Raw genomic sequence first — 72,089 nt, 5'->3', positions numbered from 1 at the left:
TAAGGACATGGAAAATAAGATGAAACTAAGGAAAGGATTTATGCAAAGAATTGGACCAGAGGGATCGAAGGATGGAAAATATGCATTTGATAATGGATAGGGTATTGGAAGAATTGTGCTTTAGTGGATAGAAATGTTGGCAAGATCAACATTGGCACACACCTTGAGGGGTGATGGACTGATGGAGGAAAAATAGGATTTCAGATTGTGAGATTTGGATGGAGGAATAGCTTGGGATTTTGGGACATAAGGGCCCAAAATGGGAGAAGGAGGTGATGGAGGAAAAAATTTGAGAGGTTTGGATGGAGGAATAGCAACTTTGGATGCCAAGTTGGATGTTTCTTTAGGCTTTTGTGCTTCAAGGAGTTGCTTAGGGATCCACATGGTTTTTGATTTTTCATGCTTTTGTGGTTCCTTGGAGTGCATTGCTTGCACAAGGGATTTAGGAACCCATATATAGTTTGACTTTGCTTTATTTTGCTCAGTGGGCCTTTGTGGCCTTTTGGATATTTCTTTTTCTTTATAGATCATATTATTCTTTGTTTTGACATGTCGATTATATTGGACATGTTGATCCTTGAATACATGTGGATTGCTAGACTTATGACATTTATTCTTGGCATCCAAATTGCTTGGAGGGGGAAAGGAATGCATGGATAGATATGAATGAAATGGAATTCTTTTGGATTGATGAAATTTACTCAAGGATGTGTGCCTTTGCTGACCTTGCATAAGGGACAAAGGGATATAAGGACCTAAGATGAATGGAAAGTATGATAGGGAAGGGATATGTTTTGATTTTGATGGAGGGATACCAACGTCTTGAGAGTGAGTTGTGTAGACATGACCCTTAAGATCCTCTTTGATATAGAGGGGTTCTTGCTTATAGAGATCTACTCCTTTGCCTTTATGAATATCTTGACTTGTAGGATACTCTTTTCTTTGGGACGAAGACGTGAGTCCATTATGAGGTGGATATGATATGAGAGAAATAATGAGATCTTGAAGTGGATCAGATTGCACCAAAGTGGAAGAACCCATTATGCATGTCGAGGGTTCATGAACATCTTGCACTGATATGTTAGAATCATGAGGGGGATTAGGATCATGAGGGGGACTAGGATTGTGTAGTGGACATGGTTCAATGATAGGCTCTTCAAGAGATGGAATGGGAGAAATAATGGGATCATTAAAAGAAATGTGATCTTGGAGTGGATATGTTGGATTAGGACATGGAGATGGAGGAACAAGAAGATCTTGTGGAGGATTTAAAGGAATAATTTGATCTTGACAAGGAGGAAGATCATTGGATCATTGGGGTTCACCAATTAATGTAGCTAGGAAATCAGAAATCATGAAAGCAAATATCAATATTAGTAATCTAGCTCAATCACGAAAGCTCAAATGCAATGATCAATCCTAATTACATCCAATAGAGACATGAAAGAAAAACATTCAAGATTAAAAACTAAGCAAACCAAATGTAGATCTGAATGTCTCCTTCATGTGGTTCCATTGTCCTTCTTTCTTCTTCAAAAAGCTTTGTTGTGGATCTCACCTACTAGTGCATACACATGAGATGAAAGCAAGTAGACAAGATTGTAGCGCAAGAATACTCGAAGCGTGATTGATTCTACAAAGTGATTTGAAAAAGTGATTAGTTCGATAATGTGATTAGTTGGGATTGAAGAAAATCATCCAATTTATAGACAAATTGGAGAGATGACAAGATTAGCATGAAGAGATTCAAATGGAAATTGCAAATCAAAAATGTCAATTATGACAAATTATGACAAATTTGCACTTTCTATGCAAAATTGATTGATTGATAATTCATGACAAAATTATGACAACTTTCTATGTAAAAATTGATTGATTGTCAATTATGACAAATTATGACAAATTGAAATGTCATTCCGATGAAATTAGGAGAAAAATAGGAGGAAATTGAATTAGAAATTAGGAAAATTAGAAAATGAGGAAAAACAGGAATTTAAGAAATTAGAAAATGAGGAAAATAGGAATTAGGAAATTAGTGAATTAATTAATAATTTTTTCATTTATTAATTAATTCACAAAGAGGGAATTTAGAAATTGATGAAAAATTAGGAAATTAGGAATTAGAAAAAATTAGGTAAATTAGGTAAATTAATTAATAATTTGTCATTTATTAATTAATTCACAAAAAGAGGAATAATTAGTTAGCAAATTAAATTAAACATTTAATTGTGACAAGAAGACTTAGGATAAATAAATAAATTATTTAACTTAGAGGGAAAATGCCAAACAAGATTAAATGAATAAATCATAAAACCTTAGAAGATTAGGTCTTGACAAAAGATAATTGATGTCGATTCAATTTGATCATGATTCTGACTTGATAAAAGACCAATGCTGACAATTTGATTGATAAATGCACCAATTGACTAGGAACAATGACTAATTGATCCAAATTGACATGATTGAGAAAGACGACGATCGATGATAAATCGATCGCCAAATGACAAAATTGACAAGAGGACAAGGATCGATGACAAAGTAGATCACAAAATGACAAGATTGATAAGAGGACAATGATCGATGACAAATCGATCACAAAATGACAAGATTGATAAGAGGACAAAACCCTAATTAGGATTGACGATGTCCAAAATGATGACAAATAAGCACGCACATTGATGCGACAGGATAAGATTGACCAAAATCATGACTGAAGATTGTTGTTGACAAGACCAAATTTGAAAGTGAGACAACTGAAGAATGCAAAAGAAGGACTTGATGCTCGCAAATGATAAAGACCAAGTACATAACATAGAGGAAATGTTAATGCGACGCAAAAACCCTAAAATAAGGCAATGCGCAAATGTTAAAGTATGACTCCGCAAGCGTTGACCATTTTTAGGTGTCTACATTTTGCCCCTCTTTGAGACAATGCAATTTTAAGCGTTGTTTCAAAGAACAATAATGAAAATGTCCCAGACGCTGACAATGACATACGCATGCCCCCTCGAGGAATTGGCCGGAAACATGCAGAAAAGAGGCCAATTGGTCGATAAAAATGATAGGATCGAACAGACTGACAATTGGAGATCGGATGCACAAAGGACAAACAAAAGAAGACACAAAAGACCATGACCAACATAAGATGGATAGGGTGCATGTCCATCTATGCACTGACAAAGATCTATAAATGAGGCAAAGAGAGTGAAATTTGCTCATTTGCACTAGCCAAAGAGGAGAATTTGTTGTTCTGGAAAATGACACTTGCAGAGAGATGGTGAACATTCCAATGGCAGATCACCTCAGAGAACATGTACACACATTCAGATGACCGAACAACGCGGGAGCAGCGGTATGTATCTCAAAAACCCATATTTTCAATTTTATGAATTTGACTTGCTTGCGGGACATTGCGGGGCCCACAGAAAATGCAGAAACTGACGTCTGCGCTTGTGTGAGCGCATCCTATGCTTGTGTAGGGTATCCAGTGCTTGTGTAGGGTACATAGGCATAGGTTGTTGCTACACAGGTGCAGGACTTAGTACATAGGCACAGTTGTGCATTAGGAACCCTAATTTGGCCAAAAACAACATGCGAATGATCCAAAAAGGGGGGATAAGAATAGGATAGGTCAAAATAGATGAAAAAAACCCTAATTTGGACATGAAACAAGGAAATGCAGCCCATAGAAGAAAACCCTAAAACTGACAAAATGTGCCCCAATTGTGATGCAGAGTCGATAGTATCCATTGATCACACGGGAGAACCGACCTGACTGCTTCATGTTACAACATAGACTCAGGAGCATGGATAGAGATACATTAGCAGGACTTGGGATATACTATATCACATTCATACCCAAGATTAGGGCAAACACAGGACTGCTTACCGCATTGGCAGAGCAATGGCATTTAGAGACTTCCTCCTTCCATCTAGCGACTGGAGAGGTGACTATGACACTGGAGGATGTATGGCGTATCCTCCGCATTCTGATTCATGGGGAGATGGTAGAGTATGACCTAGTGAAAGGGAGAGATGTGTTGTGCAGATTATTTGAGTTTGACATAGAGGATCTAGATATCGTAGAGAGGGAGATTGGCTGGGAGACCATGGCATCAGAGTACTATCGATGATATGTGGTGATAGCAGTGGTGATAGCATGCCTACTAGCAAGGGTCAGATGAGGACATAGATTCCATATTGGATGGGGAAGAGTGCTAGAGCGGATGGTGACAGAGGGTATGGTGTATGCATGGGGACCATGTGTACTGGCTATGCTATATTTTCAGTTGCATCAGATAGCATATCAAGGAGTGTAGACTTTGAGCTATGGAGTCACATTGCTATAGGTATGGGCATTCGAGCACATAGCCATATGTCGATCGATTGCAGAGAGATAGGTATTACCACACTAACCATATGTGTATTGCTATGGGGGGGCACTAAGACAAGGTCCTTTTGGATACATATTGTATTGGCGACATGAGCTAGACAGACTGAGAGAGTTCACATGGAGGCCATATCGTGATTGCCCTGGATGGTCAGATGATAGTGATGAGCTACTGTATTGTAGACAAGAGAGGTACCTGATTGGGTGACCAGTGAATCGCTAGAGAGTGATTGAGATGTACCTGCCAGAGAGAGTCAGATGATAGTTTGGAGAGAGGCAGGATGTACCTAGGAGGACTACACACTTTGCCCAATCTCACAGAGAGATGAGTCAGTGGGGGAGTATGATTCAGCCACACATAGCATATGCTGACTTCACATAGCTACAACAGAGACAGTGGGACTGGAGATCAGATGTGGAGGATGTTGGGATGACAGAGGAGTATGAGCGATTGTTTGCATGACAACAACCAGTGCCATTGACAGATCTGGACATTCCAGTACCAAGGAGATAGGAGGACTTCCCACTCACAAGAGAGGAGGAGGGAGATGATGAGGATGAGGAGGATGAGGGCGGTGATGAGGATGGGGATGATGAGGATGGAGATGAGGATGGGGATGACGAGGATGAGCCAAATTCAGGTGAGCAAGAGGCATTGCAGGATATACCCATAGAGCCGGAGATAGCTAGAATAGAGGAGATGGAGATGTGCAGGGCTACCATAGCAAGTCAGCATGATCACATTGCAACGTTAGAGAGACAGAATGCCATCTTGAGGACAGAGCAGGACCAGTTCAAAGTGGAGATAGCCAAACTCATAGCGGCTCGAGATACAGCAATAGCTCAGGCACAACGAGAAGAATAGAGAGTCACTAAGTATATTGGGTCGATTAGGGATTCCAGTACATGCGAGATGGCACAGATGTTGGTAGAGACTGGAGAGGAGATACACCATTGGAGGAAACTATATGAGAGTGTAGTTCCACCAGAGTAGAGAACAACTTCATATCGGGCACGATCGAGGACAGAGAGAAAGCCACGCTCTCAGAGGTCATTGAGCAGCATGGGGGTGAGTGGACCTATGAGACCACCACAGCTAGGAATAGGAGGGACATCATCCATGAGACATGGCAGGGATGAGGAGGACAGAGGGAGCACCTAGTGAAAGAGGCACATGCTTTGTATGACAGACAGTGGACATTATGTAGTTTGACGTTTTGTAGTCAGCCTGTGGGCCATACTTAGGACAGACAGTCCAATTTTGTACTCCGATATTATTGTGACATATGGTATGATATGCATCGATATGATGCAATGTGTGATGACTGATAATTATTTTCCATGTATGGATGACTTATGCACTGTTGATGTATTATTGTGGAACATGTATGGATATATATATTTTTATGTGTTTTTGATGTAGTTATAATATGAAATGGATAAAATGCTTGATGTGAGGCTTGATGTAATGCAAATGTACTAACCAAATGGATGTAGGATGTAGCTTATGTTTTTGGAGATCGGAGCACTAGACCGGACTGATTGCTCAAACTAATGGAAGAAATGTTAGTAAAAAGAAATGAGATAGAGGACAGTTAGAGATGAAGAAAAACTTGCTTTTAGTAATACACTTTGTAGGTGAGAACCTTTATTTTAATGTAGCAAAATGGATGCGTAGCATCATGGCATTGAAGGCCAGAGCTGAAATGCAACCCTTTTTGCAAAAGACAGACACATCGCAGACAAACAACAATCACAACAAAAAAGAAAAGGACCATGAACCATCCTGGTCACTCTAAATCACTCAGTGACATCATCGAGCAACATAGGAACATGATCGAAGCCAAAAATAACTCAGTAAAAAGATAAGATGCTCAAATTCCAACAAATCAAACAAAGATCTTGATCTTCATTGTCAAAAGTTGAAAGTGTTGATAGGACGATCATGCTGTCTGGTTTAAGGACATGCGGTACCCCATCTAAGACAAGACACAGTCTAGTTTCGAGTATAACACACCCTATATAAGACCCATGATAGTAGTGACAAGGACAAATAAATTTGTGGTTGATTGATATGACAATTTTGATTAGTTTGAATGTCTGATTTGATTGAAAAGTTCATCTGTTTAATTTTTCTAATTTGTCAAATTTAATTTCCACCTAATTAATTTTTCTCTAGTTCTCCCTATTTTTGTGCTTTGGTGGAAGCATGAATTTCTCATGCATGATACTATTGGCATAGCAAGATGTCATAGGATTTTAGTCCTCTAACCTTTGCATTGGCAATATGTCATAATTCATGACATAGAAGGTGTCATAACCTTCTTCCTTCAACTCAATTTTGCCATTTTGAAATCAATTGCCTCTAATATCAATTTCCTGCTAATCTTGTCTTATGTAGCTAGGAAATCGGAAATCATCAAAGCAAATATCGATATTAGTCATAGCTCAATCACAAAAGCTCAAATGCAATGATCAATCCTAATTACATCCAATAGAGACATGAAAGCAAGCATTCAAGATTAAAAACTAAGCAAACCAAATGCAGATCTGAATATCTCCATCATGTGGCTCCATTGTCCTTCTTTCTCCTTCAAATAGCTTTGTTGTGGATCTCACCAACAAGTGTATACACATGAGATGAAAGCAAGTAGACAAGATAGTAGCACAAGAGTACTCAAAGTGTGATTGATTCAACAAAGTGATTCAAAAAAGTGATTAGTTCGATAATGTGATTAGTTGGGATTGAAGAAAATCATCCAATTTATAGACAAATTGGAGAGATGACAAGATTAGCATGAAGAGATTCAAATGGAAATTGAAAATCAATATGACAAATTATGATAAATTATGACAAATTTGCACTTTCTATGCAAAATTGATTGATTGATAATTCATGACAAAATTATGACAACTTTCTATGTTAGAATTGATTGATTGTCAATTATGACAAATTATGACAAATTAAAATGTCATTCCCATGAAATTAGGAGAAAAAAAGGAGGAAATTGAATTAGAAATTAGGAAAATTGATCCAAATTGACACAATTGAAAAAGACGACGATCGATGACAAATCGATCGCAAAATGACAAAATTGACAAGAAGACAAGGATCGATGACAAAATAGATCACAAGACGACAAGATTGATGACAAATTGATCAAAAGACAAGAATCGATGACAAATCGATCGTATGATGACAAGATTGATAAGAGGACAAAACCCTAATTAGGATTGACGATGTCCAAAATGATGACAAATGAATACGCACATAGATGCGACAGGATAAGATTGACCAAAATCATGACTGAAGATTGTTATCGACAAGACCAAATTTGAAAGTGAGAAAAATGAAGAATGCGGAAGAAGGACTCGATGCTTGAAAATGATAAAGACCAAGTGCATGACATAGGAGAAATGTTAATGCGATGCAAAAACCCTAAAATAAGGCAATGTGCAAATGTTAAAGTATGATTCCGCAAGCTTTGACCATTTTTAGGTGTCTACATTTTGCCCCTCTTTGAGACAATGCGATTTTAAGTATTGTTTCAAAGAAAAATAATGAAAATGCCCCAGACACTAACAATATCATATGCATGCCCCCTCAAGGAATTGGCTGGAAACATGCAGAAAAGTGGCCAATTGGTCGATAAAAATGATAGGATCGAACGGACTGACAATCGGAGATCGGATGCACGAAGGACAAACAAAAGAAGATGCAAAAGACCATGACCAACATAAGATGGATAGGGTGCACATCTATCTATGCACTGACAAAGATCTATAAATGAGGCAAAGAGAGTGAAATTTGCTCATTTGCACTAGCCAAAGAGGAGAATTTGTTGCTCTGGAAAAGGACACTTGCAGAGAGATGGTGAACATTCCAATGGTAGATCACCTCAGAGAATGTGTACGCACATTCAGACAATCAGACGACGTAGGAGCAATGGTATGTATCTCAAAAACCCATATTTTCAATTTTATGAATTTGACTTGCTTGCGGGACATTGCGGGGCCCACAGAAAATGCAGAAAGTGACTCTTGTGCTTGTGTAGGGTGAATTTTGTGCTTGTGTAATGTCTTTTGTTCTTGTGTAGGAGACACAGGTGCAGGTTATGTGACACAGGCATAGGACTTGTCACACATGCGCAATTGTGCAGTCTAAACCCTAATTTGGTCAAAAAACATCATGCAAATGATCTGAAAAGGGGGGATAAGAAGAGGATAGGTCAGAATAGATGAAAAACACCCTGATGTGGACATGAAATGAGGAAAATGCAACCCATAGGAGCAAACCCTAAAACTGACAAAATATGCCCCAATTGTCATGCAGAGTCGACAGTATCCATTGATCACGTGGGAGAACCGACCAGACTGCTTCATGTTACGACATAGACTCAGGAGCATGGACAAAGATACATTAGTAGGACTTGGGATATACTATATCACATTCATGCCCAAGATTAGGGCAAACACAGGACTGCTTACCGCATTGGCAGAGTGATGGCATTCAAAGACTTCCTTCTTCCATCTGGCGATTGGAGAGGCGACTGTGACACTGGATGATGTATGGCGTATCCTTTGCATTCCGATTCATGGGGAGATGGTAGAGTATGACCCAGTGATAGGGAGAGATGTGTTGTGTAGATTATTTGAGTGCGATGAAGAGGATCTAGATATCATAGAGAGAGAGAGATTGGTTGGGAGACCATGGCATCAGAGTATGATCAATGATATGTGGTGATAGCAGTGGTGATAGCATGCCTACTAGCAGGAGACAGACGAGGACATGGATTCCCTATTGGATGGGGAAGAGTGCTAGAGCGGATGGTGATAGAGGGTACGGTGTACACATGGGGACCATGTGTACTTGCTATGCTATATTTTCAGTTGCATCAGATAGCATATCAGGGTGTGTAGACTTTGAGCTGTGGAATCACATTGTTACAAGTATGGGCATTTGAGCACATAGCCATATGTCGACCGATTGCAAAGAGATAGGTATTACCACATCGACCATATGTGTACTATTATGGGGGAGCACTGAGACAGGGTCCATTTGGATACATACTATATTGGCAACACAAGCTAAACAGACTGAGAGAGTTCACATGGAGGCCATATCGTGATTGCCCTCGATGGTTAGATGATAGTGATGAGCTACCATATTGTAGATAGGAGAGGTATCTAATTGGGTGACCAATGAATCACCAGAGAGTGCTTGAGATGTACCTACTAGAGAGAGTCAGGCGACAGTTTGGAGAGAGGCAGGATGTACCCAGGAGGACTGCACACTTTGCCCGATCTCACAGAGAGACGAGTCAGTGGGGGAGTATGATTCAGCCACATATAGCATACGCTGACTTCACACAGCTATAGCAGAGATAGTAGGATTGGAGATCAGATGTGGAGGACACTGGGATGACAGAGGAGTATGAGAGATGGTTTGCACGATGGCAGCCAGTGCCATTGACAGATCCTGATATTCTAGTATCGAGGAGACAGGAGGACTTCCCACTCATAGGAGAGGAGGATGGAGATGATGAGGATGAGGAGGATGAGGGTGGGGATGAGGATGAGTGGGATGATGAGGAAAAAGAGGATGAGGGGGATGATGATTATGAGCCAGGTGCATCCGATCAGGAGTCATTATAGGATATACCCATAGAGCCGGAGACAACTAGGACAAAGTAGTTGGAGATGTGCAAGGCTACCATAGCGAGTCAGCATGATCATATTGTGACATTAGAGAGATAGAATACCATCTTGAGGATAGAGCAGGATCAGTTTAGAGTGGAGATAGCCAGACTCATAGTGGCTCGAGATACAACAATAGCTCAGGCACAACGAGAAGAACAAAGAGTCACTGAGTATATTGGGTCGATTAGGGATGCCAGTGAATGGGAGATGGTACAGATGTTGGTAGAGATCGGAGAGGAGATACGCCATTGGAGAACACTATATGAGAGTGTAGTTCCACCAGAGCAGAGAGCAGCTTCATATTGGGCATGATCGAGGACAGAGAGCCAGGCACGCTCTCGAAGGTCATTGAGTAGCATGGGGGTGAGTGGACCTATGAGACCACCACAGCCAGGACTAGGAGGGACATCATCTGTGAGACATGGTAGGGATGAGGAGGACAGAGGGAGCACCTAGTGATAGAGGCACGTGCTCCTTAGGATAGAGATAGATGTAGTTTGACATTTTGTAGTCAGCCTGTGGGTCATACTTAGGACAGACAGTCCAATTTTGTACTCCGATATTATTTGGATATATGATATGATATTCATTGATATGATGGGATGCAATGTGTTATGACATATATTATTTTCTATGTATGGATGACTTATGCACTATTTATGTACCATTGTGGAACATGTATGGATGCATTTTTTATGTGTTTTTGATGCATAGATAATATGAAATGGATAAAATGCTTGATATGATGCTGGATGTGATGTTTGATATAATGCAAATGTACTAACCAATGAATGTAGGGTGTAGCATATGTGTTTGGGGAAATCAGAGCACTAGACTGAACTAACTATCTGAACTGATGGAAGAAATGTTACTAAGAAGAAATGAAATAGAGGACAGTTAGAGACGAAGAAAAACTTGCATTTAGTAATGCACTTTGTAGGTGAGAACCTTTATTTTAATGTAGCAAAATGGATGCGTAGCATCATGGCATTGAAGGCCAGAGCTGAAATGCAACCCTTTTTGCAAAAAAAATAGACACATTGCAGACAAACAACAATCACAACAAAAAAAGAAAGGGATCATGAACCATCCCGGTCACTCTAAATCACTCAGTGACATCATCGAGAAACATAGGAACATGATCAAAGATAAAGATAAATCAGTAAAAAGATAAGATGCACAAATTCCAACAAGTCAAACAAACATCTTGATCTTCATTGTCAAAAGTTGAAAGTGCTAATAGGACGATCATGCTATCTGGTTTCAGGACATGCGGTACCCCATTTAAGATAGGACACAATTTGGTTTCGAGTATACCACACCCTGTATAAGACCCATGATAGTAGTGACAAGGACAAATAAATTTGTGGTTGATTGATATGACAATTTTGATCAGTTTGAAAGTCTGATTTGATTGAAAAGTTCATCAATTTAAGCGTGATTTCATTAAAGCGCAGTGCGCGATTGCGAGTCGTTGGATGTATGCTCTGCGATCTGTCTATGCACAGGGGGTACCATTTATGGACAAAATGCAAAATGCCAACGAAATTGTTTTTAGATTTTGATGTTTTGAAATTTTTTTGTTTGCTTTTCGAGTTTTTACATTTTTTTTGTGTTCATTTTTTTTTCAGGACTTTATTTGACTTTTTTTTTTTTTTTTTTCAGGACATTTTTCAATTTTTATGATTTTTTCAAGACATTTTTCAATTTTTTTTTTGGATTATTTCAAGACATTATTTGATTTTTTAGGGATTTTTTTAGGACATTCTTTGTTTTGTTTTTTTTGGATTATTTCAGGACATTTTTCAATTTTTAGGATTTTGTCCCCAGTGTCTAGCAAGGAAAGGAATATGATAGCTGAATAAATAGGCTTGATGAAATGTTGGTGGATAGAGGGAAGACAAAGGCCTTTTATTATGGAGACAACGTGGATGCAATTTTCAAGGGCTATTGCGTGATGGGACAAGAGACTAGATATGACAATGTAAAGCAAGAACATGGCATGAGGGACATGTCAAGAGGTATTTGAAACCATGTTTAAATTTTACATCCGTATGTTAGACCAAGATCAAGGATTGAAAAAGAGTGTATGGATAGTGATAAGATATGGATAGGATAAGCAAGACTAAGAATGGATAAGGGACATGGAATGAAGGTCGGGATAGGATACAAGATAGTGACAAAAAGTTGCAATAAGCTAGGGAATATGTATGAAAAGTTGTAATAAGCAAATGGATGAAGACCAAAAGCTATGATGGACTAAAAGCTACAAACAAGATGCATGATGCTCATGAAGATCCTCAGCCTTGTCAAGATCAAAGGTGGAAAGAGGAAATGGACATGAAGGACAATAGGATATGAAGGGTAATGACAGGGGTTCGATAGGATAGTGAAGGGTAATAAGATATGAAGGAGGAAACTTGCCCCCAAGTATGGTATGCAAGAAGTTCATAGATTATGCATGACGCCTGTTTGCCAAGTTTTCATCATGGTACTTGCCCAAGGCGCCTATTTACCAGGTTTTCACTAGAGGGTGAATTATTTTTGCTTTACTTTTTTCTTTCTTTTCCTTTTTTTTTTTCAATTTTTTTTCTTTTGTTTTTTTGCATTTTGACTTTTTCAATAGAAGATGGACACATGATAGGGGATGGAAGAAGGACTCAAGTGTCTTTTTTTTTTTAGATAGTAGCCTTGAAAAAAAAAGGACCATGACCTTTAAAAGTATGCTCAAAGATGTTGGTAGGATATGGACATGGAAAATAATATGAAACTAAGGCAAGAATTTATGTAAAGTATTGGACCAGAGGGATGGAAGGATGGAAAATATGCAATGGATAATGGATAGGGTATTGGAAGAACTATGCTTGAGTGGATAGAAATGAAGGAAAGATCAACATTAGAACACACCTTGAGGGGTGATGGACTGATGGAGGAAAAAATGGATTTCAGATTGTGAGATTTGGATGGAGGAATAGCTTGAGATTTTGGGACATAAGGGCCCAAAATGGGAGAAGGAGGTGATGGAGGAACAAATTTGAGAGGTTTGGATGGAGGAATAGCAACTTTGGATGCCAAGTTGGATGTTTCTTTAGGCTTTTGTGCTTCAAGGAGTTGCTTAGGGATCCACATGGTTTTTGATTTTTCATGCTTTTGTGGTTCCTTGGAGTGCATTGCTTGCACAAGGGATTTAGGAACCCATATATAGTTTGACTTTGCTTTATTTTGCTCAGTGGGCCTTTGTGGCCTTTTGGATATTTCTTTTTCTTTAAAGATCATATTATTCTTTGTTTTGACATGTCGATTATATTGGACATGTTGATCCTTGAATACATGTGGATTGCTAGACTTATGACGTTTATTCTTGGCATCCAAATTGCTTGGAGGGGGAAAGGAATGCATGGATGGATATGAATGAAATGGAATTATTTTGGATTGATGAAATTTACTCAAGGATGTGTGCCTTTGCTGACCTTGCATAGGGGACAAAGGGATATAAGGACCTAAGATGGATGGAGAGTATGATGGGGAAGGGATATGTTTTGATTTTGATGGAGGGATACCAACGTCTTGAGAGTGAGTTGTGTAGACATGACCCTTAAGATCATATTTGATATGGAGGGGTTCTTTCTTATGGAGATCTACTCCTTTGCCTTTATGAATATCTTGACTTGTAGGATACTCTATTCTTTGGGATGAAGACACGAGTCCATTATGAGGTGGATATGATATGAGAGAAATAATGAGATCTTGAAGTGGATCGGATTGCACCAAAGTGGAAGAACCCATTATGCATGTCAAGGGTTCATGAACATCTTGCACTGATATGTTAGAATCATGAGGGGGATTAGGATCATGAGGGGGACTAGGATTGTGTAGTGGATATGGTTCAATGACAGGGTCTTCAAGAGATGGAATGGGAGAAATAATGGGATCATTAAAAGAAATGCGATCTTGGAGTGGATATGCTAGATTAGGACGTGGAGATGGAGGAACAAGAAGATCTTGTGGAGGATTTAAAGGAATAATTTGATCTTAACAAGGAGGAAGATCATTGGAATCCTCTTTAAAGGTGCTTTGCTCTTGACTTTTAATGGGATCATCGGAAAGGATGGAAGGCATATCTTGATCTTTCTTAGGAAGTGAAATGTCAATGGGATTTGAAAAGGTGTTGTGTTCTTGGATAGAATTGATAGGAATAAGTGAATCATTGCAAGTGTTTGGGGAAATGGGATCCTGGTGAACAATTGGATGGGATGATAAGGTTTTGGGATCTTGATCTTGATTTTTTTAAAGACACATTTCTTCGTGCTCTAAATTATGCTCTTGACATGGGGTTGGACTTTGGATATGCATGGAGGATTCTGGCAAGGAATCAATGCTTGAACATGAGGAAGAGGGACTTCGAATGGGGTCCTCTAAAATAGGTAATGGCAATAAAGTGCATGGTGGCATTGGGTCTTGTATTTCTAAAACATGACAAGGATGTGCATCATGAATTGGATTATCGTGGCAATCAATTATGGATAGCCCTTGGGTAATTTCATCCTTGGGTGTATTGTTTGATGAGGACAATATGGAAGGTTCTTGTGAAACTTCTAGAGGTGTAGGGATAGATGCCACTGGAGAGTCAATTTGCTTGTGAGGGGATGAGGCATTGCTAGACATAAGTGTATTATTTTGATCTTCCTCAAAGAATTCACTTGGTAATTTCCTTAAGATCATTGCAATAAAGCCACTTTTCTTTCGAGATTTTGATATAGTTGAATCTGGAATTTGAACTTGTTTGGAAAGGAGTTGGTTTTGGTCTGATGTCATGTTTTGATATTGGACTTGGTTCAATTGTTCCAACATGTTTGAAACTTGGGTTGGTGTGTGCTGCAGCCTTTGTTTTTTAATGTTTGGTTGTGGTTGTTGACATTGATATGTTGATTGAACTTGTTGATATTCCACCATTGGTTGAACCATTTGTGGACATTGTATAGTTGGTTGGACATATTGTTGAAATTGGACCATTGGTTGTGTTGGTTGAATATGTTGGACAATTGGTTGTGTCTATTGGAAATGTTAGAACTATTGAACAATTGGTTGTGATGGTTGAAAATCTGAATGATAGTAAACACCTTCTTGTTCTTGTTGTGGAGGCACATAATGTTGAAATTGATGTTGTCTCTTTGCTTGAAATTGTTTCATCGTCTCTATTTGGGAGAGGAGAGCTGGCATGTTTGATCGTTCAAGAAGAGATCTTACATCAATTGGCTCAATCTTTGGATTTTGACCTGGAAATTTTTGAAACATTTTGTACATTATTGATCTATTCTTCTCAATGTTTTTCACTCTTTGTTCCAATATCTCATTTTCTTGAGCTAGTTTTTCCTCTAGTTTTTGTATTTGGAGACTTGTTTCATCATAGAAAGTTTGATCAATGTTACTTTGTTGTTGGGTTGGATAGAATTGTGATTGCATTGTCAGTTGATATGTCAAACTTTGTTGCATCATTGGTGCTTGGAACATTGTTTCAATAGACATGTCACTATGCAATGTTTTTGGGATTTTTGATTTTAAAAGGATGATGTATGATATGTAGCTAAATGCAACCTAAATAAATGAAAATGCAATCTATGGCAAGAATGCAACCTATGTTTTTGGTTTTTTTCAAGATTTTGACAAACTCATGAATGCAATTATAAAAATGAGACCCTTAGGAAATTGAAATGATGTTTAGACCTCAAAGGACAAAAGGACCAAGTGACAAAAGGACAAATTGACAATGTCACACCTATATGCTTGGATACTAAGCTAGGTTTGACCAAATGAAATTGATGACAAAAAGACAAAAGTTTGATAAGGTCAAGACTTCCTAACAATAACTTAGGGTTTATCAAAGATTTGCATTACTCAAGTATGACAAAACCTAGTTTTTGACACTATATGCAAAGGGAAAATTACTATGCAAATGACCCTAATATGACATGATAGTGAACTAAGCTTAATGAAGGGACCTAGGGTATGCAAATGTGACCTAATGTTATGAGGAAAAGGATGCAAATGCAAATGCATGACAATGTCAACCTAAGACAAAACCTAAGGTTGAATTATGAAATGGTGTTACTCTAATGCAAGATGACACATGCAAATGGATGACCCTTATTGATATGAATGTTGAGACAAGATTTTGAAAAATGTTTGACAACCATGTTTGAAGGTGTTTTGAACTTTGTTGAATGAAATACTCTTGTGTTTAACCTTGTTTTGATTCAATTTGTCTTGTTTTTGAAATGAGACACAACTCAACTTCTGATAAGCAAAGAAGACAAGATATTTCAACTTAGACTCAAGACAATCATGCTCATTCACACATTTCTTATGGTAGGCAAGGACATTAGATACTTGACAGGTAGACTTGTTATGGGATTCAAGGATAATACATAGATGCTTGACCCCACGGGCTCCCCTCCACGACACTCACTTCTCAGGGCAACCAAGCATCAGTCCCCATGGAAATATCCCCATGGAAAACTTAGTATCTCTTCCAAGTATCCGCACTTGTCCTTCTCAAGCAACTAGAAGGATTTTTGACCTCTAAATACAAAGTGTTTAGTCAGGATTTTTGTTAAGCGTTAATCCTTGGTGTCACACAAGTGTGATTGAGACATTAAGCCCACCAAGATGCCAAAAAAATGTAGTCGCACAAGCACAATTTAGACTGTGAGGTTCTACTTAGATGTTGATATGAGAAAGAGTTCAAGGGTCATCACTTCCCAAGTAATTGCAATTCCCACGTAACCCTTCCTTCAAAGCTTTCACCCATCAGGTATTTGTTTATAGTGAGTTAGAATGCCAAGGTATTCTAGCTATGCTCACTTTAGGTCATTCCCTTCTCACGATTGTCACTTGCTTGCAAAAGCAAATGGTCGGGAAGGCAGGTCCTCTAAAGGTGACACACAATAAAAAACACAAGCATGGTATTGAAGATCTGAATTTCTGATCACCCTAAGAAGGATGAGAGCATACTCTCCTACTCCAATGTCAAACTCAACAATCAAAGCAAACATACATTCATTCCAACCTATTTAGAAATCATACTAGGTGCCTAAATATTAATTACAAACACAAAGTTTAGTTGTAGTCCAAGGCAACCTGCAAAAACGCAAGTGAGAAGTTTGATATGTTTAGTCTTTGACTATCGAACCTGCATAAAATGTGTTAGTAGTTTCATTCGGTGTCTTTGCCATGCGTATGCCAAGGTGCTGCACAGAGAATCAGTACCAAAAAACCAAAAAAGCAGAAATAGAATGCAAAAGAAAACAATTTGAAAGTGAAAAACATTGTCTTTTACCTCTGTTTCTAGACTTACACAGGCACAGAATGCCTGACATAGGTGTAGATTGTCCTTGACACAGGCGTAAAATGCTTGACACAGGCACAAAATGCTTGACACAAGCGCAGAAGTTCCCAGAAAACCCTGCATTACCCTGTTTCTTGGGTTTTTCACCTGCAAATCAACTCAAAAGCACTCAAAAGCATGATTAGGGGGTTAGTTCACATCGGGTTCACCAATTAATGTAGCTTGGAAATCGGAAATCATCAAATAAAATATCGATATTAGTCATAGGTCAATCACAAAAGCTCAAATGCAATGATCAATCCTAATTACATCCAATAGAGACATGAAAGCAAGCATTCAAGATTAAAAACTAAGCAAACCAAATGTAGATCTGAATATCTCCATCATGTGGCTCCATTTTCCTTCTTTCTCCTTCAAATAGCTTTGTTGTGGATCTCACCTACAAGTGCATACACATGAGATGAAAGCAAGTAGACAAGAAAGTAGTGCAAGAATACTTGAAGCATGATTGATTCGACAAAGTGATTCGAAAAAGTGATTAGTTCAATAATGTGATTAGTTGGGATTGAAGAAAATCATCCAATTTATAGACAAATTGGAGAGATGACAAGATTAGCATGAAGAGATTCAAATGGAAATTGTAAATCAATATGACAAATTATGACAAATTATGACAAATTTGCACTTTCTATGCAAAATTGATTGATTGATAATTCATGACAAAATTATAACAACTTTCTATGTCAAAATTGATTGATTGTCAATTATGACAAATTATGACAAATTAAAATGTCATTCCCATGAAATTAGGAGAAAAAAAGGAGGAAATTGAATTAGAAATTAGGAAAATTAGAAAATTAGGAAATTAGGAAATTAGGAATTTAGTGAATTAATTAATATTTTTTCATATATTAATTAATTCACAAAGAGGGAATTTAGAAATTGATGAAAAATTAGGAAATTAGGAATTAGAAGAAATTAGGTAAATTAGGTAAATTAATTAATAATCTATCATTTATTAATTAATTCACAAAAAGAGGAATAATTAGTTAGCCAATTAAATTAAACATTTAATTGTGACACGAAGACCTAGGATAAATAAACAAATTATTTAACCTAGAGGGAGAAATGACAAATAGGGTTAAATGAATTAAATCATGAAACCCTAAAAGATGAATTAGAAATGCAAGGATGACAATTAGGTCTTGACAAAGGATAATTGATATTGATTCAATTTGATCATGATTCTAACTTGATAAAAGACCAATGCTGACAAATGATATGATTGATAAATGAGCCAATTGATAAGGAACAATGAATAATTGATCCAAATTGACACAATTGAGAAAGACGATGATCGATGACAAATCGATCGCAAAATGACAAAATTGACAAGAAGACAAGGATCGATGACAAAATAGATCACAAGATGACAAGATTGATGAAAAATTGATCAAAAGACAAGAATTGATGACAAATCGATCATATGATGACAAGATTGATAAGAGGGCAAAACCCTAACTAGGATTGACAATGTCCAAAATGATGACAAATGAATACGCACATAGATGCGACAGGATAAGATTGACCAAAATCATGACTAAAGATTGTTATCGACAAGACCAAATTCAAAAGCAAGAAAAATGAAGAATGCAGAAGGACTCGATGCTCACAAATGATAAAGACCAAGTGCGTGACATAGGAGAAATGTTAATGCAACGCAAAAACCCTAAAATAAGGCAATGCGCAAATGTTAAAGTACGATTCTACAAGCGTTGACCATTTTTAGGTGTCTACATATATGTTTGTATAAGAATAGTGTCCTTGTCTTCGTAAGATTCTTTAGATGGTGAACCCCATTCCCATTCATCTAAATCTATTTTTGAACAAGCTTGTAGTTTGAGGATTTGTTCATAGAGGTTCTGAGTGGCTTCCTCCCTTTTTATAGCAAGTTATTCTTGTTGGCTTCCATACTCTTCTTCCTGTTGTTTGTAGACTACTTCTTCTTATTGTTGTATCAATTCTTGTGATGATTTATGTTGTCATGTTGATTTTTCCTTTGGTTGATGATTTTATTGTTGATCTTGTGGTTGATTGTGTGGTCCAAAGCCCGAGCTTGATTTTTCCTTGGTGTGTTATGAATGAGGTTGAATTGGTTCTGTGATACCTTCCTGATGCTTTCCAATAGGACCATTTCCCTTATATCCCATTTGTTACATGATCCTAAATCCATTGCCATATTGTTTTGTCAAGATTGTGATATCAATGGCTATTGCTCTGGTTCCTTCTTCATCTTTGTATAACCTGTTTTCATGGAGGATTGTACTCATGATGCTAAGTGCAAAACCAAGAAATCCTATGAAACATGGAAACAATTTTGATCCTATGGGTTGCTCAAGTTGAAGGTGAATCTTTGGAGACCAGGTTGGCTTCCTATCTTGATGGATCTCCTACAGCTAACTTCTTGTGAGAAAAGGGTAAAAGGTTTGCATGTGACAAAAAATCTATCCTAATGGAGGTGATACACCAAAATTTTGGAGTTTTAAACTATTTCACTAAAACTATAACAACTACAATACTGAATAAAATAATTCACAAATCAATTAGACCACCCAATTGAAAATTAATTTGTGAAAAGGTTTGAAGCTATCCAACTTCTTCATGTAGGAAAAGTGAATTTTCACAACATGCAAGGAGTTGAAAAAATGGATGAACACAACCCACAATCTGAATCACTGCGAAATTATCCTTCTGCAAAGAAAGAGCGTGATAGAGAAAAGTATTGTAAAAATCACAATAACTCTATCAAAAAACTCACCTGACAATGAAAAAGAAAGAAATACTGATAAGGAAATAACTTTGTATTGAAAAACTGAATGAAATATAACTCTATTACAATAGCTGAAAATTGCTAAGTGCTGAGATACAATGCTTTTTGTTGTAATCATGATGAGGAAAGAAAAAGAAGGCTCACTTTTTATAGGACTGTAACAACACTCCTTTATTTTCAATTAAATAGTAGTAGATTCCTTCTCGATACTTCTTGTCTAGTGTTGAATGAAAGATACTGGTGATTTTTCTATCATTTATTCTTCGAATCATTTAATATTGTCTCTTTGAAGCAGTATTATTTCAGGAGGATACATGGTGAATGCAGGTTATAGTTTGTGTAACCTGATTTTGATGGGTTTGTAGTTGTGAAGATAGTTTAGTTTCCTTCAGGAAAGCTTTGTAATAAGGCCCTTTCTATAAGATATTTATGTATTCACATGTTCGGTTGAGTTGTGAAACTTTCAAAGTTATTTGTTGAAGATTTTGTGGGTAAGTGGTTGTAGCTTTCATAAAGAAATATTTGGTGTATCACCTCATAGGATAGGTTTAATTTAAGTATTCTTTCTATCTCTTTTCTTAAGAAAGTTTGTAGGAGATTCATTAAAAAGAGAAGCCGACCAGATCTCCAGAGGTCTACTTTCATGATAGGCATATACACAGGTCTGAAATTATTCGCATGTTTCACAGGATTGTTGGGTTTTATGCTTAGCCATCACGGGTGCAATCCTTCATGAAAACATAATCAATTCTGGACATCCTTGTCCTCTGTTTCATCTACTAGTGTGTCTGCTTGGATAAGTGCACCATCAAACATTTTGATGGGTTGTGAAGATTTTTTTCTTGATGTTGATGAATGCCCATGAGACCTTGGTGATAAGGGTAACTATGATAGACATAGGGATTCAAAAGAGTATTCCACCATGCCTTTATCTTTCAGTTGTATCTTCTTTCCAACATCTATGGATAAAGACTTGAGTTGATCTAGATTTCTTGATGATGTGGAAGATAGAGCTTCCTTGTTATGTGGTACTAGGACATTCTGAGCTACTATCAAATTGTTGCAATACTGAAAAGGATTTGTGTCTGCTAACACTGATATTTCTTTCCCATTGGATGGAAACTTGAGACATTGGTGATTTGTTGATGGTATTGCTTGCATCTCATTGATCTAAGGATGAACCAAGAGTATGGTATAAGACAAGTCTATATCCAACACTTGACAGATGGTATCTTTTTGAATTGGTCCCACTTGAATGGGCAACACCACAAATCCTTTTGTTTCTCTTTCTTCACCACAAATAAGTTTTAGAGTACATATATTTAGACTGGCTCCTCCATCTATTAGTACACATTTTAACCAATGTTTATGGACCAAAACTTTGATATGGAGTGGGGTGTTGTTTGGATGATTAAAAGAGATGTCATCATGTTATGAGAATGATAGGTTATGAGGTGCAATCAAATGTCCCACCATGGATTGGAATCAATTAATGTCCAGGTCATTTTGAACCGTAGTGTCAATAAGAGCACTCTCTAAGATATCCTTGGTGTTGGTGAAATTTTGACTAGCTCTAGTATCGATATATAGGTCTGTGTTTTTTGTAGTTGATCTACCAAACTATATTGATTTCTAGGAGGTGTTTCTGTTTTGGAGGTGCTCCCTTTCAATATATATTTGGATTGGGCTCTCGTAGTTACATTTACTTGGACATGTTCTTGTTTGTCTTTGATATTAATGACATTCTTATTAGGAGTCCCACAGATATTGAGATTCAAAATTTTCCTTGGGATTACTCTGAAATCTAGAAAGTATACATACTGCATTCATAATATCAACTCTGGTTTGTGTCAAATACAGTAAACCTCCTATCATAGATTTGTATCTAGTTGGATTAACAGGTGTAGATTCATCCCTTTGAGATAATTTGTCATTTGTAGTCATAGGTGTGCTTACCGGTTTAGAGTTCTCCATCCCAAATTTCTTGAGTAGTTCTTTGAAGTACTTAGATTGACTCAAAAATATGCCTTTATCAGTCTGTAAAATCTGTAATCCTAAAAAGAATTTTATTTCTCCAATCATAGACATTTCAAATTCATGCTGCATTTTAAGAGAAAATTCTTTGCATAATCCATCTTCTCCTCCAAATATTATATCATCAACAAATACTTCCATAATCAAAATGTCATCATTAGTTACTTTGTAATATAAATTGCTATCTGCATTTCCTTTAGTAAAACCAATTTCTAAGAGATACTTATCCAATCTTGTATACCAGGCTCTTGGAGCTTGTTTTAGTCCATACAGAGCTTTTCTTAATCTGCAAACCATATCATTGTTATCTGTCAAAGAAAATCCATTAGGTTGCTCAATATAAACTTCTTCTTCAAGATCTCCATTAAAAAATGCACATTTAATATCCATTTGATAAACTTTGTAATCCTTGTGAGCTGTAAAGGCTAAGAATAATCTAACTGCTTCAATTCTGGCTACCAGTGCAAAGGTTTCATTGTAATCAACTCTTTCTTTCTGAGAATATCCCTTACACACTAGTCTTGCTTTATTCCTGACAACCTTACCATCTTCATTGAGCTTGTTTCTAAATACCCATTTGGTTCCAATTACATTTTTATTTTCAGGCCAGGGAACTAATGTCCAAGTATTATTTTTCTCAATTTGTCCGAATTCTTCTTCCATAGCTTTAATCCAAAATTTATCTTCACATGCCTCATTGATAGATAATGTTTCAATTTGAGAAATAAGACATACCTCTTCATTTGCCAATTTTCCTCTTGTCATGACTCCTTTAAATTTGCTTCCAATTATCTGATCTTCAGAATGATTCAGTCTTACATACCGGGGTGTCTTGGTCTGTTGTTGTTCTTCAATTACTGTGGTATCCTCTGATGATACCAGAGTAACTGGGTCATCATTCTGTACCGGTGGATTTACTGTTGGTTCATTTGTCATAAATTCTGTTACCGGTTAAGAGTCTATATACCTTGAGGTTCCTCTAAATTGTTCATCAATCTTTACATTTGTTCTCTCAACAATTTTCTGTAACCTTTTATTAAAACATCTATAAGCTTTACTCTTAGATGAATAACCAAGAAATATTCCTTCATCACTTCTAGGATCAAACTTGCCAATATACTCATCTCTTCTAATATAACATTTACTTCCAAAAATTCTGAAATACTTAAGTGTAGGAGTATTACCAAACCATAGTTCATGAGGGGTCCTACCAGTTTCACCTTTGATGTGAACTTTGTTGAATGTATAGACAATAGTGCTTACTGCCTCTCTCCAGTACACATGTGGTAGATTTGCTTCTAATAACATACTTCTTGCTGCATCCAAAATAGTTTTGTTTTTCCTTTCAACAACTCCATTCTATTGTGGTGTCCGAGGTGCTGATAACTATCTTTTGATTCTATTCACTTCACAAAATGTATTAAAATCTCTAGATGTGAATTCTCCTCCTTGATCTGATCTTAAACATTTAATTTTCTTACTAGTTTCATTTTCAACCATTGCTTTGAATAGTTTGAACTTCCCAAGTGCTTCTGATTTTTCCTTGAGAAAAGTAACCCAACACATTCTAGAATAATCATCAATAATTAGCATGAAATATCTATCACCTTGTAAGCTTTTAGTTCTAGCCGAACCACATAAATCAGTGTGAATTAAATCAAGAGCATTATTGGATTTTTCTGGAATACTTTTGAAACTAGCTCTAACCTAATTTCCAAATTGACATTCCTTGCAAATTGTATTCTGAGGTTTCGCAATTTTAGGTAGATCTCTAATTGCCTTAGAAGTACTGATTTTTACCATGCAATCAAAATTTACATGACATATTCTTTTATGCCATAGCCAACTTTCATCTATATGAGCAATTAAGCATGCCTTTTCACTATTATTCAAATGAAAGATATTACCTCTAGTCTAATTGCCGGTTGCTATTTCCAAACCAGTCCTATTCATGATTTTGCATTTTCCATTTTTAAATTGTAACTGAAAACCTTTCTCAACTAATTGACCAACACTTAAAAGATTATGTTTTAATCCTTCAACATAGTAAACATTATCGGTGTTATGTTTACCATCAAGATATATTGAACCCTTACCTTTGATTGAACAGGCTTTGTCATCTCTGAATCTTACTAAACCTCCATTGTATTCTTGGAAGTTCAAGAATTTACCTTTGTCTCCAGTCATGTGATGTGAGCATCTTGAGTCAATAATCCATTCATCCTTTGATTCAACTTTAGCTGCTAGGGCTTGTTCTACTAGTGGAGAAATAGGTACCGGTTGATCTTCTGTTATAGCAACAAAGACCCATCCGTTGTCTGCTGGATCCTCATCAGAATCATTAGTCACACCTTCATCAACAATGTAACAGGATTTATCTTTGTTTTTCTTAAATTTGTATCTCTGATTTTTAGGATTAGGTTTGTATGTCCTTCTAGCTTCTTCTCTTAGTCTAGCATGTCTATCAGGGCATCTTGAAGCCATATGACCAATCTTGTTGCAATTGAAACATTTAAAGGGTGCTTTACCTTCATACTTACTTCCAATTGGACCTTTTGGCATTTTTCTTGCAAATAGTGTTTCAAGTTCTTCGAGCTCTTCATTCTCCTTCTTGGTTTCTTCAAGTTCTCTTGCATAAAAGGCTCTCCAGTTTGATTTGTCAAAAGATGGAGTAGATGATGTTGATGCTTTGAAGGCCAAATCAGTTTTTATAGCAATAGGACCAAATTCCTCTATTTCAAAAGCTGAAAGTTTTCCAATCAATGTATCCCTAGTTACTGATATATTAGGCATTGTTCTCAACTCATTAATAGCAGTAACCTTCATTTTATATACCGGTGGCAAACCTCTTAAGATTTTTGAAACAATCTCATCTTCACTCAAGGTTCCTCCACAACATTTGATACCTAAAACAATTTCATTTACTCTTTCCATAAAAGCAGAAATTCTTTCATCTTCTTCCATTTTCAGATGTTCATACCTGACTCAGAAGCTTTCAAGTTTTGCAATTTTGACTATGGAATCCCCTTCATTCAGTGTTTCCAAATGATCCCAAATAGCTTTTGCAGTAGATCTATCTGATGTATTAGGCATTGTTCTCAACTCAAAAGTGCTTCTCTTGCTTTGCAATCATTTTCTTCATCTTTACCTAAAGTAATAGGAGCAAGCTGACCAACTACAGCAGCAGTATAACTATTCTTAGTAACTTCCCAGATGTCTTTACCAATGCAATTTAGATGTGTCTCCATTCTGATTTTCCATATTCCATAGTTGGTTCCATCAAGTTTAGGACTATCCTTCCTGAAATAATTAGTAGACATTGGATCTCCTCAAGTTGTTAAAATTATGCAAAAAGAGGACTAAGCTCTGATACTAATTGTAGGTCCCAGGGACAATTGAGAGGGGGCGGGGTGAATCAGTTGTCTAATAAATTCCAACCAAAATCTTATTAACCAACTTATTGCTTAATACCGATAAGACAGTTAATTGTGCCGGTAAACAGTGTTAATAGGAAATGCTGTACCAGTAAGAATTAATGCATGAAAACCACAACACATGACACAAATATTTGTACGTGGAAACCCTATAAGGGGAAAAACCATGGTGGGAAACCTTACTCACAATCAGATGATACTACTACAGATAGTAAGTGTACAAGTGGGGTCTGCACATGTAGAGAGGCCAATAGCCTAGAGCTCACTGCTCAAACACAAATGGGAGTCACACTGACTATAGATGGATGGTTAAATCCAATGAGAATGTACTGCACAAAATAACATCTTCATATGTTGGATTTAGTACCGGTGTAATGCTGATATGCTTCTACAAAAACCTAGCTTCACCTTCAAATGATGTCTTCGTGTATACCTCTTCTTAATCTCTCATATACCTTCTTACAATTCTTTTTCACATTCCACCCTTGATCTTACAAATAAGATCTTACATTTATACCATACCCTAAGACCAATTTTAGTAGGTCAGCTCTACAAGATATTACAATAAAACATTTTACAAATAATACAATATCCGATGTAATAACCAATTGAACATGTCGGCTTAATGCATTTACAACAATAATAAATCATCTCCATAGTGTGCCATGCTGATCTAGAAAAGATAAACCTACTCGTGTAACCCTAGATAACCTGGACCTATTTGCTGGTAAAAGAAAATATGAAAATAAGAATATACCAATGATATTACTTCAAGGAAAAGTGTCCAAATGATGTCTTCGACATTACCAAGTGTCTTCCATGTCATTGCATGTACTAGTGTACATTATATCCTGCCGGTTAACCATATACTGGTGATTGTTGAATAGTTTACTGATTGCCGATGAATGTTGCTGGATCTCCAAAGTAGGTGTGTTAGCAGGTGTTGACATCAATGGCAAAACCATACCAAAATACCAACAAACAACTCCCTTGGGAATTTGAGGAAAAGCACCTAAGGTATCATCTTTCTTTTCTACCTCAGGGACTAACTAAAATATGGGCCTAGGTCTTTTTATCACTTCGATAATAGTAGGGTTTGCTATATATTCAATTGTAGAGGTGGATGCCATGATTAAATACCTTTTACTACCTTTAGGATGGATGAATGCTTGGAGTGTTCTTGTCTCTTGCTCGAAATGCCTTAGCTCGGAATCTTCGTGCTCTTCGTAGGTTTGAAATCTTCGGTGAAATGGAATGGAGCCAAAACCTCAATTTTATAGTGTCTTTTTGCCATGTACCACATTAAATGCATGTCGGTTAAGTATTCTCTTAACATTGTCTATCGGTAAAAATTAATTTTCAACTTCTTATCTCTAAGCGAGGGAATAATAGCACATGTGTCATTAGATTTCAAAACCCTCAAGGAAACTTTCTTCAATTAGATGAAGAACTTCCATCTGGTGGAGCACTACTTTGTCCTTCCGATGAAGCATTGGTTTGCTCTACCGGTGGAGGAGTATTCCCAATATTTAGATCAGCTTTTGTAATCCATTGTTTTGAGAATTCTTGCTTAACCTCTTCAACTTTTTCTTTACCTTTTAATCTAGAACTTTTGTTGTTTACTGGTGTTCCTTTACTTCTATAGAATTTTGCAATATACCCAATCTTGTTACATGTATAACAACTTACATTATTCTTCCGAATATCTTTCCCATAACCTATGCCGATTTGTGTTCTGCATTGATTAGATAAATGTCCAAATCTTCCACAAACATAACATCTCACATTCATTCGGCAATTTTCAGAGTTGTGACCAACTTTGTTGCATTTAGAACATTGACCGGTGGGTGTGTTGATATTCTGATAATTTCTAGATCTATATTCATTTGCTCTATGACCATACTTATTATAGTTAAAGCATTTTCCATTGAATATATAAGCATTAGGTTGTCTTACCGATTTGCTGTGATCCTACATATTTGCAGTACCAGAGCTTTCACCAACTTCAAAGCCAATTCTAGAAGTGTCACCTTTAGGTTTTTTATTCTTCAACAAGGTGCCAAGTTCCTCTGAGCTTTTCTTGAATTTTTCTTTATGTTGATTTGCAATTTCTAGTTCTCTTTCTAAGACTTCTTTTTGTCTCATCAGTTCATTTGAGTCATTCTAAGTATGCATCAGATCTGTCTTCAATATGTCATTTTCATAGCTAAGTCTTGTGTTCTCATTTGCTGCATCACTTAGTCTTCTAGTCAATTCTTCTTCATTCTTCTTCCTATCCTCAATCTCTTTGAAAAATCTCATAGTTGTATCCTGCATCTCATTCTTTGTTGTCATGTTCTCTTGTTTCAACTTGCTTATCATATCATTAAGTGATTCCTTTTCATCATTCTCATTTTGCAATTTTTCACAAAGTTCTCCTCTTATTTCTTGCAACAGTAAAATTTTCTTGAAGTGCCTGAATGATATCCTGTGCTGCCCTTAAATCATCTTCTAGTTTGATATTTTTCAATTTCTCTCCATCATAGTCTATAAGAGCTCCTTCAAGTTGCTTCATTAGATTCTCCATCTTTACCGGTGTCAAGATCTTCCTCAAGTTGTTAGACTTCTAAAAATAGATGACCAAGCTCTGATACCAATTGTTAAGAGTCCCACAGATACTGAGAGGGGGGGGGTGAGTTAGTATCTAACCGATGTATAAAATTTCTTAACTTAAAACATGCAGAACATATTATAACAGTGTACCAGTATGCAAGAAATAATCAATAAACAGAATCAAGAACATCCACATGAAAAACACACCATAACACAAGGATTTAATGAGGAAACCCAGTGTGGGAAAAGCCTTGGTGGGATTTGTGACCCACAATATTCACTCACTGGCCAATAAGAGAATATTACTTACAATAGGGGCTTGCACATGTAGGAAGGCCAACTGCCTAGAGCTCACTGCTCAATGGCAAGTCTCACTGAGTTACAATGAGGATTATACAAATCCAATATCTTGTACTACTTTACAATAGCATCTATAATGCCTAATATAGTACCGGTTGCTTCTCTGCTAATTACATAAACCCTTAGCCTATATTTCACATAATAGGTCTACCTAATATTTTTCCTCACTCCTTACTAAATGTTTACAATGATCTCTTTTATATATATGAGTCATTTTGCAATTTTCCAAGTTGTCTTACAAAGTTTTTACAATAATAAACAAAATATAATATAATAAAATTCTATCAGCCTCTGTGCCGGTGTCGATGTCCTAAGTGCCAATGTAGGGTGTGATCTACTGATGCGGGTATAATGCCTTTTCTGGTGCCATAGGATTGCAAGGTTGCCATCAATGACAAAACCTTCAATCACATACAATGTCTCATTGGAGTGTGCATATGCCAACAATTCTTTTGATTGTCACATACTGATATGTGATTGATGGTATTGTCATAAATATGGTTTACGCGGGCCCCCCCTTTGTTGTTTTATGCTCCTCCCTTGTTATAATTTGGGAGGGGTGATGCATGAGAATCCCTGGTTCACAACAAACTTACATCAACCAAAAACATTTCCTTTTCTATTTTATTTTTTGTTTGCAGTTTCAGTTTTTTCCTCTATGTGGGCCCCGGTTTTGGCTCACTGGTTCCTGTGGAGTTGGATTCTACTTGAAGACTTGATCATCATTCTTTCTTTCAAACTGCATTTCATTTGGATCACTTTTTGGCAAGATCTCACTACCGGTTTCCATGATAGCCTCTTGTTACCAGTTGCCTGAGACCTATTCTAGTGATTTACCATAACCCATTCTGAAGCTTGCGGAGCCTTAGACATTGATCTCGATGTTTCTTGGCATGTGGCCAACCTTCTACATTTCATCCTTTGGATTTTCCAAATGAATCTCTTGGTGGAGGCCGACCTTGTTTATTTTGCATGATAGGTCTTGTTCTTCAGGTTTTGACCCTTTTTGGGCTGACCAGATCCTTTGGATTGATATATATATATTTGTAATCATGCTTTAGAATGTAATCAATCAAGAATCAAGGAATATCAGATAGATAGATCTTTCAATTCAAGGTCTCAATGTGACCTATTCTACCAGGCATGTGGATCGGTATGTTGTAAACCGATTGTTGTCAATTGGATGTAATTAACTTTCATGAAATAAAATTATCTGTTATGCATTCTCCATCATATTTGTATGATTCTATTGTGTTTACTCTCGCTGACCAGTTTGGACTTATCTCCTCAAGGTCCCTCCTCATTGGTGACTGCACCAAGTAGTATCAAAGAGAAGTTCATTCCAAAGGTTGTGTGTCTCGAATCTTGTTGTAGGGTGGTGGATTATGGATCTGACCTGCAATTGTAGATGACTAGCATGGATTAATGGTGCAAAGAGAAACTAGGAATGGTGGAGAATGTGGGAATGCAAACCTGGCTGTAATGGAGATGTTGCAAGGAATAGCAGCCCAGTTAGAAATCATGGAGACAACCCAGAGAAGAGGTCGACATGTTGAGGATGTGAGAGAAGATGAAGGAGAAGAATCCCTAGTAGAACAAGTGAACCTATTGGTAGTTGATCTAGAGGAGGAAACATTTTTAAGTGTTTTGAGTAGGGAAAAAACTAAACCTCTTTTTACCCCATCATAATATGATGAGAAGTTAGATTCAGATGAATTGATGGATTGGATCTCAGAGATGGAGAAGTATTTTGAATTTGAAAACATTGCAGAAGAGAGGAAGGTGAAGTATGCCTGTACCCAGTTGAAGGGTCATGCATCTCTTTAGTGGGAGCACTTGCAAGTTGATAGGCAAAGAAGAGTTAAAGAAAAAAATTAAGACATGGGATAGGATTATTGCTAAGTTAAAATCAAAGTTTATCCTGACAAATTATCAAGTAGATTTGTTTCGAAAGTTGCAAAATCTAAGATAGAAGGAATCTAGTGTGAAGGAGTACACCAAAGCATTTTACAAGTTAAACATCAGATCCAGACATGTTGATGATGAAATTGAACAAACTATAATATATTTGAATGGATTGTGGATATCTATACAAGATGAACTCAGTATGATCAAATTAAAGAGTGTTAAAGAGGCTTACCAGTATGCAATAAAGGCTGAAGAGAAATTGAATAAAAGGCATGCATAGAGACAGAGAGGTAGAGGTGGAAGGTTTACCAGAGGATACACCAAAGGAAGAGGAACTAGTAAAAATTAGAACAAGGATAAGGAAGTGAGCAAGGAAGGTAATTCATACCGGAAGGATGATAGAAATTTCTACTAGAGGAGAGAACTAGATGGTTGCCAGAATGAGAACTTTGGAAGACAAGACAAAAGGAGATTCATAGGAACCTATTTTAAATGTGGAGGAGAAGGACATCATGCATTTGAATTTAAGAAGTCAGAGGCTACCCGAAGAGAGGTAGTGGTGAAGGGCAACCCCACTAGATTAGATAATAAACCAAAAGATGGAGAATTATTGATGGTAAAGAGAGCTTTGTGTCATATTGAAGGAGATAAAGAACCCTTGTAGAGGAGGAACCTATTCAAGACCAGATGTAAGGTATCCAATAAGTGTTGTAAAGTTGTTATTGATAGTGGTAGCTTAGATAATCTTGTTTCAGAAGAGATGGTGAATAAGTTGAAATTGGAGAGATTGAAACACCCTAAGCCTTACCAGATAACATGGATTTAGGATGAACATAAGTTATTAGTGAGTGAACAATGTTTAGTAAAATTTAAAATTGGGAATTATCATGATGAAATTTTGTGTGATATTATGCCTATGGACATTTGTCATCTTTTGATGGGAAGACCATGGTAGTTTCATAGACAAGAAATACATGATGGGAGGAAGAATACATACACTATTGTGGCCAATGGGATTAAGCAAACCTTGTTGCCTTTGGAGGAACCTTTGAAGAATGAAGTATGTACAAATACCAGAATCTGTCTAGTAGATGGAAGGAAGTTCATGGATGGAATGAGACATGAGAATGTGTGTTTTTCCTTAATTCCTAAGAAGACCGAGAGATTGAAACAGGGAGGAGAACACTCGACAGAGATAAGAGATTTGCTAGCAGAATATAAGGACATCATTTTAGATAATGTACCTGATGGATTGCCACATGTTAGAAGTATTATTCACTGCATGGAATTAGTTCTCATAACTAGTTTGCCTAACAAAGTTGCACATAGGTTAACACCAACAAAGAATGAAGAACTGAATAGACAAGTGTAGGAGCTACTGGAGAACGGTTTGATCAGAGAAAGTTTGAGCCCTTGTGCAGTACCAATGGTATTGGCACCTATGAAGAATGGGGAATGGACGATGTGTACGGATTCAAGAGAAATAAACAAGATCATAGTGAAATATTCGTTTCCCTTGCCTAGGATGGATGACATAATGGACTATTTGAGTGGAGCAAAGTACTTTCCAAAGATAGATTTAAAGAGTGGATATCATCAGATCAAGATTAGAGAAGGTGATGAATGGAAGACAACATTTAATACAAATGAAGGATTATATGAATGGTTGGTGATGCCTTTTGGACTAACTAATTCACCGAGTACTTTCATGAGGCTGATGAATGAGGTCTTGAAGAAATTATTGGGTAAGTTTGTTCTTGTGTACTTGGATGACATTCTGATTTTTCAGTAAAACAAAAGAGGAGCATTTGTTGTAGTTAAGACAAGTTTTGTAGAGGTTGAGAGAAGAAAAGTTTTTGATCAATACCAGGAAGTGCACTTTCATGAAGGGTGAGCTAGTCTATTTGGGATTTGTGATATTTGAGGATGGTTTGAAGATGGCCTGAGAAAGTGAAAGCCATTATTGAGTGGCCTACACCAGAAATAATTGGAGAGGTAAGATCATTTCATGGATTGGCTAGTTTTTACTGGAAGTTTATCAGAAATTTTAGTTTAGTTTGTAATCGTATGACTGAGACCATGAGGGGAGATCGGAAGGAATTCAAGTGGACCATTGGACCAAAAAATTTTTTTGAGTTGTTGAAACAAAAATTGATTGAACAGCCTGTGTTGGCTTTACCAGATTTCAATAAGATATTTCAAGTGGATTGTGATGCAAGTGGAACAACAATAGGAGTAGTTTTGAGTCAAGAAGGGAGAGCAATAGCATATTTCAGTGAGAAAATTGAATGATGCCCGAAAGAGATATTCAATATATGATCAGGATTTTTATGCCATAATTCAAGCCTTGAAGAAATGGAGACAATACTTGCTACCTAAGGAGTTTGTTTTGTATACCGATCATCAAGCTTTGCAATATTTGAACAATCAGAGTAAGTTGAATCAGAAACATATGAGATGGGCAAAGTTCTTGCAGAGTTACACCCTTGTGTTGAAACATAGTAGTGGGAAATCTAACAAAGTTTCTGGTGCATTAAGTAGGAGAAGGAATTTTCTGATAGAGATGAGAGTGACAGTATTAGGTTTTGAAGATTTGAAGACCTTGTGTAATGAAGACCCAGATTTTGTAGAACCTTGGAAAGCATATAGAGAATCGGTTATGGTTGATAGGAAAAAATGGTTGGATTACGTCATTTAGGATGGGATGTTATTTAAGGGAGTACATTTGTGCATACCTAAAATTTCCATGAGAGAGAACCTGATAAATGAGAAGCATAGTCGAGGTTTAGCTAGATATTTTGGCATTGATAAAATAGTTGAATTGGTGAGTGAGTTGTACTTTTGGCCCCAGATTCATAAGGATGTTAAGAGATATGTTAAAATTTGTGGAGTTTGTCAAGTTGCAAAAGGTAGTAGTCAAAATATGGGATTGTATAAACCTTTGACAGTACTGGTAAGACCTTGGGAGGATATAAGTATGGATTTTGTACTTGTCTTATCTAAGACACTAGAGAGGGAATGATTCTATATTTTTGGTAGTGGATAGATTTTCGAAGATAGCTCATTTCATACCTTGTAAGAAGACATCAGATGCATTACATGTAGCAGACCTATTTTTTAAGGAAGTGGTAAGATTGCATGGATAACCTAAGAGCATAGTTTCAGACATAGACACTAAGATTGTTGGCTATTTTTGGAGAACACTTTGGAAGAAGATGAAGACAAATTTGAAGTTCAGTTCTACTTTTCATCCATAGACTAATGGATAGAAAGAAATAGTTAACCGAAGTTTGGGAAACTTGTTCAGATGTTTAGTGGGAGATAAAACTGGAAGTTGGGATTTTATCCTTGCACAAGTAGATTTTTCCTATAACAATTTAGTGAATAGAAGTATTGGAAAAACACCTTTTAAGATTGTTACCGAAGTGCATCCTAAAAGAATAGAAGAATTGAGAGACATTAATAGTAAAGACCAGAAGAGTTCGGAAGTAGAAGAATTTGTAGATCACATGGTAGCATTGCATATTCAGGTTAAACAACATTTGGAAGACATGAATAGCAAATATAAGGATAAGGCAGATGAGAAGAGGAGACATAAGGAATTAAAAGTTGGCGATGAAGTGATGGTCTATTTGAGAAAATAGAGATTCCTAGTTGGGACTTTTAATAAGTTGCAGATGAAGAAGTTTGGACCCTATAAGATATTGAGAAAGTTCAGTTCTGGAAATGCATATGAGGTGGAGCTACTAGATAGTTTGATTATTTCACCTATATTCAACATTATAGACCTCGATAAGTGCCATGAACTATAATTTAGTGAGGACAGTATTATAGACTTAGAGAAACAATTGCCCCATAAGGAACTAGACTAGATTGAAGATATTTTGGATAGTAGGATTGGGCGTAGTACCTAAATCATTCAGTACAAAGAATATCTTGTGAAGTGGAAGAACATACTAGTGGAAGATTCATCTTGGATTTCTCAGGGAGAGGTAGACTGCCTTGGTTTCGCTCTGACCCCTAAAAAGTGAGAGGCTCACTTTTTATTAACCCCGGATGTCTAATGCAGGAGCATCCCTGATTCACAACAATCTTGCATCAACCAAAAACATTTCCTTTTCTGTTTTGTTTTTTGTTTGCAGTTTTTGTTTTTTCCTTTCTGTGTACCCTGGTTTTGGCTCACCGGTTCCTATGGAGTTGGATTCTACTTGAAGACTTGATCATCTTTCTTTCTTTCAAATTGCATCTCATTTGGATGACTTTCTGACAAGATATCACTACCAATTTCCTTGATAGTCTCTTATTACCGATTGTTCTTTTGTTACCAGTTTCCTGAGACCTATTCTAGTGATCTAGCGGAACCCATTCTGAAGCTTGCAGAGCCTTGGACATTGATCTGGATGTTTCTTGGCATGTGGTCGACCTTCTACATTTCATCCTTTGGATTTTCTGAAGGAATCTCTTGGTGGAGGCCGACCTTGTTCATTTTGCACATTAGGTCTTTTTCTTTGGGTTTTGATCCTTTTTGGGCTGACCAGATCCTTTGGATCGATATATATATTTGTAATCATGATTTAGAATGTAATCAATCAAGAATCAAGGAATATTAGATAGATAGACTATTGCTAGAACATGGATCTTTCGATTCAAGGTCCCGGTGTGACATATTCTACCAGGCCTGTGTGTCGATATGTTGTAACCCAGTTGTTACCGATTGGATGTAATTAACTTTCATGCAATAAAACTATCTGTTATGCATTGTCTCCATCATATATGTATGATTCCATTGTGTTTACTCTTTCTGACTGGTTTGGACTGATCTTCTCAAGGTTCCTCCTCGTTGGTGACTACACCAAGGGGATTCTTGAATGCTTCATGATCATTGTTGGTTTTATGGCCGTCTACTGTTATGTCACCCTTGTCTAGTAAGTCTTAGATCAAGATTTTCAACCTTAGGCAATCATTTGTGTGATGGCCCTTGTTTCTATGATACTTATAGTAGTGCACATCATTCCACCATGAGGGTTTGACTTGTGGTTCAAAATTCCTTATTTTTGGCAATGTAATGAGTTTTTTTGCCAATAATTCTTGAAATTTTGATTCAAGAGATTATCCCAAAGGTGTGAAATTCCATCGATATGGTGCAAGTTTCATGTTATTGTTGTTCCATTGATTATTGTTCCCTTGATAGTTTTTTCCTTGATTGTTGTTTCCTTGATTATTGTTTCCTTGATGGGTGTTTGGTGGTGTAGTACCTGATAAGTTTGACACTGGTTGTTTTGATTTAACATTGTTAGCTTTAACTACACCATCATTGTTGATATTTTGTTCCTTTTCCAAAATTTGGATTTGTTTGAGTTTCTATAGTAGTAGTTGTTATTTGATTAACTAGCACCTTTCTTAGAAAATTTTAAAACTCCCTTTTTGATTAAGGCCTCTTCTATCTGAATGCCATTGTCGATTAACTTTTGAAAACTAGGTACACATTGTATTTTAAGTTGATAACTCATCTCATCATTTATATTATCTACAAATATTTTGTTAAACACAATGTACCACTGAGAGGGGGTTGAATCAGTGGTATCTAAATTCTTTTCTTTTTAAACAACCTTGGTATATCGGTTATCACCCTAAGCACTAAACAATCAAACCGGTTAGAAAAATGAGTATATTGAAAGAGGAAAACACACAAATGCTACCCACAACACTAGATGTACGAGGATAGCCCAATATGAGAAAAACCTCAGTGATAAATGTTGTTGGAGTCTACTGCTCCAATCCAGCCTCACAATGAAACAATGGATTACAATGATTTTGGGCACCAACCCCTATACCAAGATCCAACTTGGTGATCTATAATTAAATACAATTTTGATATAGTTATAGCACCTAGTTGCAAATGAGTTTTGCAACACCTGATCAATAGATTACTGTTGACTAACAAATTTCTCTTCTTTACCAGCTCTCACACTGTCGGTTATCAGATTACTCTCTCTGATCACTCACTAGTTACTCTTATCCTATCTTCTTTCTCTCTCAACCTCACACCACATTATGTCACACTCAGATGCCTTCTTGATCAATAACTTCTCACCAGCTAGCTTAACTGTTAGACCTGCAATAGTTTATTAGTTACTCTATCTCTACTGGTTAGGCCCTATCATTGGTTCACCTGCTAACTCACTTTGAAAATTTCTTAGAATAAACTCTAAAGAATATTGTCTTTCTCTTTGCTCAAGCTCTCTTCTCTCTCACTCTTTGCATCAAGAATCAACTAATTTCAGTCTTGATCTCACATATTTATCTTCTAGAGTTCGCACCCAAAAAACATTAAAAAAATGTCGTATTAGATTTTTCTTTCACCAACTCAATCTGTATTGGATTTGATATGATCTTCTTTTCCAGAGAGATGATCTACATGTCATCGATCAACACTTCCAACACCTCACGTTCCAATGTGCATTTTCTATATCTGAAGGTTTGCGTCATGATTTTTTGTGTTTCTCTGTCACACGCCATTAATGACTCGGTTGTTTCCTTTAGAGAACAGGCATGAAGATCAGATATTTTTGTAGGATAAGTTCAATCACTTGCCAACTTGTCTTCCTCAAGCTGCAATCTTATACCATCCTCCCATGACTTGTGGGTTCTTCATACAATACAACCTACTTGTTGACTATTACATGCTGCACACTTCACCAACCTATGCATGATCACCACATAGCTTCTAGCTATGATCTTTGTCAACATCCATTCTTTGTTGACCAATATTGACTACTGGTTCAACTCACCTTACCTCTATAACCTAACTCCACCGGTGGGCCTTCATACATACAAACCTATTATCTATCGGTGGGTCAACTTGGCCTTCCATCAAACTTGTTGGTCCTACTACTCAATCCATTTATTGGTAGCATTAATCTTCTCTGAGTATATTAGTGTACATCCTTTAGTTCTTCTTTTTCTTGCTTGCTTACCTTACTGGTGAGCCTGGTTTACTGGCAGATGACACAATTCATGTGTACCAATAACTTTCCTTTGATCTTCTTAATCACATATGGATTGACATAATCATGTCTTACTTCTCTTATACCAATTACCACTTCTTACTCACCGGTGACCATGCCAAACTAGTTGACATCAATGGCAACTTAATGCCAATAATACCAATGATCTCCCCCTTTTGCATTGATGTCAACTTACTTCAAGACTTCCTATGAGTAGATTTCTCCCTTGTTGACACAATGACAAAGCATTAGGGTACTTTATACTCCCCCTTCGAATCATACCTATCTCCCCCTTAGTCAAATCTTCTCTGAGGGATTACAGCCAGTACTAAGATAACAACCTTGAACTTTCTCTCTGATTAGCATGTGGTTCAAGAGCTATAGATACTACTATGAACTCCCCCTGAACCAAATAACTCCTTGCTAACTTAAGTGTATAAGGTAGGTGACACAACTCCCAACTTGTGTCTTAATTACTCAAAAGTGCTTACCGACAATGGTTTGGTGAAAATGTCTGCCACTTGTTCTCCTATAGGGACACAATCCATCTTTACTTCATGTCCTTCAACCTTCTCTTTGATAAAATGATACTTGATGGCTATATGATTTGTCCTAGAATGCATCACCGAATTCTTTGATATGTTGATGGCATTAGAATTATCGTACTAGATGGTAATAGGATTAGAGATGCCCACTTGTATGTCCTTGAGGGTTTTCTTCATCCAAAGCACTTGAGAGCAGCATATAGCAGAAATAATGTATTATGCTTCAACAGTTGATAGGGATACTGAATCTTGCTTCTTGCAATGCCATGAGACCAATCGGTCACCTAGGAAGAATGCACCACCACTTGTGATCTTCTGGTCATTAATGCAACCTACCCATTCAACATCACTATATGCTTCCAAGATGAATTCCCCCTTTTTAGGGTACCACAAAGCATAATTGAGTGTTCCTTGTAGGTACCTAAAATTTTTGCTTATGACATTCATATGTGACTACTTAGGTGCAAAATCAAATCTAGCCACCATGCATACTACCTACACTATATCCAATCTAGAAGATGTAAGATACAATAAGCTACCTATCATGGATATATATAATTATTGATCCACCATTGGTGATTCATCACTCTTTCTTAATTTTCTTCCAGTCACCATGGGGATATTCATCAGTTTTCAGTCCTCCATTTGAAATTTCTTCAACATAAAAGATTCTCTCATCTTTCTATGATATCTGTAAATGAAGGAAGTATGTCAATTATCAAAGCATTGACATCTCAAATTCTGACTGCATCTGATCAACAAATTCTTTGCAAAGGGTGTTCTTGTTGCCTCCAAAAATAATGTCATCTAAATACACAACCATAATGATCATGTGGTTTCCATCTTTCTTGATGTATAAATTGTTGTCAACACTCCCCTTTCTGAATCATTACTTCTTCAAGTACTAATCTAGCCTTGAATAACATGCTCTAGGAGCTTTCTTTAAACCATGTAGGGCTTTCTTCAATCGACACATAAAGGTTTCATCATCATGTAGCACAAACCCTTCTAGTTTCTCCATGTACACTTCTTCTTCCAAATTTCCATTGAGGAAGTTAGATTTTACATCCATTTTAAAAAAGGCTAGAAACATTATAATTGCTTCTAATCTAGAACCGGTGTAAAAGTTTCTTAAAAATCAATGCCCTCTACTTGAGAGTAACCCTTGTACACAAGTCTAGCATTATGCCTAACAATTTTACCTTCTTCATTCATCTTATTCTGGTAGACCCATTTGGTGCCAATGATGTTCTTTTCTTCTGGTCTAGGGACTAATTCCAAATTCTTGTTCTTCTCAATCTACTACAACTCTTCTTCCATGGCATCCATCCATTTCTGACTTTTTTTGCCCTCATTGAAGGTTTTAGGCTCTACTTCAGTCATGAGGTAGAAATTGACTTGTTCATCATTCTTGGCAAGTCTTCTCTTGGTTTGCACACCATCACTCTTATTGTCTAGAATCTTCTCTTTTGAGTGGTTCATCTACACATACTGATTAGGAGCCTTTTTAGATGCTTCTTCCGGTTCATTATCTGACTGAGCTTCCTCACCTTCACCATCAGAATCATCATACCGGTTTACCTATGATTGTCTTCCTTTGTGCATATCCTCATCAATTATTACATGCATTCTCTCAATGACTCTTCTTAGTCTTTTATTGTAGCATTTATAGGCCTTGTTGTTTCATGAGTAACCAAGGAGCTCCTAGAGTCAAAACTACCTAAACCATCCATATCTTTATTGATAAAACACTTTCTTCCAAATACCTTAAAGTGCTTGATTGATGGTTTCTGGTCATACCATAACTCATAAGGTGTCATTTTGTTGTTTGTTCTTAGTTGAACCCAATTCAAGGTATATGCAGTAGTATGAACCTCTTCCTTCCAATATATGTTTGGCAAACTGGCCTAATTTAGCATGGTTCTTGCCATATCCTTGACTATCATGTTCTTCCTTTCTACCACACCATTTTGTTGTGGTGTCGTAGGGGCTAAGTATTGCCTTCTAATTCCATGTCTTTCACAGTAATATTCAAATCCATTTGATGTGAATTCTCCACCTCAGTCTGATCTTAGACATTTCAGCTTGCACCCACTTTCCTTCTCCACCATCTTCCTAAAAAATTTGAATTTGTCAAATTCTTGTGATTTATCTTGTAGGAAAGTGACTCATGTCATTCTTGAATAGTCATCAATGAATAGCATAAAATATATTTTACCGGCAAGAGCTCTTCTCCTGGCTAGACCACATAGATCTGTATGTACAATTTCAAGTGGTCTTGAGATGTTGTGTTCTTTTGTTTTGAATCTCACCTTGGTCTACTTCCCTTTCACACATTCATCACAAAATATGCTTATCGGTTTAATGATGGGTGGAATATTTCTTACACACCCCTTTTTGCTTACTGCAACCAAGTTATCAAAATTTATGTGGCCTAATCTTTTGTGCCACAACCAGATTTCATCCACTTGTCCCAACATACATTAGGATTCAAAACATTATTTCAAATTGTATACATTACCATCTGTCCTCTTTCCTTCGGCTATAGTCTAACCAGTACACTCTTTCTTTATCTGGCAGCTAGTAGAATCAAAGGTGAATCTGTAACCTATATCACACATTTGACTCACACTTAGTAGGTTGTGCTTTAGGCCTTCCACATAATACACATCATGTGCCTTCAATTTTCCATCAATATTTAGATTACCTTTTCCCTTTATTTTGATGGATGAGTTGTCTTTGAATCTTACTGAGCCACCATTCCAATCTTCAAGCTTGATAAATTTATTTTTATCACTAGTCATGTGGTTGGAATAGCCACTGTCTACAACCCATAGATTTATCCTTTCATCATGTAAGGTAGTCTGCACTATCAGACTTATTTCTGTCTTGTCCTTTTCTTTATCAACCCATACCAGTTTGGTTTCATTCTTCTTGTTAGCTTCTATTTTGTGCTCTGGTTTAACTACCAGTTCTTGATCAGGGTTTGTCCTCTTTTGCTTGATTTTTTTATTTCTACAAAATTTTTCTATATGTCCAAAATCTTGATAGTTATAGCATTTTACATTTTCATTTAAGTATGAATCTTTGAAACTATTGTAGGACACCGATTTATTATTCCTACATTCAAAACTCCTATGAACAAATCCATTGCACTGATAATAAACAATATTCATATCCTAGAGTGCATTAAATGGATTTCTACTTTCATAACTCATAGTGGGCTTATTGGTTAATCTACAAGCAGCTATCCTATGTCCAAATTTGTTACACCAGTAACAATAACCATGAAAGTTTGGAACATACCAGTTAGGTTGCCTTGGTCTTGCAAATGACTTCCTCACCAGAGGTCTTCCTTTCATGATGCTGACTTTGGTGAATCCTTCATGATCAACTCTTGCATTTCTCCTTGGATTTGCATGTCTGTACATTCAGTGTGGCCTCTAATTCATTGACTATGTATACCGGTTTGTGTGGTGGTTTCTAACATCACGTGCATATGTCTTCTTACCAGTATCTTTGCTTACGATGAATGTCTTCTTCTCTTCACCTTCACTTGAAGAAGTGAACTATATCTCCTTATCGGATGCATCCTTGCTATTTGAATTTTGTCCTTCTTCAAATCCTAAGCCACTGGTATCTTTAAATGGCTTCTATTTTCTCAACATCTTGTCCAAGGCTTTAGTGTTGCCTTCATATTTACTTCTCACTTTCCTTTCTTCCTTACTTTTTTCAAGCTCCTTTCTGAGCTTCACTATTTTTGCTTCCAGATCTTGATACACCTTTTCCTTCTTTATCAAATCACAAGATGTAACTTCACATATCCTCTTGGCTTCTTCCAACTGGAGTTTCAAGTTAGATATAACTTGATTGGACTCATCTAGGGATTGCTTTAAGAGTCCTTGTTCATCTACTACAGAAAGCTTGAACTTCTTAAGTTCTCTTCTTGTTTTACTCAGCTCCATAAGAACACTTATGAGCTCACCTTCTAGATCCACTTTAGCCTCAATGTCTTCTTCTTCATAATCTTCATCAACCAGTTCATCAAGTTCCATAAAGATCATTTGCGAGCGTCGAGTCATTCTTCTACATTCTTCATCTGTCTCGCCTTCAAATTTGGTCTTGTCAACAACACTCTCCAGTCATGATTTTGATCAATCTTATCCTGTCGCATCAATGTGCAAGCTCATTTGTCATCATTTTGGACATCGTCAATCCTAATTAGGGTTTTGTCCTCTTATCAATATTATCATTACACGATCGATTTGTCATCGATCATCGATTCTCATCCTTTTGTCAATCTTATCATCATGTGATTGATTTGTTGTCAATTGTTGTCCTCTTATCAATCTTGTCATTTTGTGATCAATTTGTCATCAATCGTTGTCCTTGTCAATCTCTTCAATTTTGCAATCAATTTGTCATCAATCATCGTTCTTTTCAATCATGTCAATTTGGATCAATTAGTCATTGTTCCTCATCAATTGGTGCATTTATCAATCAAATCATTTATCACATTGATCAATTTGCCATCAGAATCATGATCGAGTCAATTATCTTTCATCAAGACCTAATTGTCATCCTTGCATTGCTAATTCATCTTCTAGGGTTTCGTGATTTAATCATTTAACCTTGTTTGTCATTTCTCCCTTTAGGATTAATAATTTATTTATTTATCCTAAGTCTTCTCATCACAATTAAATGTTTATTTAATTGGCTAATTATTCCTCTTTTTGTGAGTTAATTAATAAATGATAATTAATTTACCTAATTCTTAATTCCTAATTTTCCTCTTTTTCTAATTTTCTAATTTTCTAATTCCTAATTTCAATTTTCTCCTATTTTTCTCCGAATTTCATGGGAATGACATTTCAATTTGTCATAATTTGTCATAATTGACAATCAATCAATTTTGACATAGAAATTTGTCATATTTTGTCATAATCATCAATCAATCAAATTTTGCATAAAAGCTGCATAATTTGTCATAAATTATCATAATTGACATTTTTGATTTGCAATTTCTATTTGATTTGAATCATGCTAATTTGATCCATCTATCTAATTTGTCTATAAATTGGATGAATTTCTTCAATCAAAATCCTTGGATCCCTAATCAGATTATCGAATTTATAATCACTTTGTCAAATCACGCTTCGAGTACTCTTGAGCAATCATCTTATTTACTTGCTTTCATATCATGATCATGCACTAGTAGGTGAGATCCACAACAAAACTATTTGGAGAAGAAAGAAGGACAATGGAGCCGCATGAAGGAAGCATTTAGATCTACATCTGGTTTGCATAATCTTTAGTTTTGAATGTTTCATTTTCATGTCTCTATTGAGTGTGTTAGGATAGATCATTGCATTTGAGCTATGATTAATATTACTTGCTTTAATGATTTTTGAATTTCCTAGCTACATTAATTGGTGAACCCGATGTGAACTAACCCTCTAATCATGTCTTGAGTGCCTTTTGAGTTGATTTGCAGGCCAAAAATCCCAAAAATGGGGTAGTGCAGGGCTTTCTGGGGACTTCTGTGCTTGTGTGAGACAACTTGCACCTATGTTAAGCATTCTGCACTTGTGTTAAAGACATTCTATGCCTATGTCATGACTTCTGCACCTATGTCATGACTTTTGCGCCTATGTAAAGTCCAGAAACAGAGGTAAAAATGCAGTGTTTTACTCGAAATTTGATTTGTTTTTGCATCCTGTTTTCTATTTTTTGTTTTGTTTTTGGTATTAATTATTTGTGTAGCATCTTGGCATATGCATGGCAAAGACAACAAATGAAAATACTAACATGTTTTATGTAGAATCGATTGTCAAAGAATAAACACCTCAAACTTCTAACTTGGATTTTGCAGGTTGCCTTGGAGAAACAACTAAACTTGGTGTTTGCAATTAATTTTTAGGCACCTAGTGATTTCTAAATAGGTTGGAATGAACATGTTTTTGCTTTTATTATTGAGTGTGACATTGGAGTAGGAGAGTATGCTCTCATCCTTCTTAGGGTGATCAGAAATCCAGATCTTTGATACCATGCTCATGTCTTTGATTGTGTGTCACCTTTAGAGGGCCTGCCTTCCCGACCATTTTCTTTTGCAAGTAACTGATAATCATGAGAAGGGAATGACCCAAAGTGAGTATAGATAGAATACCTCAGCATTCTAACTCACTATAAACAAATACCTGATGGGTGAAAGCTTTGAAGGAAGGGTTACGTGGGAATTGTAGTTACTTGGGAAGTGATGACCCTTGAACTCTTTCTCATATCAACATCTAAGTAGGACCTCACGGTCTAAATTGTGCTTGCGCGACTACATTTGTTTGGTATCTTGATGGGCTTAATGTCTCAATCATGCTTGCATGACATCAAGGAGTAATGCTTAACATAAATCCTTACTAAACACCTTGTTTTTAGAGGCCAAAAACCCTTCTAGTTGCTTGAGAAGGACAAGTTCGGATAGTTGGAAGAGATACTAAGTTCGCCATGGGGATATTTCCATGGGGGCTGATGCTTGGCTGCCCTGAGAAGTGAGTGCCATGGAGGGGAGCCCGTGGGGTCAAGCATCTATGTATTCTCCTTGAATCCCATAACAAGTCTACCTCTCAAGTACCTAATGTCCCTGCCTACCATAAGAAATGTGGGAATGAGCATGATTGTCTTGAGTCTAAGTTGAAATATCTTGTATTCTTTTCTTGTCAAAAGTTGAATTGTATCTTATTTCAAGAACAAGACAAATTGATTCAAAACAAGGTTAAACACAAGAACATTTCATCCAACAAAGTTCAAAACACCTTCAAACATGGTTGTCAAACATTTTTCAAAATCTTGTCTCAACACCACATGTCACTTAGATTTAGGTTCATCCTAGGTTTGCATTTTGCAAATTCATTGTCAATTACCAAGATTAGGTTTCACCTAGGTCATACTCTTTTGCATATCAATAAGGGTCATCCATTTGCATGTGTCCTCTTGCATTAAAGTCATACCATTGTCATACATTGCATACCCTAGGTCTCTTCATTAAGGTTGGGTCATTATCATATCATATTAGGGTCACTTGCATATTAATTGTCCCTTTGCATATAGTCTCAAAAACTAGGTTTTGTCATACTTGAGTAATCCAAATCTTTGATAAACCCTAAGTCATTGTTAAGAAGTCTAGACCTTATCAAACCTTTTCTCTTTATGTCATTATTGTCATTTGGTCAAACCTAGCTTAGTATCCAAGCATATAGGGGAGACTTTGTCATTTGTCCTTTTGTCACTTGGTCCTTTTGTCCTTTGAGGTCTAGATATCATTTCAATTTCCTAAGGGTCTCTTTTAGATCTGCATTCCAAAAAGTTTGTCAAAATCTTGAAAAACAACCAAAAACATAGATTGCATGCTCGTCTATCTAGTTTGCATTTAGTTGCATATCATACATTATCCTTGAAAAATTCCAAAAATATTGCATTTGCATAGTGGCATGTCTATTGAAACAAGGTTCCAAGCACCAATGATGCAACAAAGTTTGACATAGCAACCGACAATGCAATCACAATTCTATCCAACCCAACAACAAAGCAACATTGATCAAACTTTTTATGATGAAACAAATCTCCAAATACAAAAACTAGAGGAGAAACTAGCTCAAGAAGAGGAGATATTGGAACAAAGAGTGAAAAAAATTGAGAAGAATAGATCACAAATGTCCAAAATGTTTCAAAAATTTCCAGGTCGAAATAAATATTGAGCCAATTGATGTAAGATCTCTTATCGAACGATCAGACATACCAGCTCTCCTCTCACAAATAGAGATGATGAAACAATTTCAAGAAAAGAGACAACAACATTATGTGCCTTCACATCAAGAATAAGAAGGTGTTTACTATCAATCAGATTTTCAACCATCACAACCAATTGTTCAACAACTCGAACATTTCCAACAGACACAACCAATGGTCCAACATTTACAAACAACACAACCAATGGTCCAATTTCAACAATATGTCCAACCAACTATACAATGTCAACAAATGGTTCAACCAATGGTGGAATATCAATGTCAACAACCACAACCAAAAATTCAAAAACAAAGCTTGCAACATGCACCAAGCCAAATTTTAAACATGTCAAACCAATTTGAGCAACATCTAGTTCAACATCAAAACATGACATTAGATCAGAACCAACTCCTTGCCAAACAAGTTCAAATTCCAGATACAACTATGTCAAAACCTTGAAAGAAAGGTGGCTTTATTGCAATGATCTTAAGGAAATTACCAAGTGAGTTCTTTGAGGAAGATCAAAATAATACACTTATGTCTAGCAATGCCTCATCCCCCCAAAAACAAATTGACTCTCCAGTGGTATCTATCCCTACACCTCTAGAAGTTTCACAAGAACCTTCCATATTATCCTCATCAAACAATACACCCAAGGATGCAATTATCCAAGAGCTATCCATAATTGATTGCCACGATAATCCAATTCATGATGTACATCCTTGTCATGTTTTAGAAATACAAGATCCAATGCCACCATGCACTTTATTGCCATTACCTATTTTAGACGACCCCATTCGAAGTCCTTCTTCCTCATGTTCAAGCATTGATTCCTTGCCAGAATCCATCCCAAATGTTCAAAGTGCATTTCCTTCATGCCAAAACATCGATTCCTTGTCAGAATCCTGCATGCATATCCAAAGTCCAACCCCATGTCAAGAGGTTAGTTTAGAGCATGAAGAAACATGTCTCGAAATAGATGAAGATCAAGATCTTGAAACCTTATCATCCCATCCAATTTTTGACTAGGACTCCATGTTCCCAGACACTCACGATGATTCCCATATTCTTGTCCATCCTATCCAAAGTCCTATTGACACTCCATTCCCCAAGCAAGATCAAGATATCCCAGTTCATCCAATCCCAAATGATCCCCTTCCATTTCATGAAAAAAATGTCCTTTCAAATCCCATTGGCATTCCACTTCCTAAGAAATATCAAGATATCCTTTCCATCCTTTCCGATGATCCCATTAAAAGTCAAGAGAAAAGAACCTTTAAAGAGGATTCCAATGATCTTCCTCCTTGTCAAGATCAAATTATTCCTTTAAATCCTCCGCAAGATCCTTTTGTTCCTTCATCTCCTTGTCTTAATGCTCCATATACACTCCAAGATCTCATTCCTTTTGATGATCCCATTATTTCTCCATTCCATCTCTTGAAGAGCCTGTCATTGAACCATGTCCACTACACAATCCTAGTCCCCCTCATGATCCTAATCCCACTCATGATTCTAACGTGTCAGTGCAAGATGTTCATGAACCCTCGACATGCACAATGGGTTCTTCCACTTTGGTACAATCCGATCCACTTCAAGATCTCATTATTTCTCTCATATCATATCCACCTCATAATGGACTCGCGTCTTCTTCCCAAAGAAAAGAGTATCCTACAAGTCAAGATATTCATAAAGGCAAAGGAGTAGACCTTCATGAGAAAGAACCCCTCCATATCAAAGAAGATCTTCAGGGTCATGTCTGCACAACTCACTCTCAAGACGTTGGTATCCCTCCATCAAAATCAAAACATACACCTTCCCCATCATACCTTCCATCCATCTTAGGTCCTTATATCCCTTCATCTTCATCCTCTATGTAAGGTCAGCAAAGGTACACATCCTTGAGTAAATTTCATCCATCCAAAAGAAGTCCATTTCATTCATATCCATCCATGCATTCCTTTCCCCCTCCAAGCAATTTGGATGCCAAGTATAAAAGTCATAAGTCTAGCAATCCACATGTATTCAAGGATCAACATGTCCAATAAAATCAACATGTCAAAACAAAGAAGAATATGATCTATAAAGAAAAGGAAAAATCCAAAAGGCCACAAAGGCCCATTGCTCAAAAACAAAAGTTAAAATCTACATGCGTTCCTAAATCCCTTGTGCAAGCAATGCACTCCAAGGAACCACAAAAACATGAAAAATCAAAAACCATGTGGATCCCTAAGTGGCTCCTTGAAGCACAGAAGCCTAAAGAAACATCCAACTTGGCATCCAAAGTTGCTATTCCTCCATCCAAACCTCTCAAATTTGTTCCTCCACTGCCTTCTTCATCCAATTTGGGCCCTTATGTCCCAAAATCCCAGGCTATTCCTCCATCCAAATCTCACAATTTGAGATCCATTTTTTCTCCATCAATCCACCACCCATCAAGGTGTGTGTCAATGTTGATCTTGTGTTCATTTCCATCCACTGAAGCCCAATTCTTCCAATACCCTATCCATTATCCAATGCATATTTTCCATCCTTCGATCCCTTTGATTTAATCCTTTGCATAAATCCTCGCCTTAGTTTCATCTTATTTTCCATGTCCTTATCCCACCAACATCTTTGAGCATACTTTTAAAGGTCATGGTCCATTTTTTTTTCAAGGCTACTATCCAAAAAAAAAAGATGCTTGAGTCCTTCTTCCATCCCCTATCATGTGTCCATCTTCTATTGAAAAAGTCAAAATACAAAAAAAAAAGTGAAAAAAAAAAAGAAAAAAAAAAGTAAAGCAAAAATAATTCATCCACTGGTGAAAACCTGGCAAATAGGCACCTTGGGCAAGTACTATGATGAAAACCTGGCAAATAGGCGTCATGCGTAATCTATGAACTTCTTGTATACCACACTTGGGGGCAAGTTTCATCCTTCCATTATCCTATCATACCATGGCATTACCCTTCATATCCTATTGTCCCTCATGTCCATTTCCCTTTCCACCTTTGATCTTGACAAGGCTGAGGATCATCATGAGCATCACGCATCTTGTTTGCAGCTTTTAGTCCATCATAGCTTTTGGTCTTTATCCATTTGCTTATTACAACCTTTCATCCATATTCCTTGTCTTATTGCAACTTTCTGCCACTATCCCTTAGCCAATCCCAACCTTCAGTCCATTTCCCTTATCCAATCTTGGTCTTGCTTATCCTATCCATATCTTATCACTATCCATACACTCTTTTTCATTCCTTGATCTTGATCTGACATAAGGACGCAAAATTTAAACATGGTTTCAAAAACCTCTTGACATGTCCCTCATGCCATGTTCCTGCTTTACATTGTCATATCCAGTCTCTTGTCCCATCACGCAATAGCCCTTGAAAATTGCATCCGTATTGTCTCCATGATAAAAGGCCTGTGTCTTCCCTCTATCCACCATCATTTTAGTAAGCCTATTTATTCACCTATCATATTCCTTGCCTTGCTAGACATTGGGGGCAAAATCTTAAAAATCAAATAATGTCTTGAAATAAATCTCATAAAAATTGAAAAATGTCTTGAAAAAATCTCTTAAAAATTAAAAAATGTCTTGAAAAAATCTCATAAAAAATGAAAAATGTCTTGAAAAAATCTCATAAAAATTGAAAAATGTCCTTAAAAAATCTCATAAAAATTGAAAAATGTCCTAAAAAAAAAATCATAAAAATCTAATAACGTCCTGAAAAAAATCCTAAAAATCAAATAAAGTCCTGAAAAAAATGAACAAAAGAAAAAAAATAAATTTGTAAAAAACTAAAAAAAAAACCAAATCCAAAAACAAGCATTTTGTCAATAAATATCCTCTTGGTGCATAAGACAAATTACTGAGTATACATCCAACGACTTGCAAGCCAACACTGTGCTTTAATGAAATCACGCTTTAACAGATGAACTCTTTCAATCAACTTAGACATTCAAATTGATCAGAATTGTCATATCAATCAACGTCAAAATCAATTCGTCCTTGGTGCACTATCATGGGTCTTATACAGGGTGTGGTATACTTGAAACCAAACTGTGTCCTATCTTAGATGGGGTACCGCATTCCCTAAAACCGGGCAACATGATCATCCTATCAACACTTTCAACTTTTGACAATGAAGATCAAGATGTTTGTTTGATTTGTTGGAATTTGTGCATCTTATCTTTTTATTGATTTATCTTTGGCTTCGGTCATGTTCCTATGTTGCTTGATGATGTCACTGAGTGATTTAGAGTGACCGGGATGGATCATGATTCTTTTCCTTTTTGTTGTGATTGTTGTTTGTCTGTGATGTGTCCGTCTTTTGCAAAAAGGGTTGCATTTCAGCTCTGGCCTTCAATGCCATGATGCTACGCATCCATTTTGCTACATTAAAATAAAGGTTCTCACCTACAAAGTGCATTACTGAAAGCAAGTTTTCCTTCATCTGTAACTGTCCTCTATCTAATTTCTTCTTACTAACATTTCTTCCATCAGTCTTGGTAGTCCGTTTGATCCTATCATCTTCTATCATTCTTATCGATCAATTGGCCTCTTTTCTGCATGTTTCCGGCCAATTCCTCGAGGGGGCATGCATATGTCATTATTATTGTTTGGGGCATTTTCATTATTGTTCTTTGAAACAACGCTTAAAATTGCATTGTCTCAAAGAGGGGCAAAATGTAGACACCTAAAAATGGTCAACGCTTGCGGAGTCATACTTTAACATTTGCGCATTGCCTCATTTTAGGTTTTTGCGTCGCATTAACATTTCTCCTATGATTTGCACTTGGTTTTTATCATTTGCGAGCGTCAAGTCATTCTTCTACATTCTTCATCTGTCTCGCCTTTGAATTTGGTCTTGTCGACAACACTCTCTAGTCATGATTTTGATCGATCTTATCCTGTCACATCAATGTGCGTGCTCATTTGTCATCATTTTGGACATCGTCAATCCTAATTAGGGTTTTGTCCTCTTATCAATATTATCATTATGTGATCGATTTGTCATTGATCATCGATTCTCATCCTTTTGTCAATCTTATCATCATGCGATCGATTTGTCGTCAATCATTGTCCTCTTATCAATCTTGTCATTTTGTGATCAATTTGTCATCGATCATTGTCCTTGTCAATATCTTCAATTTTGCAATCAATTTGTCATCAATCATCGTTCTTTTCAATCATGTCAATTTGGATCAATTAGTCATTGTTCCTCATCAATTGGTGCATTTATCAATCAAATCATTTATCACATTGATTAATTTGCCATTAGAATCATGATCGAGTCAATTATCTTTCATCAAGACCTAATTGTCATCCTTGCATTGCCAATTCATCTTCTAGGGTTTCGTGATTTAATCATTTAACCTTGTTTGTCATTTCTCCCTTTAGGATTAATAATTTATTTATTTATCCTAAGTCTTCTCATCGCAATTAAATGTTTATTTAATTGGCTAATTATTCCTCTTTTTGTGAGTTAATTAATAAATGATAAATTATTAATTAATTTACCTAATTCTTAATTCCTAATTTTCCTCTTTTTCTAATTTTCTAATTTTCTAATTCCTAATTTCAATTTTCTCCTATTTTTCTCCTAATTTCATGGGAATGACATTTCAATTTGTCATAATTTGTCATAATTGACAATCAATCAATTTTGACATAGAAATTTGTCATATTTTGTCATAATCATCAATCAATCAAATTTTGCATAGAAGCTGCATAATTTGTCATAAATAGTCATAATTGACATTTTTGATTTGCAATTTCTATTTGATTTGAATCATGCTAATTTGATCCATCTATCCAATTTGTCTATAAACTGGATGAATTTCTTCAATCAAAATCCCTGGATCCCTAATCAGATTATTGAATTTATAATCACTTTGTCAAATCACGCTTCGAGTACTCTTGAGCAATTATCTTATTTACTTGCTTTCATATCATGATCATGCACTAGTAGGTGAGATCCACAACAAAACTATTTGGAGAAGAAAGAAGGACAATGGAGCCGCATGAAGGAAGCATTTAGATCTACATCTGGTTTGCATAATCTTTAGTTTTGAATGTTTCATTTTCATGTCACTATTGAGTGTGTTAGGATAGATCATTGTATTTGAGCTTTCGTGATTGAGCTATGATTACTATTACTTGCTTTGATGATTTCCGAATTTCCTAGCTACACATATATTGTCATGTGAGTCTATTCTTTTATCATTTGGTTATATGTCTGTTGTCGTACAAATATGAATTTATCCTGTCAGTTTGTCATCTGGGTCTGTCAGAATTGTCATCATGGTCCTCAGAATTACCATCTGGTCTTAGGTAAATTGTCATACGAGTAATCATTATCCTCATTAGATTATCATCTGGAGAACACTAAACCATCATGCGAGTATAGGCAGCAACTCATACGAGAAACTGTATGTTTCATCTCAGACCTACTAAATTGTTGTCTAGGTCTAAATACTCTGTCATATGAATTCCTGATTTTGTCAGTCCATAAACTTATCTATTTGCACACTTTTCCAAAACTGTTATACTTGCCTAATCAGTCTATAGTGAGTGTATATCTAGTCATCATAATTATGAGCATAAACAATCTTGATAGTATACCCCTGTTGTTGTGTTGCATGATTTTGTCAATCATCTTTCAGCTAGTTCAATCAACTACTTATCAAACTTAATCAACCTAAGTTACTTAGATCACATCTTATACAGGATAGATCATTCCTAAAACTAGACTCAGTCTTATTCACCTTTCTCAATCACTATGTTAAAATGTGTAACTAACTTCAATTTGATATTGACATCTGCATCACTTCTAGCTCTCTGTCATGTTGGTTCTAAATGCCTATTCAAACCAGGAGCTATCCTCAAAATTATGAAAAAATTAAGAAGCCCATGGCTACCTTGGCTCAACGAATTCAAGATCTCAAGAGAGAAATATTTGACATTCAAGCCCAACAAAAAAAATTAATGAGACCTCTTGAGATAAAATTTCATGATATCAAGAACACCAGACTTCAAGAAATCCTAAAACAATTATATAAGGTGGAACAAAAAGTAATTGAAAATCAAAAGCCAAATCTTAAAGAAGATCACAAGACACCTTCACCAAGACAAAAAGACATCTATCCCCTAGATAGACAGTTTACACCTCTGGGGCAATCTATTGAATCAACTTTGGAAGAGCTTCTTGACCATAATCTTATCATATTGCCTAAAAAGACCACATGGGGATGTGAAATTTTGAGTAATTACTGTGCATATCATAGGCATACAAAACACAAGACTTCAGTGTGTATGGAATTAAAACATAAAATTCAAGACCTCCTTGATGATGGTATTACTGAAATTGAAGATAATAAAAATTCACCTAAGGAGAAACCAGATGTCATTACCAAGCATGATCAAAATTATGAACCTGTGTCTAGCAATGGCTCACATGTTGCCTTCATCTCTTCCATGATGCCTCCATCTCCCAAGTCTTCTCAACAACAATCCATACTATATGCCTCAAATAATGATCCTAATGATGCATCTTCTCATGTTCACCCTTAAGGGCTATCTCAAGGGCCATCCCATCCAATAATTGAAAAAGATCCTATCTCCATAGAATCCCATGATAATTCCCTTATACCTTTTCATTTCTTCCAAGATGATCCCTTTCCATCTCAAGAGAACTGCATCCTTCCTAAGAAAGATCATGACGCCTCTTCCACCTTTTCAAATGATCCTATTCAAAATGAAGAGTCAAACACCCTTCCTACTCTATCCATGATGATATGATGAATCAATAATGATCCAAACAACTACTAAGAGAAGGGTGAATCAGTAGATAGAAAATAGACTAAACTTTCACCAAACTCAAACCCAACTCATAAATCAATCACTCAACTAACCGGTTCAAACACTAAACTATAAATTACAACTGCACTATCAAGTTTACCAATTGACTAGCATAATAAAATAACAGTGTAGCAGATATGAAACTCTCAAACCATTTAACCAAAACATCAAACCACTTTACTAACATTAGTAAAAGTACATTTTAGATCACTTCTGGTCATCTTAACACATCTAAGTGGCTTTACAAGTTAAACAGATTAACCATATCAAAACATAATCACAACAACCATTCACCACTTGACATGATCATTTTTAACATGGAAACCCAAATGGGAAAAAGAACGGTGCGAATGAACACCCACAAGTATTTCTGAACTCTTCTAAAATTCACCCTGTTAGGAGCCAAGCCTTGTTAGAAGCTTTACAAAAATGTCATGTTAGTAACAAATCTGGTTAAGGACCACCCGATTAAGGGATTGACTACAATACCCTGTTAAAGGAAATACACTGTTAGGAGTAACCTTGATAGAGGATTTGAAATCCAAGCTAATGGATCACCTAGTTAGAGGATTTAGAAAACACCAAGCCTGTTAAATCTTACCTAGTTAAGGGATTTAACTATTGTAATTGTTAGAGAACAACAGGGTTTTTGTTGATCTGGTAATAGCACTATTTTGCTTGATCAGATCCTATTCATTCTCCTATCTACCTTCAAACATTCTATAGATACTCCTTCTGGTTCGGTAGTCAATCACACTGACACTTAACCAAAAATTTCCAATACTACTATAAAACAACTCATCGACCTTATAAGCAAAAAAATAGGTTGGTAACACATCACAAAAACTAAGATGTCATAGATATTACAAACAAATTGGTTCAAACATGACTATTAGATCACATTGCAGTCATCAACACATTGTCCAAGACAACCTCGACCACTCCTTGATCACCGCTCATGGAATCTTGTAACTCATCATGGAATGTACTCGGTCATTCCTAAGATAAAGCAGTTATCTCTACATGCCAAAAATCACTTTGAAAGTCATCACGTGCATCATGCATACATGGCATAATCATCTCCAATCACCATTTGATCATAGATCAACATAACTAATTTACCAAGCTCCACCAGTTAGGGTTTGGCATATCAACATGTAGGGTTACTGATTGATCTCTCTGCTTCAATAGTAATACCACTTTCCTTCACTGCTCAAATACCTGTTGCATAACTGCATCACTATCAGTTGCAATACAACTCCATTATCGGTTACAATTCACATCAATGACAATACTTATACTGCATTAATGCAATCTTCATGAAATGCCAACAATCTCCCCCTTTGGCATTGATGGAAATACAAATATCAATACCCTTTGATTGTGATGATTGATAGTAATGCATATACATAGATATAGGAATCCTGGTTTACATTTTTCTATGTACTCTCATTCTACTGAGTCTTCATGTCTTCAGTTGGTTACTGGCTACAGTTATTCTCCCTATCAATCATACAGTTCCTCTCCCACTTTGATAACAATGCCAAAGTAAAAGTAAAACATATGGGGTCATACTTCACTATTCTACAACAAGTTTCTCCCCCTGTGGAGTAGCTCCACTCTACGCAAATCCTACTTCAAGATCTTCAATAAGCTCTGGTACTAATGTCTTCCACATCTATTCAACTGACCTCATGTAGGGGCACAACCCCTAGCTGACCTCTAAGAAACTCAAAATTTGTCTTAGGCAGAGGTTTAGTAAAGATACCTGCTAGTTGTTCCTTAGTAGATACATGCTCCAGTAACACATCTTTACTTTGCACTTTCTCTCTCAAGAAATGATATTTCAGCTCAATATGCTTGGTTCTAGCATGCAACACTAGGTTCTTTAAAATATTTATTTCACTCGTGTTATCACAGAAAATCCTTATTGATTTCATGATATTCAACTTCATTCCTTCCAGAATGTGTTTCATCCAGATTGCCTACATACAATTAATATACACTGCAACATATTCAACTTCAGTAGTTGACTGTGATATATGGCTTTTCTTTTTGTTGCTCCAAGATACAAGCCTTCCTCTAAGAAAGAATTCACCTTCGGTTGTACTCTTCCTATCATCAACATTTCCTACTCAGTCTGCATTTTTATCAAATTTCAAATCAAAGTTACTTGCATATGGATACCATAATCCATAATCAATAGTACCTTTAAAATATTTGAATATCATTTAGGTGCTATCATGTGTGTCTCTTTCGGGGTTTTCTAAAATCTGGCAACTAATCTAACTGCATGAGCAATATTCGGTCTACTGTGAATAACATAATGCAGTTTCCTATTCATAGACCTATACTCCTTTTCATCAACAGATGCAACATCATTCTCCTTAGATAGTTTACAGTCTGTAACCATTGGTGTTCCAATTGGTTTATAGTCTCCCATTCCAAATGTCTTCAATACCTCTTTCACATATTTGGACTGTGTGATAAAGAAACCATTCTTCATCTATTGAATTTTCAATCCTCTAAAGAATTTTATCTCTCCTACCAAAGACATCTCAAATTCGCTTTTCATCTCATTTACAAATTCATCACTCATGTCATCATTACCTACAAAAATAATATCATCCACAAACACCTCAGTAAACAACATCTTATCTTCTTCAGTCTTGAGATATATCTTCACCAAGTGTGAATGTACTTGTTCATACCATGCTCTTGGTGCTTGCTTCAAATTGTTGGCTATTTGGCAGAATTGATTATGTGTTGCATTGATTTTTTGTCATTGATGCCAACACTAGATGCTTTACCGGTACCCTTCTGGTCCCAGTAGGTTGAGTGGTTTCTGGTGGATTTGGATCTGGCATGATATGGTAGGCTCTAGTATAGTTTGGTGATGAAGTTTCCTTGTTCATGATACTCATGCTCATATTTGGTCAGTTGGTTTTGGTTTGGTGATCAAATGCTATCCTATTTGCTTAGAAGCTTAGTTTCTAGTTTCGATAAGGATTTTAGCAACAGAGATTTTGATGATCTTTGATGAATTGCATAAGTGGTGTTGGTGCAGCTTCTGGTGGAGTTTCAAGATATTTTTGGTGATCATGTTTGATACTTGGTGGATGGATATCATTGTTGTAGCATGTGGAACTATATTGGGTCCCAGTTGATCTAGGTTATGGACCGACTTTAAGGTAACATGTGGATTGGACCTCTCAATGTATTTCAGAGATGTCTTATGCGTTGGATATTATTTATTTGGTTTAAGGGTGACATGGTTTTGCAATAATGTGATTGGTTTATTATCTGGTAGCCAAACTAAGTGTTTATGGTCAGGGGTTTGTATATATAGATGAAAGATCTCATTGTAGATCATCATGATTATGTTAGAGGTCATGGTCAAGGAATGTAATGTACAAATAATGTAATATCATTCAGGTAGAGGATTTGGTTGATCATTAAATATCAAATTGGGTTTATGTTAGAGCATTTAGTCCTCTAGTATTGAGCTTAACCAGATCTATACTCAGGCATAGGAGATACTATCTTTTGCAGTTCAACACTTCTCTAGATTGTAGTCTAGATTTATATGTAGTCAGTGAGGCTCCTTTTGTGATGAGTAGTGTACTCTAGGCTGTTATCCTTCCTACAAGTGCAGGCTCCTCAATTGTAATTCACATACTTACTGTAGAAATATTATCTAACTGTGGGTAGGCTTTCCACCATGGCTTTTCCCTTTACCAGATTTTCCACGTATAAATATTGGTGTCATGTGGATGGCTCTTATTCTGTGATTATTGTTTATGCTTAATTGGTTTAACTGTTATTTTGGTAATAATTTTTTGGGTTCCCTTATTAAAGTTTTAAAGTGCTAATAGCTATGGTAATATGGGACAACTTATTCACACCCCCACCCTCTCAGTTGTCTTCTGGTTATTTGAACTATCTAACAATTGGTATTGGATCTTTGGTCCTCTCTATAGAAAGCTTAACAACTTGAGGAAGATCCTATGGCGACTAACAGTTCAAGTTCATCCAGTTCTTCTAGAGCTATCTTTTAGAGGGATATTCCAAGGCTTGGTAGAACAAATTTCATAGTATAGAAGATTCAGATGGAGACTCATCTTAGATGTCTTGGCAAGGAGATTTGGGAGATCACATAGAATGGTGTCACACCTTATAATCTGGGATCTAGAAATCCTCCTCCAGAAAACTTGATTAAGGATCTTGAAAATGATTTTAGAACAAGAGAATCCCTCTTGTGTGCACTTTCTGATCTACAAATAATGAGATTAACTGACAAATCATTTGGAAAGGCTATATGGGATAAGTTGGAGACTCTTAATGAAGGTAACCCTATAATGAAAATTGCTAAACTTGATGGTTACCGGGTGAGATATGAAAACCTCAAAATGGAATAAGATGAAAGGATTACTGCATTCATCGAAAGGGTAAATGAGATTGTTATGGGAATTCAATGTTGTGGTGGAACTCTTAGCGAAGATGAAATTGTTTTTAAAGTCCTAACAACCCTACCACTAGCTTACAACATGGAGGCTACTACTATTAATGAGTTGAGAATAATGTCTAATACATCTGTCAATAGAGATACTTTGGTTGGAAAACTATCTTCTTTTGAGCTTGAAAAATTTGGACCTTCTAGAGCTGTGAAGTCTGAACCTTCTTTTCATGCATCTATATCTACAACCAGTAAGCAAGATTGGAAAGATTTATATGCAAAGGAATTAGAAGATGATGAGTTTGAGAAACTTGAAGCACTATTTTCTAGAAGAGTACCTAAAGGACTAGTAGGAAATAAGTATGAAGGAAAATCACATTCTAAATGTTTTAAATGTAATAAGATTGGTCATTTTGCATCTAGATGTCTTGAAAGGAATTCAAGATTTGAAGAAAGAGTTAGAAGATCATTTAAGCCTAATCCTGGATATCAGAACAAGTATAAGGACAAGAAAAACAGAGACAAATCATGCTACATAGTGGATAAAGAAGGCATTACTGATTTTGATGATGAACTGGCAAAAGACTTTGCTAGTGGTTCCAATAATGGGAAGGAATGGGTGTTCTTGGCTACCAAAGAAGATAATATGACATTGGAAGAGAATGTACCTAAAGAGAAGGCTCTTGCTACTAAAATTGAAGACAATGATGAATGGGTAATTGATAGTGGTTCTTCACATCATATGACTCGAGATAAAGGGAATTTTCTATCTTCGAAAGAATTTGATGGTGGTCTAGTTAGATTTGGAGATGATAAAGCATGTATGATAAAAAAAAAAGGAACTATATCACTTGATGGTAAGAACAATACTGACAATGTTTATTATGTTGAAGGTTTAAGGCATAATATTTTGAGTGTAGGACAATTGGTAGATAAGGGATTTCAATTATAGTTCAAGGATGGCAAATGCAAAATCATTACTAGATCTGGTTTGGAGATTGCAACTGGTACATAGACAAAAGGTAATATATTTCATTTTAACTTTGGTGAGAAGACATATTTGATTACACAAATTGATGAGAGTTGGCTATGGCATAAAAGGTTGTGTCATGTGAATTTTGATTGCATTGTGAAGATCAGTTCAACTAAGGTAGTTAGGGATATACCTAAGATTATGAAGACCTATAATCCGGTATGTAAAGAATGTCAAATGGGTAAACATGCCAGAACCTCTTTTAGGAGTATACAAGATAAATCAAATGATGTTCTTGATCTTATTCATACTGAATTGTGTGGCCCTGCTAGAGTTAAAAGTTTTCAAGGTGATATATTTCATGCTAATCATTGATGATTATTCTAGAATGATGTGGGTTACTTTTTTAAAAGAGAAACGTAAAGAATTTGAAAATGTTAAAATCTTTAAGGCTAAAGTGGAAACTGAGATAGGATTGAAGATTAAATGTTTGAGGTAAGATCCTAGTGGATAATTCACATTTGGTGAGTTTAATAACTTTTGTGAGAAGCATGGTATAAGAAGACAATTTTCTTCTCCCTGGACACCTTAACAGAATGGAGTTGTGGAAACAAAGAACATAACTATCTTGGATGCTGCTAGAACGATGATGATGGAAGCTAGTCTACCTCATATCTACTGGAGAGAAGCAGTGAGCACAATGGTTTATACATTCAACATAGTACATATCAAAGGAGAAACCAGTAAGACACCTTATGAATTAGGGTTTGGCAATACACCAACAACTAAATATTTCAAAAATTTTGGTAGTAAATGTTATATCAAAAGAGATGATATTTTTGGGAAATTTGATCCTAGATGTGATGAAGGCATATTTCCTGGTTATTCTATTGAAATAAAAATATATAGATGTTATAACAAGAGATTGCAGAGAATTGTGGAGAGTACTAATGTCAAAATGGATGAGATGAATTGAAGTCAAATCAAAGTTTATGAGAAGCAATCAACAGTGGAAATGATTATATCTAAACCAATAGCACCTTTACTGGAACAATGTGTTGAACCAATTAGTCCGGCAGTATCAAAGAATTCTACAGTAACTGAAGAGCAAGGAAGAGAAAGAGAAAGTTAGAAGACTCCTTGGTATGTGAGATTGAATTACTCAAAAGATCAGATCATTGAGGATAAGAGAAATGGTGTGATGAAAAGAAGAAGATTGGAAACTAATGGGGCGTGTTTAATTTCACAATTTGAACCGATATCAGTAATTGAGGCATGTAAAGATGAATATTGGTTGAAAGCTATGGAAGAAGAATTAGATCAGATTGAGAAAAATAACACATCGACCTTGGTTTCCCAGCCTAAAAATAAAAATGTTATTGGAACTAAATGGATTTTTAGGAATAAATTGAATGAGGATGGTCAAGTTATTCTAAAGGATATTCTTAGAAGGAAGGAATTTATTATGGAGAGACTTTTGTACCTGTAGCTAGGATTGAAGTTGTAAGATTATTTCTTGCCTATGATGCTTATAAAAACTACAAGGTTTATCAGATGGATGTTAAATGTGCATTTTTTAATGGGGATCTTGATGAGGAAGTTTATATTGAGCAACCTGATTGTTTTTCACTATCAGATGATACAAATATGGTATACAAGTTAAGGAAAGATTTATATGGATCAAAACAAGCACCTAGAGCTTGGTATGCAAGGTTTAATAAATATCTTTTGAAGCTTCATTTTACTAAGGGTAATGTTGACAGTAATTTTATATTATAAGATCATTGATGATGATATACTAATTATTGAAATATTTGTTGATGATATTATTTTTTGAGGTGAAGATAAGTATGCATAGAATTTTCTACAAATATGGAGAAATAATATAAGATGTCTATGATTGGTTAGATGAAAATTTTCTAAGGTTTATAGATTACTCAGACTAACAAAGGTATTTTCATCTATCAAACTAAATATGATAAGGAATTGTTGAAGAAATTTGGTATGGGAGATTATAAACTAGTAAGTACTCCTATGGTTACAAGTGAGAAGTTGACAAGAAAAGATGTTTCTACACTGGTAAATCATACAAGATACAAATCTATGATTGGAGGTCTTATTTATTTGACTCAGAATAGGCGTGACATTGTGAATGTTGTTTGTATTTTTTCAAGATTTCAAAGTGATCCTAGATAAAATCATGAGATTGCGGTGAAAAGGATTTTTAGATACATCAGAATATGGCTTGTGGTACCCTAAGGATAATAACTTTACTTTATGTGCATATACAAATGTTGATTGGGATAGAGATATTGATGACCAGAAAAGCACTTCTAGTGGAGCTTTCTTTCTTAGAAAGAAGTTGGTTTCATGGATTAGAAACAATCATGTACCTCTTTATCTACTGATAAAGCTGAGTATGTTGATGTTGCTACTAACTATACACAATTTTTATGGATGAAGAAAATGTTGAAGGATATAAAGGTGGATTGTGATTCACTAGTATTTATTCACTATGATAACTCTGTTGCTATTGATACATCAAAGAATTTGGTATTTCATTCTAAAAGAAAGCACATATCTATCAAGTATACCTTTTTGAAGGAAAAGGTGGAATAAAATGAAGTTAGACTAGTTTATGTGAACACTAAAGAGAAAATTGTAGATATTTTCACCAAACCTTTTCCCAAGGAATCATTTTGAGTACCTGAGAGATAGAGTAGGAGTTTTTGCCCCTCCAGCAGAGACTTGATTGATGTGGTTTGGCATCAGTCCAGAATGCACTATGAGAGAAACTATTCATTTTGACACTGATGTGGGATGCTACTTCTCAGGGGGAGTAGTCATCTTTGGGATTCATAGGTTTATGTTTTTGCTTTGATATTTTGTCAAATTTCTAGCATTGATGTCAAAGGGGGAGAGATATTGATGTGAAAAAGATAAAGAATGAAAAAGAAAAAAGGGGGAGAGATATGAATAAGAAAAGTAAAGGGGAGAGATTAATACTGAGTAAATGATTTTTCGTGTGATATTTGATGATTTTAGAATTAATAGTGTGCTCAAGATTGATTTAATTGCCTTTGGTTAGGACCTTGGTGATGTTGTCAAGATTAGGAGCCCATGGTTTAGATGACCATTTTTAGGGTATTGCACTATGGTCCATGTATTGTTCTTCTCAATCTGTTCAAGCTCTTCTTCCATATCCCTGATCGAATGATCATCTCCAAAAGCTTCCTTTGTTGTTCTAGGCTCAATAATGGAGATCATACAAGAATTCTCTCTAATTCTTCTTCTAGTTAACACTCCAGCATCTTTATCTCCAATAATTTGATCAAGATTATGATTGAGTCTAACATACCTTGGAATAATATGATCATGATCCCCAGGTTCTTCTTCCTCACTACCTTCATCTTCTATAGAATCTACCTATTCTGGTTGAACTCGTACTGCAACTTTTATTTCACCAACTTCTAGCTTCACCGCTTCCGGCTCCAAAATTAGAATGTAAGGTTCATCTTACTTCTTCTCCTTACTAGTTTCTCTTGTATCTTCAAGAAACTCATCCACTCATCAGCGCTTTACTATTGGTGGAGTAACCAAGAAATATGCCTTCATCACTCTTAGCATCAAACTTACCAACATAGGTACCTCTTTTAATAAAACTTTTACTGCCAAAAATCTTAAAGTAACTGGCATTAGGTGACCTACCATACCAATATTCATAAGGATTTATATCCTTACCTCTTTTAACCAATATCCAGTTCATTGTGTAGATAGTTGTACTAACAACTTATCTCCAGAAAGTCTTAGCTACACCTCCTTGTATTAGCATAGTTCTAGTAGCTTCAACAACTAACCAGTTGTTCCTCTCTACAATACCATTTTGTTGTGGTGTCCTAGGTGTAGAAATTTGCCTCTTAATTACATTGTCTTCACAATATTTGGTGAATTCCTCTTAAGTGAATTCACCACCTTGATCAGTTCTTAAGCACTTTATCTTCTTTCCGCTTTCGTTTTCAGCTAAGGCCCTGAATGATTAAATGGTAAATTTATTAATTAATTAAATATGCAAGGATATTTAATAAATTAAAATAGGGTAATTGATCAAAATGATTTTCTTGGAAATGATTCAATTAATTAAATAAATATTTAATTAATATTGAGTAATTGATTTGCCATGTGATATTTGATGATTTAAGAATTAATAATGTGCTCAAGATTGATTTAATTGCTTTTGGTTAGGACCTTGGTGATGCTGTCGAGATTAGGGGCCCATGGTTTAGATGACCATTTTTAGGGTATTACATTTGCCCCTCTTTGAATTAATGTGCAAGCAATGCCTTGGTTCAAAGAATGTGTGATGTCTAGGAGATGCTAGTTCTGAACTTGATTGATCATGAACTAGATGGAGCGCAAGATGTTTAGCTTGATTCAAAGCAATGAAACTGAATGAAGTCTGATTAAAGTGATACTATTCCCAAACTTTATTGAACTTAGGAACAATAGAAAGAAAAAGATACCGAACTTGAACTTGATTGATCAAGAAGCGGATCTTACTGATCTAGAACTTGATTGATCAAGACACAGCGAGCGATGATAAAAATTGATCTTGAACTTGACTGATCAAGATATGATGAGCGAAGAATAAACTGTCCATCTTGTTTCAAAGTGATGAAACTGAACACCTGCTTAGATTTAGTATATGATCAAAGATACTCTTTAAACTTTTGATTGAGTTTAAATGAATAATCAGCTTGATGTAAAGCAATGAAACTGATTAACATTAAGAGATTAATTCAGATGAAAGACAAATATTAGCTTGATTTGAAGTGATGAAACTGATATGCCCCTAGTGATTGAGAGATCTCAGCTTGATGTGAAGAGATGAAGTTGAGATGCCCCTTAGCAGTAAGAATTGATTGATTTTCTTTAGTTGAAAATATTTTTCTCGACTTTTAATAAAGATTTGTAAATTTTGTCAACTTGTGAGATGTGAGGTCATAAGGTCATGAGTATGCCCCCTCGGGAACAAAATCAAAAAATAGTGAGGGTACATGATTATAGGCAATTAGTGGCAAATTTTTTTTATTTGAGCATAAATTGATTTTGAGGAATATTTAAAAAATTTGGCGTTGATTGATGAAAAATTGAGCGTAGAGGTGATCATAAAGTTGATGTGTAGAATGAAATTGAATTAAGATTCAACGTTGAAATTGACCGTAATTTGAAGAAAGAATAAGCATTTGATGAAAAGAGTGCTAAGTGGTCCAAATTGTGAAATTGACTAACAAAATGATCTCAAATTTTGATTTCGATCCCAGAAATGGATTTAGGACAATCGAATTAGCCAAGGGTACGATTTTCATGTCCATCAAAGCAAGTTGAAAAATTAGGGTTTTGGCTTTATATGGGACGAAAGTGTCATTTTCAAATCAGTTTAACCATCCAAGTTTGAAAATTCAAAAATCCTTTTGCAAAGAAAATGGTGGTCCCTACTCATCAACATTGATTCGAGTGCCAAATATGTCATAATCGACCCCAAAACTATGAGCCAGCGGTAAGTGATCAATCTTAAGCCTCTTTATGTTTTCAGTTTTGAATTTTTTTTTTCATTTTTCAAGTTTTTAGCATGTTTGGGATCGGTTTTTATGTTTTATCGTGCGAGACAGGGTTCTCTCTCATACGAGTAACTGTTAAATTTTAGTTTGTCATTTAAAGCCCTTAGAATTATCGTTCGGACCCTACCCTCATATCGTACGACATGTCTATAAAAAGAACATTTTGTCATGCGGGGTCTTATATTTTGTCATTTGGGAATGTTTTATCGTACTATAGCTATTCCTAACTTGTATGAGATGTTGCCCTTCTGTATTTTGTTGTTCGGGAAACAGTGAGCATTTTTGAAGGTCTAAATGTGAAATTTTGATTTTGCACTTGACTCAGTTGGATTTGTGTGATGTTTTACTTCTCTTGTAGGCTTATTTGGAATGTTTTATGATGCTTCATTGTTGGGTTTTTGCAGGTTTGATTACCTCCTATACTTTTCAAATGCATTTATCCTCCCACCATGACATTAGTATGATAGTTATCAGAGGTTGATCAGGCTCATATTGACTTGTGTAGTTTGAGTCATCTTCTTGGTTTACTAGATATCTGTGTGAATCATGGTATGCTCACATCATTGGTTTAGAGTTTCCAATCAGAGCATAACACATTTCATTTACCATTGGAGATGTTGACTATCACTCCTGAGGATGTATATAGGATCCTTCATATCCCTTTTACTAGGGATAAGGTGGATTACGATTCAGGACACCTTCCAGGATTACAAAGAGTGAGGCATGTCTTCAAGGATCCTGACATTTTGACCCGTTCTATTAGTTGGGACATTATGATGAGAAGATACAGTGAGGAGTATCCTCTGGTGTGTGTTCTAGTAGGATTTATTGGCTATTTTTTGATGCCAAATAGAGGGCAGCAGGGTTTCCAGTGTGTTTGGGGTAGGATGATGATGAGATTGATGGAAACCCCTCAGAGGCTTGGCTGGGGTTCTTGCTTATTGGCCCACATGTATCATGAAATGGATGAGATTGTATATAGAGATGGCAGGAGCATAGCCGCAAGTGTATTTATTTTACAGGTGTAGCATCCTAAAATTGTGACACTTGCAATTTCGACTGCATTTGGGTCTTCACGATGGCGGCGCAACACGAAACCTGAATGGAGACCCTGAAACCTGTTTATGATACCAAAAACTGCATTTTTCAAGCACCCTAGCCTGATCCTCCTTGCACCCCGCTGTCCCTAGAGGTGGGACCATGGTGCCCAGCGCCCTGGTCCCTGGCCCTATTTTGGGCCCGGTCTCCTATGGGGCTTTGGGTCTTTATGTTTGCAATTTAGAAAATAGTACTTCCTGGTCGGCCCAAGGTCAGAAAAATCAGTCTTTTAACCCTAATTGACAAGTATATAAACTACATTTCCTCTCCCATTTTGAGAAGGAAGGATAGATAGGTACAAGATGTGGAAACGATATTCAAACATTCAAGAATTCAAGCATTCAAGCATTCAAGCATTTCCTTCAAGCAATTGATCATTCTAAGTCTCCATTCAAGGCTAAGTGTTGCATTCAAGACAAGGATTCAACCATTGAAGAGGAGATCACATATCACATACAACATACAACATATAACAACATCTACACCTTCGCATGTAAGAATACAAACATTCTTACAACAAGGTACTAGTACTTGTTTTACATTACAATCATTTACATTTACAGCAATTTCTCATTTCTTGGTTAATTCCAAAACTGGGGTTTGACCTAAAGGCAAACCCCTCATCCCTAACCCCCCAATCATCCTCTCTTTTCTGTGTGTAGGTTGCAGGTACGCAGCTGTAATTGAAGATCTGGAATCCTTGTGCAGAGACGAACAGATCCCCCTTCGTTTCGCGGATTTTTCGAAGGACCGTGTGCACGCCGAGCGCCATAGTCTCGTCAACTTTTGCTCAAATTTGCAGAACAACACCATCTCAACATTTTACTACTAATTCCAGGTCGGCAGCTTCATCCCATATCCCTATCTCTGTTTATAAGCGAATCTTTCCTACTTTACATGCATTCCTAGTTCAATCTTTCTATCTACATTCTTTACAAAAGAGGGTATCCTTGATGTCTTGACCCTTGAAACTCATATAGAATCCAATCTTGCATTGCATGGGATTGGATCTTGTGGGTTTTAACCCCTCTTTTGAATGTAAAGTCCCTCCTAAGTGAAAACCATCAACCCTAGTGACTCTCCCTTCTCTCTCCTTGGAGTTGGGGAGGGGAGAACAACTAGTGTTCGATTTTTCCGCTTTACATTTTGGTGAACCCGACGTGAACATCCTCATTCTGATTATTCATGGTTAGATCTGAAAATTTTGCTTTCCTAATTATATTTCCATGTTTGATCTTTTGCAAATTTTAGAGGTTGATTGCATAAAAACCCTAAAATTTTCTTTTTAAGTAATTAAACTTAAGAAATGTTTAATTGTTAATGCTTGTTTCAGATCTACCCTTCTATTGCAAATTGTCAATTCATATTTGTGCTTTAATTCTGAAAATTAAGTGGTTAAATGTCAAAACCCTAATTTTTAAGACCTTCTTGATTCAACCTTCGACTGATAATTTCACTAATCAAAACACCTCCAAATCGGCTGTAACTTTGGATTCCGCAATAAAATCACAATATCTTTCATCCCTGAAAATTTGGAAAAAAGTTGTGAGGACCGTGTGCACCCCGAGCGCCATCGTCCCCGACATTTTTTCTGAAATTTCGGGAGCTAGATCTTACTGTATTTTTCTGCTAAAATCCAGAATTTTGGCTGATTTTATCAATTTTAACACCTTCAAAATTAAAGTCAAAGTTGGTTTAGCAATTGCTTGGATTGAGGCTTCTAATCATTCAAAAATTGTTGAAATTGAAATTTGTGTCAAAATTGTGTTTCTTACTGTCCTAAATCTGAAAAGTGTGTTAGCATTCATTCAAAATTTCAGTGTTTTATTCAAATTTTTACAATTAGTGACTTTTGAAATTAAGTGTTTAATTGCAGCAACTTTGATTTCCACTTTCAAATTCAAATTTGGCATGAAATCGAGTCAACTTTTAAATTTCGAAACTTGCATTGCTTTCAGCATTCCCTCTAAAATCATAAAATTCAAAATTTCAGTTTCCCTCTCTTTTTCAAAATTCAAATTTTACATTTTTCAACAATCTTGGTAGGGTTCAATTTTGAGATTGCAACTTTAATTTGGCCTATCTATGGATCATAAAATCACTCAATTTTTTCAGATTAGCTTTAAAATCATCATAACTTTCATCCCTGAAAATTTCAAAAAAAGTTGCGAGGACCGGGTGCACTCCGTTCGCCACGGTCCCGGACATTTTTTCTGAAATTTTGGGAGATTGTCCTGATTGCATTTAACAGCTTAAATCTAGGAGATTGGCTGATTTTATTGAAATTTGCTACCTCTAAAATTCAAAATCTCTCTCTCTCTCTAGTGCATGAGTTTTACAAGAATAAGCCCTACTTACACTATTCCCGTTAGACGAAGCCTTAGAATTAAGTCTTTCCAAGGTTTAATTATTGAGGAGATGGAACCTAATTTGAATGGCCTTTTTAACGAGGACATGGGTAATTCCTCTAATCCTCTTAATGATGAAGAAGCTCTCCATGAGGTTTCTGTACAACAACTTTCAAAATTGGATAACCAATTTGATGATTTTCGACAATGGATGTCTCAAGAATACCCTGATAGTCAAGCTCTTTCATTAATTAAGGGTCTAAAACGTATGGTTCAAAGTGATAAGAATGGAATTGATATTTTGTGTGGTATTGCACACATTGTGGATTTGAATGTGATGCCTATGAAAAGTTGTGCCGAAACTTTAGGTTATACACAACCTCCTACTCAAGTCAATCATTCTATTCCTTTGACGACTTCTATTGCTAGTATACCTACTTTCACATCAAACATAATGACTACTTCAATACAAGACATTCCTCCTATGATCACTAGTCATGGGGGAAATCCTTCTTCTTCAATCAATCCTCTTCCTTCATTCAATCTGACTTCTTCATTCATTCCTTCAATAAGTGTTCCTATTATATCACCACAAATGAACATGACACAAGGGGGCAATTCATTTTCCATTCCTCCTTGTAGTGTTCCTCCTGTCCAATCATCTCCTATGACTAACTATCATAGTGTCCCACCACCTTACTCTCTACCTTCTTTCAATAACATAACACCTCCATCACAATCTAACACGTCTAATATGAACTCTTCGACTGAAGTGACCATTAACAATCTTGCACAAACTATCTCTTCTTTACAGCAACAAATTGCCTCTATGAATCAATCTAAGTTTAGTGTGTCCACATTTGATGTTGCGAGCCCACTTTCTCTTGACATTGTTCAAGCTATCCCCCCTAAACATGTTGAAATTCCACATTTGGAGCTTTATAATGGTAAGGGTGATCCTCTAACACATGTTAAGACCTTTCAAACAATATGTACCGATTTTGCTTATGACCAAAGGTTGCTTGCAAAACTGTTTACTAGAACATTAAGAGATAAAGCCCTACAATGGTATTGCTCATTGCCTTCCTATTCTATTTCTTCTTTCGAACAACTTGCAAATGCTTTCATTCAACAATTTCAAAACAATATAAGTCCCAAAGTTACTTTGATTGATTTAATGCATTGCAAACAAGGTGTTAAAGAAAAAGTGACTGATTTCATTGGTAGATATAAGCATTTGTATGCTCAAATTTCCTTTCCAGTGCCTGACAATGATATTCAAAGAATCTTTATTTCTAATTTACAAAAAGATATTAGAGAAAAACTCCTGTTTTCTGAGTTTACTTCTTTCCAACAGTTGTGTGCAACTCTTCACAATTATCAACTGACTGTGAGTCAAATGGAACAAGCAAATCCTATGGCTCCGAGTGATAAGGGTGATAGTAGTCAACAACCATTTGGGAAGTTTAAACAGAACAGAGAGTCCATTAAATTCAATGAACACATCATCAACAACAACGTGAATGCGGCATCAGGTGTGCCTCCTATTTCTAAGTTTTTCAAGAAAGAAAGAAAGTTTACTCCTTTGAATGAATCATTGCATAGTATTATGAATAAGTTATTGGAACAAAATGTGCTTACTCTTCCTCCTATAAGGCAAATAGATCCTGCAAAGATTAATTCACCCTATTTTGATAACAAATCTTTTTGTCAATTTCATCATCATCCTGGGCATGATACTGAAAAATGTTTTGCTTTAAAGGGTAAAATTCAAGATTTGATTGATAATAATACTATCTCTATTTCTGGAGTGAATGATAAAGGCAATACATCTGTAGCTCCTCCTAACCAAAATCTTCAGATTTTTACTGACCCATTGCCTTCTCATACCTCTAATGCGATTGATACTACTGATTCCTCTATCTCACCTAATGATCTTGTGTCTATGACTCCAAATGTGATTAACTTTGTGGAGCAGCAGAAAATCCCTAAAGAACTTTCCATCACCTTTGATTCTAGTGAAACTATCAGGGCACCTAATGGTCCTTTATACATAGTTGCAAAAGTCAAGAATACACCTTGTCGTGGAGTGCTTATTGATCCTTCTTGTATGGTTAATATCTTTAGTGAAGAATTTCTTTTTACTTTGCAATTGAATCAAGTGATCTATGATGAAACAAATGTGGTTATGAAATTATTTGATGCATTTTCTTCTCCTGCAATTGGTTCTATTACATTACCTATTGAGGTCCATAACAAATCCCTTGATGTGGACTTTGCTATTATTCCATCATCTGAACAATTTCGTGTGAAGCTAGGCTATCCTTTGCTATCTTCCATGAAAGCTATTGCTTCTCCTATTCACAAGTGTTTGAAATTTCCCCATAATGGTGAAGTTGTTAGTGTCAATCATAGTCTCTTTAAACCAGCTGAAAGAACTTCTAGCGTTCCTATTGATTACTTTTGGCCTAAACAATTCCAATCTCTTCCTCTGCGAACTGATCATCTTTTTAAATCTTATCAAAAGTGGAAAAAAGATATGATCCTATCTCTAAGTGAACCTAGAACACCCAAACTTGATATTCCTATCGTTCTTGAGAAGGAAGTTCTTCCTTTGAAAGATAAAACTAACGTCTTTCCTCAAGAAGATTCCCAACCCATCCCTATGGATGTGACTATGCCTATGACTAATAAACTTCCTAAAAGTAGACTGATCCCTCCTCGTCATGATGGGCTTGGTCTCCTTCCTAAACCAAATATTCCTCCCTTATATGGAGCAATTCCTCCTCCTTCCTCTTATGGAGAGAAGAGACCTTCCTCTTCTCCTATTGTTCAACCTAAGAGACCACAACCTAAACACCCAAGTGATAAGGATGAGAACATTCCTCCTCAATCTTCGCAACTTCCTACTAAGACTAGATGAAATCATTCTGCACGTGAACGCCGATGAAAGCATCGTCTTAGAGCTCAAACAATTGCTTTTCAAACTTTGCAATCCCCAAAAACACCTTCAACTAATATTATTCCATTTTCTCCTCAGCCGACGATTGAGCTGAAATCTCCTAAACATAAGATGCATGATGGTCTTGATCCTGTGTGAGTTAAAGATCCTATTTTTATAAATCTTGATGATGATATAGATGAAAATGTTACTCCTATTCATTTTGATAGTGAATATGAACATGTTGATGTTGATAATTATCTATCTAATGAATTTTCTAAAGCACTTATCCTAGCTCCTAGACAAGAACACCGTGGCTTGGGGTATGAACATAGACCCATCTGCTATGTTGGATGTTCCTCCTCTAGTGTGTTTCCTACCTTCTCGAAACATTGATCAGCAAGATCGGGGGGTAGATGACATGCTAGACTAGTTCATTAGCATAGCAGACTCTCTCCTCCTCTCTTCTATTACTTCTTCTATGTGTTTTTCTCATTCTTCTATTTGTTGTCCTTAGTGTTGTCTACTTGAGGACGATGCAAAACATTGAGATCTCTTTTGGTCTCTCTCATGTTGACGCAAAAGACACATGTGTTCCCTTCTTCTAGGTGACCTTCCTTGATTGGGGAATGAAGAACAATGATGCATACATACATATGATATACATGAATTATCATACAGCATACTGACCCCAAGGAAAGAGAAGTCACCTTGTGCTTTGTGTTTTGTGTCTATTATCCTTGGGCTTATCTCACACTTGGGGGCTAAATCCTTGTGATAACGTGCTCCTTTCTCATTTCTTATATGTATCACTACCTTAAAGCAATCACCCCCAGTGAGGCGTGTGCAATCGCTTTAATGTAGGGGGGCATACATCCCATTCATATC

The sequence above is a fragment of the Cryptomeria japonica genome, chromosome 2, assembly GCF_030272615.1.
Source record: "Cryptomeria japonica chromosome 2, Sugi_1.0, whole genome shotgun sequence".
Classification (NCBI taxonomy): domain Eukaryota; kingdom Viridiplantae; phylum Streptophyta; class Pinopsida; order Cupressales; family Cupressaceae; genus Cryptomeria; species Cryptomeria japonica.
Note: the sequence above shows the minus strand (reverse complement) of the source record.